The sequence below is a fragment of the Corylus avellana genome, chromosome 4 (genome assembly GCF_965113065.1).
Source record: "Corylus avellana chromosome 4, dhCorAvel1.hap1.2, whole genome shotgun sequence".
In the NCBI taxonomy this organism is placed as follows: domain Eukaryota; kingdom Viridiplantae; phylum Streptophyta; class Magnoliopsida; order Fagales; family Betulaceae; genus Corylus; species Corylus avellana.
Window position 1 is genome coordinate 18,479,372 of NC_142493.1, and position 71,721 is coordinate 18,551,092.

General features: G+C 38.2%; 5 protein-coding genes, 1 long non-coding RNA gene and 1 pseudogene across 6 annotated transcripts in view; 3 read left to right on the top strand and 4 right to left on the bottom strand.

The window, feature by feature from the left end:
• Positions 1–1,121, top strand: part of LOC148586405 (uncharacterized) — a 1,893-nt gene extending 772 nt beyond the window's left edge. Inside the window, exons 3-5 of the mRNA XM_088515615.1 lie at positions 90–385; positions 431–804; positions 910–1,121. Coding sequence (XP_088371741.1) covers positions 90–385; positions 431–804; positions 910–1,121 — 882 coding nt within the window. The remainder of the gene's footprint in view (positions 1–89; positions 386–430; positions 805–909) is intronic.
• A 33,015-nt stretch (positions 1,122–34,136) lies between these two features.
• On the top strand, positions 34,137–34,655 carry LOC148586406 (uncharacterized). The gene is made up of 3 exons (XR_015911839.1): positions 34,137–34,241; positions 34,319–34,402; positions 34,591–34,655. It is a non-coding gene; the product is annotated as an uncharacterized LOC148586406 (long non-coding RNA).
• Positions 34,656–37,743: 3,088 nt separating this feature from the next.
• LOC148586407 (heterogeneous nuclear ribonucleoprotein Q-like) lies at positions 37,744–42,028 on the top strand. The gene is made up of 8 exons (XM_088515617.1): positions 37,744–37,749; positions 37,800–37,973; positions 38,077–38,087; positions 38,398–38,467; positions 38,681–38,888; positions 38,980–39,152; positions 40,488–40,573; positions 41,703–42,028. The coding sequence occupies exons 1-8, from the start codon at positions 37,744–37,746 to the stop codon at positions 41,860–41,862; spliced, it is 888 nt and encodes a 295-aa protein (XP_088371743.1). The 3' UTR covers positions 41,863–42,028.
• Positions 42,029–44,581: 2,553 nt separating this feature from the next.
• LOC148586408 (protein TIC 62, chloroplastic-like) lies at positions 44,582–48,035 on the bottom strand. The gene is made up of 7 exons (XM_088515618.1): positions 48,032–48,035; positions 47,653–47,797; positions 47,445–47,517; positions 47,246–47,356; positions 46,084–46,236; positions 45,076–45,209; positions 44,582–44,963 (listed from the first exon to the last, which is right to left on the bottom strand). The coding sequence occupies exons 1-7, from the start codon at positions 48,033–48,035 to the stop codon at positions 44,831–44,833; spliced, it is 753 nt and encodes a 250-aa protein (XP_088371744.1). The 3' UTR covers positions 44,582–44,830.
• Positions 48,036–49,176: 1,141 nt separating this feature from the next.
• Positions 49,177–53,055, bottom strand: LOC132172200 (protein FAR1-RELATED SEQUENCE 5). The gene is given in 10 exon segments (XM_088515441.1): positions 49,177–49,709; positions 49,712–50,905; positions 51,063–51,108; positions 51,453–51,565; positions 51,670–51,718; positions 51,892–52,098; positions 52,293–52,403; positions 52,493–52,555; positions 52,705–52,749; positions 52,847–53,055. Coding segments are annotated over 10 exon segments (1,977 nt in total). The 5' UTR covers positions 52,907–53,055; the 3' UTR covers positions 49,177–49,620.
• Positions 53,056–64,994: 11,939 nt separating this feature from the next.
• LOC132178163 (uncharacterized) lies at positions 64,995–65,955 on the bottom strand. Its single transcript, XM_059590617.2, has 2 exons — positions 65,775–65,955; positions 64,995–65,536 (listed from the first exon to the last, which is right to left on the bottom strand). The coding sequence occupies exons 1-2, from the start codon at positions 65,953–65,955 to the stop codon at positions 64,995–64,997; spliced, it is 723 nt and encodes a 240-aa protein (XP_059446600.2).
• Positions 65,956–69,838: 3,883 nt separating this feature from the next.
• On the bottom strand, positions 69,839–71,353 carry LOC132178868 (serine carboxypeptidase-like 50 pseudogene; annotated as a pseudogene).
• Positions 71,354–71,721: the final 368 nt, after the last annotated feature.

The window sequence follows — 71,721 nt, forward strand, 5'->3', positions numbered from 1 at the left end:
GATAGTGGCACTAAATTGGTTCATTTCCCGATCAACCGATAAGTGTCTTCCATTTTTTAAAGTCTTGCGAAAGGCCTTTGAATGGACAGACGAATGTGAAGAAGCCTTCGGAGCTAAAGAAGTATCTAGTGAGCTGGCCTTTGCTAAGCCAGACGATACCTGGAGAAGTACTGCACCTGTATTTAGCTGTGTCTCCCACAGCTGTGAGTGTGGCATTAATCCGAGAAGAAGAAGGAATTCAAAAGCCTGTGTACTTCATTAGCAGAGCTTTAAGAGGCGCTGAAGAAAGATACCCTCAGGTGGAGAAACTGGCTTTCGCCTTGATCATAGCATCCAGAAAACTCCGACCTTACTTTCAAGCTCATACTATCAGGGTGTTAACTGAGTATCCTTTGAAGAAAGTATTAAGGAAGCTAGATCTGTCGTGAAGATTAGCTAATTTGGGAATTGAGCTGGGAGAGTTCGACATTAAGTTTCTCCCTTGGAATTCTCTTAAAGGTCAAGCGCTGGTTGATTTTTTGGCAGAATTCACGAATTTGCCAGACATCACCAGTTGGTCGAGTGATGAGACATGGGTACTCTACGTAGACGGGTCATCTACGAAGAAGCATGGGAGAGCTGGAATAATGATGATTACTCCCGATGGGGAAGAGCTATGCAGTTCTTTGAAGTTAAAATTTAAAACTACAAATAACGAAGCCGAGTATGAGGCAGTTCTGGCAGGACTCAGTTTAGCTAGTGAAATCGACGCTAGAGTCGTAGAAGTTCGAAGTGATTCCCAAGTTGTCGTCGGTCATATTCAAGGTGAATTCGAAGCCAAGGGAGAAAAGATGAAGTTATACTTGTCTAAAGTACAGGAAATATAAAGTTTGGTTAAGAAGTTTAGTATTGTAAAAGTTCTGAAACCAGAGAATGAGAAAGCAGACAGATTGGCCGGAATAGCCTCGACAGCGAATGGGGAGATTGAAGACAAGACGCCTGTCCAAATTCTTCCACAGTTATGCATTACCGAGACGGTGTCGATCTCGACTTCTGAGACCATACCCAATTGGCAACTGGAATTGTGGAATACTTGGAAAAAGGAGTCCTCCCCCCGGATCGAAAGTCAGCTATTCAGTTGAAAATAAGAGCCGCGAGATTTACGATGGTAAATGGAATTCCTTACAATAGGGGTTTCATGCTACCACTCCTCAAGTGTGTTTCGAAAGAAGAGGGAAATTATATTCTCAGAGAGATCCATGAAGGGATCTGTGGAAGCCATTCTGGAGCAAGAATATTGGCGCACAAGGCAGTCTAGGTAGGTTTTTATTGGCCCAAGATGAATCGGGGCTCGGCAAAATTGGTCAGAAATTGTGACAAATGCCAGAGATTCGCTAATGTCACTCACCAACCCCTGAAGACCTAAGTGCAATCTCTTCACCCTGGCCCTTCTCACAATGGGAGGTAGATATAGTGGGACCTTTACCTCAGAGCAGGGAAGGTGTACGGTTTGCAGTTGTCGCTGTGGATTATTTCACTAAATGGGCAGAGGTTGAAGCCTTAGTAAATATCATAGCTAAGGCAATAGAACGATTTTTATGGAAGAACATCATATGCCGGTATAGCATTCCCCATGCATTCGTCACGGATAATGGCAGGCAGTTTGACTATGACTCGTTCCGAGACTAGTGTGCAAAGCTCCGGGTAAGGAACTACTACTCATCTCCGAGACATCTGATAAGTGCTAAAATATTCATATTTTCAACCCTTAACTTGCATGTTTTAATCCTTTGGTTTTAGTTAATTAGGCCATTTTAATTCCTTTTTTGTGTTTTTCATGCTTTTACAGGCTTTTGGAAGAAAATGAAGTAAAACTAGGTGATTTGGGCTCAAAAAGAGAAGATGGAGAAAATTGGAGCTCCCTGACACTGCGATCGAGCGCACGACCAGAGAAAATATGCATGATATGGCTAAGCGCGATTGAGCGCACAACAGTAGACGCTTGATCGCAGACATGTGATCGAGCGCACAGGGGTTGCGATCGATCGCACCCGTGCGCAGGAGACAAAGTCAAAAGTGTGGCCAGCTTGTTAGTATGTCCATATTAGGGTTTTCCAACTCCAACTTGTAATAGGATTCAAACCCTACGAGATTCTTAGGTTTACTTGTGTAACAAGGACTTCTAAAGCCTATAAATAGACCTCTTAGCCTCTAGGAATAGGTGTGGAGAAAGAGGCACAAGCTCTGGAAAGGAACTGAAGGCTATATCAAAAGGAGTTTGGGTTTTTCTTCTCTTCCACTCTTTTTATCTTTATTATGTAGTTTATATTTTATTTAGGGCTAGATTGAAGCCCTAGTTATGTTTTGTTAATATTTCAATATTGGCGCCTTTGTGATAATCTTGTTGTGCTATTTAACTTGATTAATACCTGTTTGCATGAATTCCTCATATGTGTGTGCCTGATCAACATATGCATGTGGTACAGACTAGTTAGTTAAATCAATTTGGATGGCCGAGTCCTGGGTTTAACATAAGTAACAAAAGTAATCCACACCAGATTCTTGGGTTAATCAACATGGGGAACCGAGAGTATATGCCATGCTCTAGGCCTCATGTGTTTGTCGATTTCCATAGAACATATGTCTTCCTAAGGAACAACTTAGTATAAATCATGCTAAATCCCTTAGGAATGAAAAGAGTTAGAGTATACGCCATGCCTAACTTGTTGCTTAGGGAAATCTATAGCCTTAGGAGTATATGCCATGCCCTAAGGTTGACAAACATTAGATATGCATACCTTGATCAAAGCATTGGCATTGGAAAGCTAGCTCAAAATACTACAATTCGTTGTGAAATAGGATTTTCCTAATTCGTACAGTTACTATGTCAAATATAGCCCCACAATTAAGAGACACAAATCTGGACGAATCCTATTCCGATTTCAGACTTCTATTGTGACTGGAAGACAGACCTCCGAATTATCTAGGTTTAATAAGGTTTCTAGGACTTTTCTAAGCCTATAAATAGACTTCTTTGCATTCAAGAAAAGACACACAATCCTAGAGAGCAAAATTCTTTTGTTTAGTTTTCTTTAGGTTTAGGTTTAGGTTTAGATTTTATATTTATGTGGAGCTAAATTCCCAACTAAGGTTGGGGATGAAGCCTCACCGATGAAGAACAACATCACTTTTATGTAAGTTTTTATTATTCTGATTTTATTGGGTTTTATATTTCAATTGTTGTACTTCTAATCAATTGTATGGAGTGATTCTTGGATATCTCTTGTGATTCAAGGATACATGTGATGATTTGAGATAATTTCATATGATTGAATGCTTGGATTTTAACTCATAAAAATTGGATATCCCTTCTGATTTGTTCTACGGATACATCTGGTGTTTCAATTGAATTTGGATTCCTTTTGTGATTTGGTCAATGAATTGATACATGGGATGGTTTTGATTAATTCTTTGAAACATAGTAAAACATATCTATGATTTAATTTGTGAGAACTACGGATTAATATTGATGAACATAAAGTATGTTGTTATGATTTGGTGAGTGTGAATTCCCAAACCTTAGTACCTTTATCCTTAGATTTACTTATTTTATTTAGTTTATATTTATCTTTTAATTTTCAAAACTCAAAAATCAAAACCCTTTTGGAACTAGATTAGGATTTAATTAGTTTAGATATAAATTGCTCTTTCAAAAATACAATTCTCTGTGGGATCGACCTCGCACTTGCAATCCATTAAATTACAATTAATTCGTGCACTTATGAGTTAAATAAATTTGCACAACAAGTTTTTGGCGCCGTTGCCGGGGAGTTGTTCAATTTTTGAAACCAATTTATTTCTAAATTAGTTTTATTCTTCTACTAGTTATAATTAGGATTTTATTTATCTGCAATTTGTTTTGTTTTATTCGTGTTAGTAAAAAAAAAATAAAAAAATAAAAAATAAAGATTTTTCTTGTTGTTTTTTGTTTTGTTTGGCTTGTTTTACAGTTCTGCCGCAGCACCTTCCGCACATCAGCGCGATCGAGCGCACTCATAGCAAAAGCAGCAGTTCCGTAGATCTTTGCCAAAAATATATTTTTGGTCCTTTTTGTGAGTTTTTAAATTTTAGCTTTCATTTTTTTTATTGTGTTAGCTGTTCTTTTATTTTATTTTATTTTTTTTAAAAAAAAATTTGGTTAATGTTTTATGTGGGATATCTGCATGCTAAAAAGTGAGGAGAAGCATGAATTTTCATTTTAATGATTTTAATGCCTCTCCTAGTTGTAGGACACCAGCTCCTACCAACTACCCTTAAAATGTTTACCCACCTAAACCATGTTCATTTTCTTTGAATCCTTATCATGAGGAGAACAATTGTCCAGATCTGCGAGCTGAGCTCAACGACTTATGGGACAAATTAGTCCAAATCAGAGCAGCTAGATCTAACTTTTCATATGAACAAATGAACACCGGTTTCTCCAGCCCGGGGTTTGATTCAAATTTCAATTGTTATAACCTGGACTGGAGCAACCAATTTGATTTCTTAGGATCAGCTCAGGCTACAGGAAATTATGCTCACCAAGTTGATGAATTGCACCATCCAGAATATCCGCAGTTCGATTATCAAGCTCAACCTCCTGTTTATCAGTCTGCCACTCAAGTGCCACAGCCTGCACCACAGTCATCACTAGAAGACATGATGAAAGCATTCATGCAATCAATGGATAGGAACATACAAGATATGAAGAATGCTACCATGAGCAATTCCCAAGCTGTACAGGAGCTGAGGAATTCCAACATGGCTAATGACAGAGACATACAAGAACTTAAGCAGGCCATGACCAAGATAGAAGGACAGATCAGTCATCTAGTTGCTGACTTCAACAGAATAGAGGAAGAAGAGCTTCAAAGTCAGCTGATGGCTGAAAGGCACTACATGATTGATGAGGATGATTCCGAAAATTCTTATCATGAGCACGCCCAAGTCACCATCACACTACAGAGTGAGGAAATTGTGGATAACAAAGAGGAGGAAGAGAAAGAGGAGCAAGTTGAGCACCCTAAGAATAATGAGCCCCCAATGGATCCTAATTTGCCCAGTGACATGGAAGTGAGTACTGAAGCTCCTGCCTAAATCACTGTCCCCCCTGAGGCACATCAGGAGCCATCTTATGTCAAGATATTCAAGGACTTGTGCACACAAGCACACTAATCTAGGAACCTCTTTCCTAAGAAGATCCGTCGAAGCAAGAAAGTCTACATAAGATGGCGAAACATCCTTCCAGAGAGCTATGAAGTTTTGAAGAAGAAAGGGTAGAAAGGATTGGTTGGACATCCGCATGATAGGGGGAAGCGTTGTAAAGTTTTCTCCTCTAGTTTATTTTCTGCACTTCACTCCACAAATTCTTTCTTTCCTTTTTCATTACATGTTAATTTTATTTGTTTTTGTTTCTAACAGCAATTAATCTTTTGATATTTGTTTCTATGAAAAGAAATATTGCTGTTAGTTTTTTTTTTGTTGACAGGTGTTTTGGTGTTTAAGTTTGGGGGACGCCCTAGCCTTGTTCACACTCAGATTTTCTTACTTCCGGTAATATATTTCTATACTACACATTGAGGGCAACGTGTAATTCAAGTTTGGGGGTATGGAAAAACACTTTGTCTATTTATTTTTGTTCTTATTTGTTTATTTTTATTTGTCTTTTTGTGTTAAAAAATTTGAAAAAAATAATAATAATTATGCTATGCTTTTGTCAAGTTTGAGTTAAACTGTGACTGTGGTTTGCATTTCATTAGCTTGCTTAAAGGGTTGAACATCATCATTATGTCATTAGGAGTCTGAGTCCTTTGACTTATTTTTGGGTAAAAGAGATTTCACTTCTTTTGAGATAAAATTTTACGAGCACATTAGCATGTTTTCTGTGAGATATGATGTTTGAGCTTAGGCTTGTTCTCTTTGAGATTTGTTGAATGACCTATTGATGAATAACCATTGGCTTGCAAGATATAAAAAAATAATAATAATAAATAAATAAATAAAAAAGAGAAGGAAAAAGAAAAGAAAGATCATGTTGAGTTTTTCACTGAGCAACCGGACCTCTTGCCTCATTAAGCATTGAGTGTTCGCGTCAAAAGGTGTGAAGTTCAGTGTTGATTTATGATATGGCTAATCTAACTTTGTGGCCTTTTTGACTTAAGTTAATAAGCCCTTAGGGATGTTCTACATCTAGTGCCCTAAAGCTACCTGGCTTGGGAGTCATTGGCTAACACTTGTTACATGAGTCAATTAGAAAGCTTAAGGGAGTTAGACATTGCAGAACCTGTTTAGAAAAAAGAAAAAAAAAAAAAAAAAAAAAAGGAAAAAAATGCATATCTTGCCTTGGTTTTTTCATTTGTTAGGGATTCTTTCAAATTTTATGAAACTTATCTTGAGTTTAAACTGAAAGCTTCATGATGGTATGCAAATTACACTTTACACATTTCAGAACATATGAGGTCTCAATTGTCCATTTATGAGTGATTTGCTTTTGGATTTCCTTTTGACTGTTATGATGGTGTTTTTCTTTTTAAGTTTGCTCATGAATAAGAACCATGGTTTATGTCAAACTTCTTTCTTGTTAATAACATAGTGCACAATGTTTGTGGGTATCATTCCTGTTAAGCCCTCACGAGACTTCACTCGTCCACTAGGGACGCCTAGGGGTTTAAAAGGCTTGTTGCATATGCTAAATGCAATCGTATCTCCCACGAAAGAGGATTTATGTTTCTTGCTTGAATTTTATTTGTTGTTTTGTTTTGCTAAGGAACTAGCAAAATGTAAGTTTGGGGGTGTTTGATAAGTGCCAAATATTGCATATTTGGACCCCTTTATTTATATTAGTTAATCCTTTAGCTGTGTCGTTATTTAATATTTTGTGTTAGTTTTGTGTTTTTAGTGTTTTGTAGGTCATTAAAGAAAAACTACAGCTTTAAAGGGAAAAATGCAAAGTTTGGAAGAAAGAATAGTTTGGGAAGACCTAGATGATGTGGTTAAGTTCAACCAAATCCAAGGAAAAGGTTAAATCAGATTAAAGTTCAGATTGGATAAGATTTCGGATCGGATTGAAATTCAGATTCTGCACACATCTTAGTATTTTGACTATAACTCTCTGGTAAAATATCGGATTGAAGTGATTCAAACGGCATTGGAAAGCTAGCTCAAAATACTACAATTCGTTGTGAAATAGGATTTTCCTAATTCGTATAGTTACTATGTCAAAATCGCCCCACAATTAAGAGACACAAATCTGGACGAATCATATTCCGATTTCAGACTTCTATTTTGACTGGAAGACAGACCTCCGAATTATCTAGGTTTAATAAGGTTTCTAGGACTTTTCTAAGCCTATAAATAGACTTCTTTGCATTCAAGAAAAGACACACAATCCTAGAGAGCAAAATTCTTTTGTTTAGTTTTCTTTAGGTTTAGGTTTAGGTTTAGATTTTATTTTTATGTGGAGCTAAATTCCCAACTAAGGTTGGGGATGAAGCCTCACCGATGAAGAACAACATCACTTTTATGTAAGTTTTTATTATTCTGATTTTATTGGGTTTTATATTTCAATTGTTTTACTTCTAATTAATTGTATGGAGTGATTCTTGGATATCTGTTGTGATTCAAGGATACATGTGATGATTTGAGATAATTTCATATGATTGATTGCTTGGATTTTAACTCATAAAAATTGGATATCCCTTGTGATTTGTTCTACGGATACATCTGGTGTTTCAATTGAATTTGGATTCCTTTTGTGATTTGGTCAATGAATGGATACATGAGATGGTTTTGATTAATTCTTTGAAGCATAGTAAAACATATCTATGATTTAATTTGTGAGAACTTCGGATTAATATTGATGAACATAAAGTATGTTGTTATGATTTGGTGAGTGTGAATTCCCAAACCTTAGTACCTTTATCCTTAGATTTACTTATTTTATTTAGTTTATGTTTATCCTTTAATTTTCAAAACTCAAAAATCAAAACCCTTTTGGAACTAGATTAGGACTTAATTAGTTTAGATATAAATTGCTCTTTCAAAAATACAATTCTCTGTGGGATCGACCTCGCACTTGCAATCCATTAAATTACAATTGATTCGTGCACTTGCGAGTTAAATAAATTTGCACAACAAGTTTTTGGCACCGTTGCCGGGGAGTTGTTCAATTTTTGAAACCAATTTATTTCTAAATTAGTTTTATTCTTCTACTAGTTATAATTAGAATTTTATTTTTCTGCAATTTGTTTTGTTTTATTCGTGTTACTAAAAAAAAAATTAAAAAAAAAATAAAGATTTTTCTTGTTGTTTTTGTTTTATTTGGCTTGTTTTATAGTTCTGCCGCAGCACCTTCCGAACATCAGCGCGATTGAGCGCACTCATAGCAAAAGCAGCAGTTCCATAGATCTTTGCCAAAAATTTATTTTTGGTCCTTTTTGTGAGTTTTTAAATTTTAGTTTTCATTTTTTTTATTGTGTTAGCTGTTCTTTTAGTTTATTTTATTTTATTTTTTGTAAAAAAAAAAAAAAAAAATTGGTTAATGTTTTATGTGGGATATCTGGATGCTAAAAAGTGAGGAGAAGCATGAATTTTCATTTTAATGATTTTAATGCCTCTCCTAGTTGTAGGACACCAGCTCCTACCAGCTATCCTTAAAATGTTTACCCACCTAAACCATGTTCATTTTCTTTCAATCCTTATCATGAGGAGAACAATTGTCCAGATCTGCGAGCTGAGCTCAACGACTTATGGGACAAATTAGACCAAATCAGAGCAGCTAGATCTAACTTTTCATATGAACAAATGAACACCAATTTCTCCAACTCGGGGTTTGATTCAACTTTCAATTGTTATAACCAGGACTGGAGCAACCAATTTGATTTCTCAGGATCAGCTCAGGCTACAGGAAATTATGCTCATCAATTTGATGAATTGCACCATTCAGAATATCCGCAGTTCGATTGTCAAGCTCAACCGCCTGTTTATCAGTCTGCCACTCAAGTGCCACAGCCTGCACCACAGTCATCACTGGAAGACATGATGAAAGCATTCATGCAATCAATGGATAAGAACATACAAGATATGAAGAATGCTACCATGAGCAATTCCCAAGCTGTACAGGAGCTGAGGAATTCCAACATGGCTAATGGCAGAGACATACAAGAACTTAAGTAGGCCATGACCAAGATAGAAGGACAGATCAGTCATCTAGTTGCTGACTTCAACAGAATAGAGGAAGGAGAGCTTCAAAGTCAGCTGATGGCTGAAAGGCACTACATGATTGATGAGGATGATTCCGAAAATTCTTATCATGAGCATGCCCAAGTCACCATCACACTACAGAGTGAGGAAATTGTGGATAACAAAGAGGAGGAAGAGAAAGAGGAGCAAGTTGAGCACCCTGAGAATAATGAGCCCCCAATGGATCCTAATTTGCCCAGTGACATGGAAGTGAGTACTGAAGCTCCTGCCTACATCACTGTCCCCCTTGAGGCACATTAGGAGCCATCATATGTCAAGATATTCAGGGACTTGTGCACATAAGCACACAAATCTTGGAACCACTTTCCTAAGAAGATCCGTCGAAGCGAGGAAGTCTACATAAGATGGCGAAACATCCTTCCAGAGGGCTATGAAGTTTTGAAGAAGAAAGGGTAGAAAGGATTGGTTGGACATCCGCATGATAGGGGGAACCGTTGTAAAGTTTTCTCCTCTAGTTTATTTTCTGCACTTCACTCCACAAATTCTTTCTTTCCTTTTTCATTACATGTTAATTTTATTTGTTTTTGTTTCTAACAGCAATTAATCTTTTGATATTTGTTTCTATGAAAAAAAATATTGCTGTTAGTTTTTTTTTTGTTGACAGGTGTTTTGGTGTTTAAGTTTGGGGGATGCCCTAGCCTTGTTCACACTCAGATTTTCTTACTTCTGGTAATGTATTTCTATACTACACATTGAGGGCAATGTGTAATTCAAGTTTGGGGGTATGGAAAAACACTTTGTCTATTTATTTTTGTTCTTATTTGTTTATTTTTATTTGTCTTTTTGTATTAAAAAATTTGAAAAAAATAATAATAATTATGCTATGTTTTTGTCAAGTTTGAGTTAAACTGTGACTATGGTTTGCATTTCATTAGCTTGCTTAAAGGGTTGAACATCATCATTATGTCATTAGGAGTCTGAGTCCTTTGACTTATTTTTGGGTAAAAGAGATTTCACTTCTTTTGAGATAAAATTTTACGAGCACATTAGCATGTTTTCTGTGAGATATGATGTTTGAGCTTAGGCTTGTTCTCTTTGAGATTTGTTGAATGACCTATTGATGAATAACCATTGGCTTGCAAGATATAAAAAAAATAACAAATAAATAAATAAATAAATAAAAAAGAGAAGGAAAAAGAAAAGAAAGATCATGTTGAGTTTTTCATTGAGTAACCGGACCTCTTGCCTCATTAAGCATTGAGTGTTCGCATCAAAAGGTGTGAAGTTCAGTGTTGATTTATGATATGGCTAATCTGACTTCGTAGCCTTTTTGACTTAAGTTAATAAGCCCTTAGGGATGTTCTAGATCTAGTGCCCTAAAGCTACCTGGCTTGAGAGTCATTGGCCTAACACTTGTTACATGAGTCAATTAGAAAGCTTAAGGGAGTTAGACATTGCAGAACCTGTTTAGAAAAAAGAAAAAAAAAAAAAAAAAAAAAAAAAAAAGGGAAAAAAATGCATATCTTGCCTTGGTTGTTTCATTTGTTAGGGATTCTTTCAAATTTTATGAAACTTATCTTGAGTTTAAACTGACAGCTTCATGATTGTATTCAAATTACACTTTACACATTTCAGAACATATGAGGTCTCAATTGTCCATTTATGAGTGATTTGATTTTGGATTTCCTTTTGACTGTTATGATGGTGTTTTTCTTTTTAAGTTTGCTCATGAATAAGAACCATGGTTTATGTCAAACTTCTTTCTTGTTAATAACATAGTGCACAATGTTTGTAGGTATCATTCATGTTAAGCCCTCACGAGACTTCACTCGTCCACTAGGGACGCCTAGGGGTTTAAAAGGCTTGTTGCATATGCTAAATGCAATCGTATCTCCCACGAAAGAGGATTTATGTTTCTTGCTTTAATTTTATTTGTTGTTTTGTTTTGCTAAGGGACTAGCAAAATGTAAGTTTGGGGGTGTTTGATAAGTGTCAAATATTGCATATTTGGACCCCTTTATTTACATTAGTTAATCCTTTAGCTGTGTCGTTATTTAATATTTTGTGTTAGTTTTGTGTTTTTAGTGCTTTGTAGGTCATTAAAGAAAAACTACAGCTTTAAAGGGAAAAATGCAAAGTTTGGAAGAAAGAATACTTTGGGAAGACCTAGATGATGTGGTTAAGTTCAACCAAATCCAAAGAAAAGGTTAAATCAGATTAAAGTTCAGATTGGATAAGATTTCGGATCGGATTCAAATTCAGATTCTGCACACGTCTTAGTATTTTGACCATAACTCTCCAGTAGAATATCGGATTGAAGTGATTCAAACGGCATTGGAAAGCTAGCTCAAAATAATACAATTCGTTGTGAAATAGGATTTTCCTAATTCGTACAGTTACTATGTCAAAATCGCCCCACAATTAAGAGACACCAAAATTGTGATTTGATTTCATTGGTGAGCTTAAAATTTTGAACGCATGATCTAATAATTGAGTTTTTCAGTTTGGTTACTTGCTTAGGACAGTTGAGAATTCACATGTTTGATCTGATCTTACACAAGCACATTAGTACATAATTTGTGAGGTATGACAAGAAGTCTGATGTGTGTGTTCTATGTCTTAAGTGAAACTGGATGATTTATTAGATGGATATCTTGGCATATATATATATATATATATATATATATATATATATATATATGTGAAAAAAGAAAAAAAAAAAAGAAAAAAAAAAAAGAAGGGAAAAATATGATCATTGATAAGCTTTTCACTGAGTAACTGGACTTCTTGCCTCAAAGCATTGAGTGTTCACATCAAAAGGTGAAGAATTTTGATTTGGTTAATGTCATGGTTAGTTTGGTTTCGTAGCCTTTTTGACTTGAGTTAGTAGGTCCTTAGGGGTGTCTCTACACCTATTGCCCTAAAACCATCTGGTTTGGGAGTCATTGACTTAACACTCGTTACATGGGTCAATTAAACAGCTTAAGGGAATCAAGCATTGCACAACCTGACGAAGAAAAAAAAAAAAAAAAGAGAAAGAGAAAAGAAGAAGAAAAAGAAAAATATGCCATTGTTGTTCATTCTAATAGGGATTTCAGTGAACTTGGAGATATTGAGACATTGCACATTAGAAATAATTGGAAGCTTCATATTTATGTGCTAGTTCACTTTACCCTATTTTCAAACTTGTGATGTCTTTGCATGGCTTTTGTGAGTAATTAAATTTTAAAATTCCAATTCATTGTGAAGATGGAGTTTATCTTTTTAAGCTTGCTAATGAATGAGAATCATGGTTTTAAGTGATACCTTAAGTTTGGGATAACATGAACTCTTGCATGATGTTTGTGGGTAACATTTCTAGAAAACCCTCACGAGACTTCGGCTTGTTGCATACACTAAATGCAATCGTACATCCCATGAAAGATGGATTTATCTTTTGATTTCCTATTTTTTTTCCATTCCTGTTTTTAGTTTTGTATTGCTAAGGGACTAGCAATATGTAAGTTTGGGGGTGTGATAAGTGCTAAAATATTCATATTTTCAGCCCTTAACTTGCATGTTTTAATCATTTGGTTTTAGTTAATTAGGCCATTTTAATTCATTTTTGTGTTTTTCATGCTTTTACAGGCTTTTGGAAGAAAATGAAGGAAAACTAGGTGATTTGGGCTCAAAAAGAGAAGATGGAGAAAATTGGAGCTCCCTGACACTGCGATCGAGCGCACGACCAGAGAAAATATGCATGATGCGGCTACGCGCAATCGAGCGCACAACAGTAGAGGCTCGATCGCAGACGTGCGATCGAGCGCACACGGGTTGCGGTCGATCGCACCCGTGCACAGGAGACAAAGTCAAAAGTGCGGCCAGCTTGTTAGTATTTCAATATTAGGGTTTTCCAACTCCAACTTGTAATAGGATTAAAACCCTACGAAATTCTTAGGTTTACTTGTGTAACAAGGACTTCTAATGCCTATAAATAGACTTCTTAGCCTCTAGGAATAGGTGTGGAGAAAGAGGCACAAGCTCTGGAAAGGAACTGAAGGCTATATTAAAAGGAGTTTGGGTTTTTCTTCTCTTCCACCCTTTTTATCTTTATTATGTAGTTTATATTTTACTGAGGGCTAGATTGAAGCCCTAGTTATGTTTTGTTAATATTTCAATATTGGCGCCTTTGTGATGATCTTGTTGTGTTATTTAACTTGATTAATACCTGCTTGCATGAATTCCTCATATGTGTGTGCCTGAACAACATATGCATGTGATACAGACTAGTTAGTTAAATTAATTTGGATGGCCGAGTCCTGGGTTTAACATACGTAACAAAAGTAATCCACACCGGGTTCTTGGGTTAATCAATATGGGGAACTGGGAGTTTATGCCATGCTCTAGGCCTCATGTGATTGTTGATTTCCATAGAACATATGCCTTCCTAAGGAACAACTTAGTATAAATCATGCTAAATCCCTTAGGAATGAAAAGAGTTAGAGTATACACCATGTCTAACTTGTTGCTTAGGGAAATCTATAGCCTTAGGAGTATACGCCATGCCCTAAGGTTGACAAACATTAGATATGCATAACTTGATCAAAGCATTGGCATATTGTTATGTTAGCTAAATATAATTAGTGGTGGATACCGAAACCCTAATCCTTTTTAGTTTATCTTTTATTTTATTGAATTCAATCGTGACAATTGAATTGTATCTTTTAATTAAATAGGAATTTACTTCTAAACAAAATTTACCAATCCTCGTGGGAATGATCTCGTATTTGCCTACTATACTATTATTTTGATTTTGTACACTTGCGAGTTAAATCGTACTAAATATTATCTATTAATTTAGGTAGTATTTTGGACATCAACATCCCCAGGCTAATGGGCAAGTGGAGGCCACGAACAAAACAATTTTCAAAATCTTGAAGAAAAAACTTGATGATCGTAAAGGAGATTGGGCTGAAGATCTTCCAGAAGTTTTGTGGGCATACCGGACAGCCAAAAGAAGTCCAATCGAGGAGACACCATATGCCTTGGCATTCGGAACCGAGGCGGTCATTCTAGCCGGGCTAGGCTCGGGCAGTTATCGTGTAAAGACCTTCCAGCCCAAAACCAATAACAAGGGTTTACAGCTCCACCTGGACTTGCTACAGAGAAGCGGGATCGAGCCCAAGTGACTATGTCAGCATACCAAGCAAGAGTGACTCGGTATCTTAACAGGAAGGTCAAACCTCGAAGCTTCAAAGTTGGGGATATGGTTTTGCATAGAATCACACTAGCAACCAAGGACCCAGCTGTGGGAAAGCTGGCTCCTAATTGGGAAGGACCCTACAGGGTAATTGAGTGCAGAAGGGCAGGAGCGTATCATTTGGAGGATTCCAGAGGTAAGGCTCTTCCAAGGCCTTGGAACGCTGAGCACCTAAAAAAATACTATGTTTAAAATGCTGTAATATGTGGTTTCTCTATTCATTTCATTATTTTCATTTCGATGAATAAAGCATCTCGGAGTTAAGCAGCATTCGAAGTTTATAAGTACAAATTAAAAGATTTTATGAGTCTCAGAAAATATAGCTAAAAAGGCTTTCCGAACCCTAAAGAGATGCAAGCGAAAGAAGCTCTCTCTTAACTTAACAAAACCTAGAAATCAAAAACCTAAGGGATTCCTGAGATTTAACTTGAGAATCCATAACTATGGTTAAGTTTGAGGTTAAGTAAAAGAAAACCTACGGAGTTCCCCGAGACCTAACTCGGAGAAATACAATTAAGGTTAAATCAAATTCCCGAGACCTAACTCAGGGAACCAGTACTAATGGTTAAGTCTAAGGTTAACCTAAGATGTTCCCCGAGACCTAACTCGGAGAAACATAATTATGGGTTCTTTCAAACTATCTTAACCAACAGGCAAACATTAAAAGGTTATTATTCCGAGACCTTATGTTAGACTTACTGTTAAACACAAAGAGTATACACGGAAATTCATTTCATTAGAAAAGTTGAGGTATACACAAAGAATCCTTAAAACGTTTTTACATCATTCTTCTTTGGGAGCGAAAGTAGGAACAACATCAGGGGACTCGGCAGAAGCAGACTCGGCAGTATCGGCCTCGGCATATTGTGCATTATTAGGGTCAGTCTCGGTACCTTGACACTGTTGACCCGAGAATGGGACATAGAAAAGTTCTTTTATCCCTGCTGCATCAGGTATTTGTTCTTGGCCCAAGTTCACCAGTTACGCCATAGCTGCATCGGAACAAGGGATGTCCTCGATCTTCACCTTGTCGAGATTTATTTTCTGGGTCAAGTCCTAGGCGCATGCCCTAAAGGTTTCAAAGCCCAAGATAAGCCCGTCGGCCCAGGCAGAGTTTCGAACCCATAAGGCAAAGGACAGCTGATGCAAATAAGTGGCAGCTCGGGTTTTGGCCTCCTTCAGCTGAGCCCTCACCTGGACGTACTTGCCTTTGAAGAACTTGAGTTTCTCCTCAGCAACCACTGTGGCTTCATTCGCCTTCACCACCATGGCTTTCTGGTCCAAGATTTCATCCTAAGCCAATATCAGCTGATCCGAGACCCCAGTGTGCGTTTCTTCCAGCTAATTCAGGTCTTCTTTTATGATAGAATTGTCCTTCTGGAGTCGGTTTACTTTAGCTCGAAGACCTTCAATCAAAGCCGACAACTCTGTGATCTGAGACTCCACCCGTGCCCGAGCCGCAGCTGCCTCAGAAGTCTCGGCTTGCATTATTGACTGCTGTTGACCCGAGAGAAGCAGCTCTTCATCGTGCTTGGCTACCATCTCTTTCAACCTCACATTCTCAGCTTCCAGATCAGCGACCTAGCCTTCGAGACTGCTTGTTTTGGTGGCCGAGTCCTTGGCCGCCTTCCGTAAGTAACAATATATGATCAGTGACTTCATGATGCTCTACAACAAGAATTTCATTAGCATATGTATGTATAAAGAGAAACAAGGGGAAATATATTATACTTACAAAAAGTTGAAAGAAAATCATCTGCTTAGTCACACTTTGAGCAGATATGTCACGCTCCATTGTAAGGTTCTCATGTGGATTCAAATCCACTAGTGCTAAGAAAGGATTGCCTTTCAGGTCACCACTGAACTTTGCCAAGGGCTCGCCGACATTCCAATCCACTCCTTGAGGCCTTACTGGTGAGACGGAAGAAGACGAGCTCTCGACAGCAGAGCCTCTCTCGGCAGCAGAGCCTCATTCGGCAGCCTTCTTAGCATGTATGGGTGTCAACGACCGAGTCTTTCTTGGTTTCAAAGCACGGGCTTCCGGTTCCTCCTCAGCAATTGGGGGTATAGGTCGAGCTCCCCTGGCAGCTGTAGTGGGCCCCTCAGTCTTTTCATACACTATCCCTACGGAACTATCTGAATGCACCTCTAACTCAATCTCATCCAAGATGTGTTAGATATTTGAGCCTAGAGGTTAGAGTGATGTAGACCCAATAGGGATTGCAGTCTCAGCCCCAGCTCCAGCCGAGACCAAAGGAGTAGCTAACGGCCGCGCCGTGATGGGCGCGTTTGCAAGAAAAGCCTCAACCTCTGCTATTGGTTTCACTACAGGTCCATGACCGGTCTTTCACCTAGCAGCCAAGAAGCTGGCAAATTGATCCTGCACCTTTGCTTCTGTCGCTTTTATCAGTTTCCTCTTTCTCAATTGAGGGGCTTCAGGCTCTTCGGGCTCATCTACCAAGCGCAAAGCCCTGGCTACGTGAGGAGGAGTGTTAAGTTTTTTAGCCCTAGTTTCCATTTTCAAGGGCCCTGTAGTTCAAAATTGCAGTGCAGGTTGGACCACTTCCCCGCTTATTTTCAAAGCTCCACCTGTGCGAAGTGGGAAATTCTATTGTTTAGATAGCTCAATTACTTTGGCTTTTCCTGTATCAAGCCTGGGCTTCCGAGGGGTAGCTCTACGGGTGTTAGTTGCTGGAGGGTCCGAGACAACAAGCTTTGAATCCCGGACGATCACGGATGCAAGCCTCTTTTTTGCTCCACCAGCACCTCCTTCAGTGACGAGGCCTCTCCATTCTAAGGCCGTACTAATTAAGAAAGAATAGTTCAGCAGACTCTGATGTTTTCGAGTCCAAGCCAAAGCGTCGTTCACACGGCACTCCTCATCGTCGGTAAGGATGGGCTCATTGGACGCGTTCCAGGGAACACTGGTTTCCCGAGGTATTCTCAGGGCCTTTGGAAACTTCAGTAGGATGAAACTCCCACTGACCTGTAGCAAAAAAGTATTTGGTTTTCCACACGGGGTTGCTAGAATATTTGCCATCCACATGAATCAATTTTCCCCGTCGTGACTGGAAGTTATATAAGCCCTCACACTTCGGGTTCTTTTGAAGCCGATATACCCATATAAACTCCCGGGCAGAGAGATAATGCACCGGTCCGAGCGCCATGGGCCAAAGCAACATGCAGGCGTAGATAACCCTCCATGCGCTGGGTACAATCTGATGCGGAGCCAGATTTAAATAGCTCAGCAATTCTCACATAGCCGACGGGAAGGGCAGTCGGAAACCAGCACGAAACATAGTCTCGTATAGACAAACTTCGTGCGCATCAGAATGCACAATAGCGCTGACCTGTTCGTAGTCAAATCGCAGCTTCACTAATTTGGGAATAAAACACTCCTCTCGTATTCTAGCTTCATCGGCTCTGTTTAAAGATGGCCGCCAGCAGGCTGGGTAAGTGTTGCCGCCAAGGCCGTCGGAGCCTGATCCCTCATCGCCAGACATGATGATGTAAGGGAAAGAAGAAAAAAGAAAGCTCTCAGAGAGGAAGCAGAAAGTTAGAGTTCTAACCAAGAGATAGAGGAAGTAGGTCCAAAATGGGAAGTCTACAGCCTTTTAAAGACTGGCCTCAATAATATGCGCATTAAATGCGCCAAGAGGAGCACGCTGGTTCAGGTGACATGTAGAGGTACTCGAGAACCTAGTTTAATGAACCGACACCGTCTCGGGAATACCAACCAATGCCGCTCAAAATTTGAAATTCAAATTTCAAAAGTTTTCCCACCTCAGTCGTCCGAGATGGAACCCGGAAGATCACAAATCGTCTCGGATGTCTCCATCTGGGGACAGCCTCAGAAGATAGATCTATTCCTGCAGACATGAAATTTCCTTAGTTCTAAGAACATGGAAATTGGGGGGTAACTGTTGGGTCATAGATCAAACCATTCAATATCCGATAATCCTAGGGCCCAGCTTAATCATGGAAAGGCCCAGGCCCGGTAAAGGATTCGGACAGGCAAGTCCGAGACCTACATATCCGAGACCGTCATGGCCGAGACCCATGTGATCCGAGACCGTCATGGCCAAGACCTATGGGATCCGAGACCCTTGAGCCGAGACTGTTAAAGTCCGAGACTAACTCAGGACATACAGGCCTCGGCTACAAGGATAATTCAGGTATCTTAAAAGATACAGCCGTTAATAAATAAATGATCTTGTTTATTCAAAAGCTGCCATATCTATTTATAGTCCACATTATCTATATATCAATCAAGATACACCAGTTAACATCTAAAATAATGAAGGCGATCGAGTCCTACTAGGACGCTCTAACTTAGCATGACCCAAAAGCTATAATGCTTATCCCCTAATCTTAGGCCACTAAGATCACGGAACAGCTAACAAACATGATCCTTCGTTTAAATGTTTGCACAGCTAATATCAAGGGATAAGATTCCTGAACGTGTGGGAAATCAAACTCTCTCCCTGCCTATAAATACAAGTCATGTTATCAATGCAAAGGTAATCGCAGCTCTTGCTATCTAAGCTTTGTGGTTAATATCGTTTCTCTGTCCTATTCTGACTTAGGCATCGGAGTGTCCCCGCCGGCTCACCCCCGGTCTCTTCGATCCTTCCTTCTTCTTTGTTGTGCAGTCAAATCATCCGTGTGTTGGTCAAGTCAAGCTCGGCAGGCGTGCCATGTCATCATCAGGAAAACTGTGCATCAACAAATGTCATCCACTAGAAAACCCAGCCCGCTCCAATCCTGCATCGAGGAATTGACTGGCATGATCACCCATTGTGCATCTCCTTCCAAACGGAACTGACAAAGCCCTATATCCTTGCACAGTTGGATTGCTGCCAGTGCCGCCATAGCCTCCACCATCAACGGTTCGAGATAGCCCCTCACCGTTTTTCATTGTGCCGCTACCATATCCCCTTCCTCATTTTGTATGACCACCCCAAGAACAGTCCAGCCCTTTTCCAAAGCTATAGAGGCATCCCAATTGGCCTTCTTCTAGTCAGGCAGTGGAGCAGTCCACCGTTCAGTGGAAATCGAGGCTTCCTGGTTTCTCCGCAATACCCCAGTGTTGTTCGCTAAAGAAAAAGATTCCATAGCCAAGGCAGTTACGTGAATAATCACATTTGGATGGAAAAACCCACCCCAAAGCACTACTTCGTTCCTCCTTAGCCAAATCCTTCAGTCAATGCCAACAAACTGTTGAATCTCCCCAGTATCACATTTCACAAAAATCATTTCAACAATTTGTTTAAAATCATGGCCATCCGCAACACACTTCTGGGTCTTGATCTTTCCAGCACACCAGACATCCGTGGCCGAAGGACACTGCCACAGGATGTGAAGCAGAGTTTCGGTCTCCCTCCCACATATCGAACACAGGGATTCCTTAATAATTTTCCTCCTTAGCAAATTTTCCTTTGTAGGTAAGATATCATGACAGGCCCTCCATAAGAAATTTTTTTGAGAGTTTGGAATTTGCAAGGCCCACAATTGTCGCCACAACGTGCTTCTTCCATTCCCCATCGAGCTCCCTGCCAAGGAAAGACTTTCTTGCTCCTTAGCATATAGTATGCACTCTTAACTGTAAAAGTACCATTTCGTGATGCTCTCCAGATAAGGGTGTCTTGCTGGTTCGTGCCACTAATAGGCATTGACATTATTAGTTTAGCTTCCTCTCTGGTGAAAATTGTCTCCAGTAAACTCGTTTTCCACCACTTAGTATCACTGTCTACAAGCTCACTGACATGAGCATGAGGATCCAGTTCGGATGGTGGAGATTGGACTATATAGGTCAAGGGACTAGGTAACCACTTGTCTTTCCAAATGCGAATTGAAGCCCTATTGACAACCCTCCACACCAAGCCCTCCTTCAACAACTTACATGAACCTTGGATACTCCTCCATGCATAAGATGGATTTGTACCAAGCTGTGCATCAAGGATGTTTCCTCCACGATAATATTTGGCTTCCATAATTTTTGCAAGCAAACTATTTGGTGTTTGCCACAATCTCCAGCATCGTTTCGCCAAAAGAGCTTTATTACAGCTCCTAAAATCCCGGTAACCACACCCTCCATCCATCTTGGAAAACCCCCATTTTACTCCGGCTCATCCAGTGCACCCCAGACTCCTTGGCATAATGACTCCACCAGAATTGTTGCATTTTTTTTTTTTTTTTTATTTATCTCCAAACATAATCCTTTCGGAAGAAGGCAAACATTCATGCTATAGGTAGGGATAGCTTGAATCACTGCCTTTAGCAAAATCCCATTGCCTGCTTGTGATAAGAACTTGAGCTTCCAATCCTGCAATTTCTTTCGTACTCGGTCAATAATACTTTTGAAAGCTACCGTTCTCGATTTACCCACCAAAGCCAGTAATCCCAGATAAGTATCATATCTCTGAGTGATTGGAATCCCTGATACTTCCACAATCTTCCCCTTTTCCTCCAAAGATGTGTTCCTGCTGAAAAAGTTGGAAGCTTTATTGTGGTTAAGGCGTTGACCGGACGCCTCTTGATACATTCTCAACAGATTGGTCAAATAGTGCCATTGTGGTAGGTTGGTCCTGCAGAACAATAAGCTGTCATCTGCAAAGAAGAGATGGCTTATCCGAGGTCCCTTCCGAGATGTAGGGACACTAGTTATAAAACCTTCATTAGTAGCCCGAGTAAGTAAAGAACTCAACATCTCAACACAAATATGAAACAGATAGGGAGAAATGCGGTCCTTGCCTGATTCCCCGTGTTGGAGTGATGATCTCACCCGGACTACCATTCACAAGAACCGCATACTGCACTGTGGTAACACACATCATGACTAACCGAATCCATTGTGGGTAGAAGCCCAACTGACCCATAGCTGCCTCTAAGAACCTCCACTCCACACGATTATAAGCTTTACTCATATCAAGCTTTATTGCCATGAAGCCCTTTTTGCCCCTCATATGCGAATTCATCGTGTGGAGGGTTTCATATGCTCTAAGACATTGTCAATGATCAAACACCCAAGAACAAAAGTACTTTGTTTTGAGGATATAATATGAGGTAGCACCTTCTTAAGTCTATTAGCTAGGACTTTCGAAATCAACTTGTATAAAACATTACACAAGCTAATGGGCCGAAAATCCGTGACAGAGGTTGAGTTCTTCTTCTTAGGAATTAGAGCAATATGAGTCATATTCAAAGATGAAGGCATATTACCCGAATTGAGTATGTCAACCACAGCCCTACAAATCTCCTATCCCATAGTCATCCAATGATTCTGAAAAAAACCCAGCAATGAAACCATCTGGCCTCGGAGCTTTAAGTAGTGCCATTTGTCTAAGAGCCCAACCAACTTCCTCCACCGTGAACGGTTTAAGCAAGTTCTCATTCATATCTGCGGTCACACACCTCTCCAAAGATTGTAAACATGCGTCAAAGTCACCTGTAGGACTAGTAGAGAATAAACCTGAAAAATAGGAGAAAAATGCCTTGCTTACTACCTTCATGTGTCTCCCATAGTGAGCCCTCTTCATCATGAATTGTATAGATGTGGTTAGCATTACGCCTTTGGTTGGCACATGCGTGGTAATACTTCGTGTTACGGTCCCCTCCCTTTAACCATTCCACCTTGGACCGTTGCTGCCATTGCAATTCTTCCTAGTCCAATAATCGGTTGAGTTCTTGTTGTAGCACCTTGACCTTATCACCTGCCTGATTATCCTCACTATCTGATGCCATATTAAGTTGCTACTGTAAGTCGGTAATGGGCCTCCTGTGACAATCCTAAGTCCCTTTAGAGTATTTTTAGTTGACTCATAGATTTTTTTTAAAAAAAGGGTTGGCTCAGGTTAACAATGAGAATGGACGAATTAAAAATATATAATAATAAAAAAATAATAATAATGATAATAATAATAATAATAATAACAATAATAATAATAAGTAAATAAATAAAAGAGTAAATTATAAATAATAGTAATAATATATATATATATATATATATATACTGAAGCCCTAGGTGCCGACTACCAAAAGGAAAACCCTAAGCTCCTTGAAAACCTATTTCCTATCTCTTTTATTCAGCCTATTTAAGCGAGTGAAGCAAGCTCTTGCTGCACACCAAGAGATAGGGCTGTGCAGATCGGCCGCCTGTCGCCCACTGGCCACATACTGTCCATCACCGCACCGACGCCGACTCGCCACCGACAATTGGCGGCCGGTAAATGGCAAGAAATCTCCCTACCGACATCAGGTCGGTTGGTAGGCGAGATACTACTGTTCGGTTCGGTTTTCAAACCGAACCGAACCTCATCTATTGTAATTTTTGAAAGTATAAATATATAATACAAAATGACATCGTTTTTGTGTCAAACAAACAATTCTAGATCTCTTAATAAATAAATAAACAAATAAAAAAAACCTAACTTAACTGAAAACACAAAAAATAAAACCCTAACTTAACTGGAAAAGGCTGAAACCCACTTTCTTTCGTCATTTCCGTTGCCGTTCAAAAAATGCAGTAAGGTCTCTTGCAGTTGCCAACATTCTCTCCGGCTCCAAAACTCACTTTCTCTCGTCTCTCTGTCCAAGTGAGTTTAAAATAGTCACACTTATTTGTGTTTATGTTTTTGGTCTTTATTATTATTTTTTTTCTGCACACTTTTTCTTAAAGTGTATGTCTTATCTTACTTCTTTCTTCTTTTTCTTTTTCTGAGGACATGTCAAAGCATGTGTGTGTGTCAGGACTCAAACTTCTACTTTTACTTATGAGGATGCGTGTGTTTTGTGCATTAGTGATAGCATGTGTGTGTTTTGTGCATTAGTAGGTGATAATATGGAGGGGGAGAATAAATGTGAGTTGGCTTTAAGAGAAGATAACCCAAACAACTATGCCGTTGCACGCCTCTTTTCTGCTAAGCGCTTGTCTCAATGCTTCAGCCTTTAGACATTAGCTTTACGTCAAATTTGCTACAGTAATTAGCCAAGTTTAAATTTGATATCAGTTGTCAAATTAAATATATTTATTCTTATAAAAAATCAATATTAAATGTTGATGAATTTATTTATTCTTATAAAAGAATCAATTTTAAAAATTTATTAATTTTTAGTACTTAATCAATTAAATATGGATTCACCTCAAATGACACATTTATCAGGTAGTGCTCCTTGTCATCCATCTTTGCCTATGGACACTCCAATGACTCCCATAGAAATTGAAGAAGTAGAAATATCTGGTGCTAGTTCTAAGCCAATTGATGGTCGTGGTGGTGGTTGATAAGTGATAAAATATTCATATTTTCAGCCCTTAACTTGCATGTTTTAATCCTTTGGTTTTGGTTAATTAGGCCATTTTACTTCCTTTTGTTTTTTCTTTATTTTTTAGGCTTTTGGAAGAAAAGAAAGCATTTATGGAAAAATTCAAAGCTCAAAGGGCAAATTGGGAAGACCTAGAAGATATGGTTAAGCTTAGCCAATCATGGTTAAAGTTTAATCAAATAAAGGAAAGGATTAATTCGGAATTTCTCACATTGAAGTCAAATCGGATTGGATGGAAAATTGGATTCTGAACATGTCTCGGTATTTTGACCATAACTTTTAGCTCAGACATTCGAGTGAGGTGATTCAAGCAGCACTGGAAAGCTAACTCAAAAGGATACAATTCATTGTGAAATATCATTTTCCCAATTCGGAGCGCCGCAAAGCCAAAATCACGTCGGAATTTAGGAACGCAATTCTGGGCGAATCCTAGTCCGATTTGGACTTGGGTTTTCTTTATCCTAATTGGACTTGGACTTAAAACTCCGGATTTCCTACGATTACTAGGGCTTCTAGGACTCTCCTAAGCTCTATAAATAGACCTCTTAGCCTCTAGGAATAAGTGTGGAGAAAAGAGGCACAAGCTCTGGAAAGGAACTGAAGGCTATATCAAAAGGAGTTTGGGTTTTTCTTCTCTTCCACCTTTTATCTTTATTATGTAGTTTATATTTTGTTTAGGGCTAGATTGAAGCCCTAGTTATGTTTTGTTAATATTTCAATATTGGCGCTTTTGTAATGATCTTGTTGTGCTATTTAACTTGATTAATACCTGCTTGCATGAATTCCGCATATGTGTGTGCCTGATCAACATATGCATGTGGTATGAACTAGTTAGTTAAATCAATTTGGATGGCCGAGTCCTGGGTTTAACATAAGTAACAAGAGATATCCACTCCGGATTCTTGGGTTAATCAACATGGGGAACCGGGAGTATATGTTATGCCCTAGGCCTCATGTGTTTGTCGATTTTCATAGAACATATGCCTTCCTAAGGAACAACTTAGTATAAATCATGCTAAATCCTTTAAGAATGAAAAGAGTTAGAGTATACGTCATGCCTAACTTGTTGCTTAGGAAAATCTTTAGCCTTAGGAGTATACGCCATGCCCTAAGGTTGACAAACATTAGATATGCATAACTTGATCAAAGCATTGGCATATTGATATATTAGGTTAATATAATTAGTGGTGGATATCAAAACCCTAATCCTTTTTAGTTTTTGTTTATCTTTTATTTTATTGAATTCAATCGTGACAATTGAATTTTATCTTTTAATTAAATAGGAATTTACTTCTAAACATAATTTACCAATCCTCGTGCGAATGATCTCGTATTTGCCTACTATACTATTGTTTTGATCTTGTGCACTTGCGAGTTAAAACATACTAAATATTATCTATTCATTGAGGTAGTATTTTGCACAACAAGTTTTTGACAAAAACTTGATGTGCAAAATATCTACCAAAATTAATAGGTAAATAATTGTACGTTTTACCTGCAAATGCACAAAGTCAACATAGTAGTATATGGTGCAAGTACAGGATCATTCCCACGAGAATTGCTGAATTTATGTTTAAAAATAGATTCCTTAAGCAAAAGCAAAATAAAGATTGATTGTTGAACTGATGATAATAAAGGGTAGAGCTTTGATATCCACCGCTAATTATATTTAGCTAATATAACAATATGCCAATGCTTTGATCAAGTTATACATATTTAATGTTTGTCAACCTTAGGGCATGGCGTATACTCCTAAGGCTATAGATTTCCCTGAGCAACAAGTTAGGCATGGCGTATACTCTAACTCTTTTCATTCTTAAGGGATTTAGCATGATTTATACTAAGTTGTTCCGTACGAAGGCATATGTTCTGTGGAAATCGACAAACACACGAGGCCTAGGGCATGGCATATACTCCCGGTTCCCCATGTTGATTAACCCAAGAATCCGGTGTGGATATCTCTTGTTACTTATGTTAAACCCAGGACTCAGCCATCTAAATTGATTTAACTAACTAGTCCATACCACATGCATATGTTGATCAGGCACACACATATGAGGAATTCATGCAAGCAGGTATTAATCAAGATAAATAGCACAACAAGATCATTACAAAGGCGTCAATATTGAAATATTAACAAAACGTAACTAGGGCTTCAATCTAGCCCTAAACAAAATATAAACTACATAATAAAGATAAAAGGTGGAAGAGAAGAAAAACCCAAACTCCTTTTGATATAGCCTTCAGTTCCTTTCCAGAGCTTATGCCTCTTTTCTCCACACTTATTCCTAGAGGCTGAGAGGTCTATTTATAGAGCTTAGGAGAGTCCTAGAAGCCCTAGTAATCCTAGGAAATTCGGAGTTTTAAGTCCAAGTCCAATTAGGATAGAGAAAACCCAAGTCCAAATCGGACTAGGATTCGCCTAGAATTGCGGTCCTAACTTGCGACGTGATTTTGGCCTTGCGAAGCTCCGAGTTGGGAAAATTATATTTCACAATAATTATAGCCTTTTGAGTTAGATTTCCAATACCGCTTGAATCACCTCAATCGGATGTCTGACCTAAAAGTTATGGTCAAAATACCGAGACATGTTCAGAATCCAATTTTGCATCCAATCCGATTTGACTTCAATGTGAGAAATTCCGAATTAATCATTTCCTTTATTTGATTAAACTTTAACCATGATTGGCTAAGCTTAACCATATCTTCTAGGTCTTCCCAATTTGCCCTTTAAGCTTGGAATTTTTCCAGAAATGCTTTCTTTTCTTCCAAAAGCCTAAAAAACAAAGAAAATACATAAAGGAAGTAAAATGGCCTAATTAACCAAAACCAAAGGATTAAAACATGAAAGTTAAGGGATGAAAATATGAATATTTTAGCACTTATCAGTGATGGACGACCAACCACTCCTTAGGAAAAAAAGAAATGTGACGAACAAATCTGCAGCATGGGACCATTTCACTAGGGATAAAAGTACTCCCCAATAATGATCCTGTAGCACATTGCAATTACTGTGGAGCTTCCTATAAATGTCATCCAGAAAACAATGGCACATCATCCATGTTGTATCATGTGAGCTCGTGCCAAAAGTACAAGAGTCTAAAGGCTAAGCAAGATAGGTCTCAATCTAAGTTTACTTTTGGGGCCAAGCAAGATGGTACTAGTAACAACCTCATGATTGCCAATTATTCTGAGAAGGTTATTAGGGAAAGACTTTGCGAAATGATTATTGTTGATGAAATGCCGTTTATGATAGTGGAGGGAAAGGGATTTCAAAAGTTTGTCAAGCCTCTTGAGCCTCAATTTAATGTTCCTTCTCGCTATACATTGACGAAGGATTGTCTCAAGCTATATATAAAGGGTAAAAACACACTGAACAATACATTTTTGACAACTGGTCAAAGAGTTTGTTTGACAATCGACACGTGGACTTCAATTCAAAATATTAATTATATATGTGTCACTGGACATTTCATTGATCCTGATTGGACATATCATAAAAGAATATTAGCATTTCGTCGAGTGTCGGATCATAAGGGGCAAACAATTGCGAAAGAATTAAAAGAGTGTTTGGTAGAATGGGGGATTCATAGGATGCTGACAATATCAGTTGACAATGCAAGTGCTAATGAAACTACAATTGATTGGTTTAAAAAAAAAAAAAAAAAAACTACATCCAATAAGGAAGTTGTTTGTCGTCACGAGTTTATTCATGTGAGATGTTCTGCACATATTCTTAATATAATTGTGCATGAGGGTTTGAAGAATGTTGACGATTTAATCATAAAGATTCGAAATATGGTGAAGTATGTGAAGTCTTCCCCCCAAAGATTGGCTCTCTTTAAGTCTTGTGCGGAAAGAAAAAGCGTCGAGTGTAATGCTTCATTGAAACTTGATGTTTCCACTAGATGGAACTCTACTTATATCATGTTGGAGATGGCAGAAAAGTACCAAAAGGCCTTTGAACTTATGCTAGATGAAGATGGGCATTTTATGAACTATTTGTATGATGATAGTGTGGGAAAAAAGGGGTTGGGAACTCTGACTGATGATGATTGGCACAATATCCGTCAATTTATTAAGTTCTTACAAGTATTTTATCATGCCACAGTGAAAATTTCTGGTTCTATGTATTCAACTTCCAACTCATTTTTCGACATATTATGTTCTGTTCATTCATGTTTGACAGAGTATTGTGAAAGTAATGATCCTTTGTTGAGTACAATGGCGAACAAAATGAAAGAAAAATATGATAAATATTGGGGAGATGTCGAGAAGATTAACCCATTGTTGTTTGTGGCTTCTTTGCTTGATCCACGTTACAAGATGATTGCTTTGGACTATTGGTTTCGGCTTAGTTTTGGGGTTAAGAAAGCAAACCGGACGGACACTTAACTAAAATGGGTATTGGGTCGGTTATACGAGCACTATTCTAATGGTTATAAAAATGTTGGAAGTGGGTCTATATTGTCAAATGATGAAGAGGTGAGAAGTGGTACAACATTAGTGGGTAGTTCTAAGTCTAAAACTACTTTCATACAGAATTTTCATTCAATTCGGGCGTCTCGAAATTCGATGCCATGTAAGACAGAGATAGAACAATAGTTTTTGGAGGATGTCGAGACGCTAAGTGAAAACTTTGATATTTTAATGTGGTGGAAGGTAAATTCAACAAAGTTTCCGATCCTCGCTGAGTTAGCCCGAGATGTATTGGCAATTCTAATTACCACAGTTGCTTCTGAGTCAGCATTTAGCACTGAAGGTCGCATGATAGATCCTTTTCAGAGTTCTTTGGCTGTGAAAACAGTGGAGGCTCTTGTATGTACTCAAAATTGGTTGACATCTTCTCCCATTAGTGCACATGAGTCATACTTGTCTAATGTTGAAGATGAAAAAAGCTATAAGCTTGAGTCAGGTAATATTAGCAAAATAAATTTCATAATTTTGTAACTGTTCAACTTATTCGTTGTTTTGATTTTACTAATTCTGTCAAATTTTTATTGTGGTAGAATGTAAGTCCAATTCCATCACATTTGACGTGGAATGAGGCTTCAAGGATGGACTCTGAAGAATGGTGTTTCTTTGGTCGAAGGAATCAAATGATGCTATTTACTAATTAGTTTTTTTATTTTTTTATTTCTAAGTTGGGTTGTGAATTAATAATTTGCACTTTATTTAATTGTTTTAGTGAAGTATGATATTAACACTAAAGTATTTTGTGATTTGTGAAGTATGAATAATAAGGTTAAGTTTAATTGTTATTGTGTTATTTAAAATGTATTTGTGATTTTCTTTAAGTGATGTGTTTGTGACTTGAAGTTTAAATTTTTTTTAAGTGATTGCATGTGTTAAAAAACCCAGATAAGTCTTTTTTTAAGTGCAAGTGATTCCCATTTGTTTATTACGTGGAATACAATATAAACCTTGACAGTTTTTTCAGAATTATATTTCTTTTTTCTTCTTTTATATTTTATTCAAATATTTGTTTTATTATGCATACTTTTTTATTATGGTCACCTGCTGCAGCACACTTTTTCTTGGGAACTCATAAAGCATTTTAAATGGTTATCTTTCTTTCTTTCTTCTCTCTCTCTGCTTTTTCCAGACTTCTACAGTTCCACGCACGCTGCACACTGCACACTTTTTCTCTGCTTTTTCTTTCTTCTAGCTGTGTTGGGCACGCTGCACACTTTTTCTCTGCTTTTTAAGAGTTGGGCTATCTTGCGCATACATAAATGCTTCATCTGCTTTTTCAAGACTTCCATTTTCAAGCAAGAATGGTTATGCTTCAAGCAAGAACGACTCTTCCTTCTAGTTTATTAGCTAGAATCTTGCTTGTCCTTGACTCCTTGTTTGCGATCTGAAGAAACACCCCACGAAGCTCTCTCTCTCTCTCTAACAGGTTACCGACCGTTACCGTCACCGATTATTCGGTGACAGTAACGGTTGAAATCAAATTTGTCGAGATGAAGTCAGTGAAATTACCGACTTCACCGACAAATTCGAGACGGTAGGCGGAAAACCCCCTACCGTTACCGATTCCCCTGACACCCACCCCTACCAAGAGAGAAAGAAAGAAAAATAAATAAATAAATAAAAATTCCCTGCTGCTCACTTTTCCTCCTCACGTTGCTCTCCTTGTTGTGCATTAGGTATGGCCTCACAGATTGCTTTTCTTCATCTTACATATATATACTCAGTTATAGCACAATTGTGAGTCAAAATTTTAGTGTTTGCCTTGGTGACCGTGTTGTATTGTAGTGGGAAAGAGAGAATTTCTTCTTTTGCTCCTCATGTACAGCCATATACACATATCTCACACCTGAGTAATGATCTACGTTACGCGGTGTGCGTGAACAGTAACGCACGCCGCTGACGTGGCTGCTGACGTGGCACATGCCACTTCGTAGCCTCTGGTTTTTTTTTTTTTTTTAAAAAGAAAAAAAATATCAAAACAAAACACGACTTCGCACAGCATTTCCCCCCACCCAAAAAATTTCCCCCCAAACCCATTTTCCCTCCACCCCATTCTCCCTCCACCCAATTTCTCTCTCCACCGGCGCCGGCGCCGGCTCCGGTATCCCACTGAAACCGGCGCCGTGATCTGCTCTCCCCCACCGTCGACCGAGCCCAGAGAGAGAGACACGATCGTCTTCCCCCCACCCTCCACGGCTCCACCCCATTCTCCCTCCACCGAAAACTCTCTCCACCGGCGCTGGCTCCGTGATCCCACTGAAACCGGCGCCGTGATCTCCTCTCCCCCACCGTCGACCGACCCCTTTCCTTTCTCCATTTTTCCTCCCCAACCCCTTTTCTCCACCGTGCGTCCTCTGCTCTCCTCTCCCCTTCCCACCGTCACCGCCGCCGACGACCACCTCCACTGCCCTCCATCAGCTCCGGCCGAAACCCATTCTCACGAGAGGCAGCTTTTCAGCTCTTCTCCCAAAACCCTAATTTTTCTGAAACCCAAAATGCTCCCCACTCCGACATTTTCATCACTGCCTACGACTACTACCTCCACTACCACAATGGAACCAACAATGGGCTCCACAAACGCCTGGAAGGCCACCGACACAGTTCGTTTTGCAAGCCGCAGCTCGACAGATACGGCCCCGCGTCCACCTGCTGCTACCCCCAGTCGTGGCCAATCCCCTTCGGTCACTCCTCTATCAGTTGCTGCCCCAAATTGTGGTAAGCTGACACTCCGCAAAATTTTTTCACTTTGAACACTAATCCTCATAAATTGTGATTGTAATTGTAATGGGTGGGTTGAGTTTAATGTGCTGGAAATGCAGAATTTACTTTGCTTCTTATGGACCTTGTCTGAAAGTTTGTTTTGTTGATGATATGTTGCAGATTTTTTGTGGTTTGTTTATGGTTTTTAGGATAATATGTTTCCTCTGTAAGGGTGTTGCTGCAGATTTTATATGTGGCTTGTTTGAGGATAGGGTATTTTTCCTCTGTTTTGTTGGTTTTTGTTTCTGATTTTAGGCTATTGTTTAACCCTCTGTAAGGGTTTGGTTTAATTGTTTTGGGCTGTTGGCTAGAGGTTTTCTGTTGTTTGTTGTTTTTTGGACTCCTGAATTTGGCTGTTTTCAGTCTGTTAATCAGGCTTGTATTAGTTGTTGATGTGTTCTTGGTTTGTTCTCCTCTTTCTTAGTTTAGATGTGTGTAGTATATTCTTTGTTTCGTTTTTGCTTGCTAATTTTTTTATACAAGTTTGCAGTGAGGATGACAAAGATGAGGTAGTCTGGAATGTGCAGTGCCATTATGCCCTAGCTAAAATAAAGAATTGCATATTTAGTTTGGGAGATTGTGCATATATAAAGGTAAAAGCACTTTAATACACGGGAGAATCCATTAAACATGGATGTTTGGAATAATGCAATTCCTTTTTAGCTTGGAGTCTCTAAAATAATGTAATTCTATGGACATGGAACTCGAAATGAGTTCTATCAATCTGTTTCTAAAAGTTGTTCAGTTGCTAAATCAAAAATCTGACCAAAACTGATCAGATTTCAGTCATTTGAGTGATATTTTTTGTGGAAGAGTTGTTTTTAAGACCTCAACAATTCTGAGTTTGCTCAGCTAAATGTATGCTAGGCTTTCTGAAACAACTTGAGTACTGGGGTGGTTATAAACTGTGAGTTATTCCTTTAGGTGATTCAGTTCATATGTGTAGTAATGGGGAGCTTTATCGCCTCCTTAGCTGCATTTAGTTTTTTGTGACATTGGCTTAAAGGTTTGTCTTTATCTGAATTCTTGAATTTTGGGATGGATATCTTCTCTATGTATATTTTGGTTTATTTTCACTCATAGCTGATTTTGAAGAGAACAATTTATTTGACCGGTATGAAATAGTTGCCAGGGTTGTGAATGAGTCTGGCAAATTAGTCTTGAGTTTGATTCTTGTACCTTCGGTCTACCATTTAATAAAGCCCAATTTTTAATTAATCTGTGGAACTTCCAAACAAGTCCTTTTCTCGTGGAAAGTTGTTGTACATGCAAGATATGGAGTATTAAAGGTTTCAAAAGCATTTTTCACTCTATTCTTTGAGATCTTAGACTTTGGAAGAATAATTTTAGTAGGGAGCTAGGTGCGTCCTTCACCCATTTTCATGTGGGCAAGGGCAGACATCCAGATCTTCCACAGTTTGGTGAGCAGAGAGGGCCTCTTTAAAGGCAGCTTCCTTCTCTGCCTTCTATTTCAATAAAAAAAAAATAGAGATGCGTAAGTGGCTCTGGACATGCCTTACAGCATGGATTTTTTACCATGTTCCCCTTGATGTGGACACATTTAGGACATTAAGAAATATTTTATCTTTTGGAGTTGCTTTCTTGTTTCCTTGCTTTAAATAGGACTAGCTCAGGCTTGTAATTACCACATTTTGAAGGTACCTATTTGTAGAAATAAATTTTCTCTTTCTTGCAGCTTTTTGTTTTTGGCTCTTGCTTAGCCAAAGAGTAAGGTGGGGTTGCTGCAGATTTTATATGTGGCTTGTTTGAGGATAGGGTATTTTTCCTCTGTTTTGTTGGTTTTTGTTTTTGATTTTAGGCTATTGTTTAACCCTCTGTAAGGGTTTGGTTTAATTGTTTTGGGCTGTTGGCTAGAGGTTTTCTGCTGTTTGTTGTTTTTTGGACTCCTGAATTTGGCTGTTTTCAGTCTGTTAATCAGGCTTGTATTAGTTGTTGATGTGTTCTTGGTTTGTTTGTTAATGAAGTTGCTTATTCAAATTAATTGTATATTTATTGCTAGACTTACTTGAATCTGTTGAAAACTTTGATTTATTTGATGTGGTGCAAGTTACTGGGATGAGAATAAATTTTATATTAGATCTTATTATTGGTCATTGGACGGAGGCCTAGGGGTTTATTTTTCGAAATTGGTTTAAATTTGTAGTGTCATGAAAGTTTTATAGCTATTTTTATAAGTCAATATTGAAATCATGCTAAAACCAACCAAATTACTTTCATGAAAAAAATCCAGAAAGACATTAATCACCCCTCCAATGTACTAAACAACGCAGCACATGACATGCATAAGCTATATAACTGGAGAAATCAGCCTAAACCCTTCAAAGCTAGTGACACTACAAAGGACAATCAAGATTGGGTAAATAAAACTTAAACCTAAAATGGCACATGTAACACTTCCATTATTGTCAACGTTTATATAGTGAGAGACAGAAGGTGGGGGTTGTTTTTCTACTTATGTTAAAAGGGCCTTACTGTATGTTTCTATAGAGATAGAAAGTGGAGTTTCCATATGTTTGTTTTATTCATTACTTTCGGGATAACGTGTTTGATAGTAAAGTATTTCTTTGGGACCGTAGGATTTCAATTTTTCTATTCTAAATTCTTAATAATGTCAACATGATGATTATCTTTCAGAGACAATGGGCAACTGTGACGAAGAAAGATTTCACAACTTGGTGGATATGTTTCTTCCAATAGCAGTGGCTGCAGCATTAAGCCATGAGCGTTGCATGGAGGTCATACGTGGTTTGGAGATGTTAATGCTGAAACACAGAGGCTCAAGTTTTGAATCCAGTCAACCTTCCTTTCACTGCAAATGTGCTACATTCTTTACACGTAATGAAGGTAGTGTGGCAACTCAAAGGAAGGTGCGACTATCAAAAAGGAAGGTGCTTATAGCTAAAAGGATTGTGGAACAAGCAAAAAAGAAACAATGGAATAAATTCCTTGCGAAACAGAAGAGAAGAAAAAATCAGGTTTCTCATTATTTTTCTTTCTTTACGTGTGCTAAATTATGCTTATTAAAATTGGTTTTGCATCCACAAAAATTTCATGCATATTGTAACACATTTGGTACTTTATTTAATTGAAGACCTGTGAATCAATAGAAGAAGAAGGAATGAATACAAGTGAAGTTCCATTGAATTCGACAACTTGTATTCATCACGGTCGGGAAATTGGAACTGAAGATAGTGTAATGGCTCAGGTACACATTAAATTGTAGAAGCTCCATTGCCTTTGATTTATACATTTGTAAGTGTAAAAACTATTAAATGCTTGTAGGGTTCACAAGAAATCACAAAGCTTATTGCAGCTGGGACGGAGAAGTTGGCATTAGCACCTGATGGTGGTGGCACTTTTGATTGTGTAATGTTTTGCTTATAAGAACCTAGATTTTTTTGTGTCTCTCTCCTAGTCTCAATATATATATATTTTTTTGTCCATTGTGAAAAGAAATTATTTACTTGCTTGTCTCCCGTATTTTTTTTTTAAAGCTTTTTATAATTTAGGCAAGTTTGTTTAATTTGCTAACTTATAAATTTGTTTTGCTGCAGGCTACAAGTTTCAACCTCTTCAACTAGGCGATTGAACATGCTGTTTTGTTTCTTTTTGAAAGCACGTCTCTTTTTTGTTCAACTAGTGCTTTTAGTAGATGATACTACCTTTTGAGTATGTAGTTGTTTAATGGTAGTGTACAGTTTTTGTAGTATCAATTAGTTGGAATGGTGTATAGTTTTTGTAAGTATGGAATAGTTGGAATGGTGTATGGTTTTTGTAAGTACTGAACTTGTGGAATGATTTTTGTATGGTTTTATTAAGCGTTGAATAGATGGACGCCACTTTCGACTACAAGAGGTACCTATCTATTTACCGTTCCTACCATGTATTTCCAAATCAATTATTGCAGTTATTTAGCATGTTTTGTTCTTTTTCATTTTTATATTGTTAAGGGTTAAGTGTTTTAAATTCTTGTAGGGATCTCATAAATGATGGAACATGTTGGAAGGTCTTGGAGCTTGGGGGCAGTGTTGTTGAAAGGGTGATGAATGAAGATTGATGGGTTTTTGCAGTTTTGCGGTTTGAATTTGATTTTAGCAGGATGTCATTGTGGCTGACCCATCGTCAAAAGTTGTTCTTTTCTTTCTTTTGGTGACGTTAAAAAAGGACTAGGTAATAAATATTGCTAACAGTCTTGGCCAATGGGATTTGCTTCGACTGTTTCATTTCTGTGTAGTAGAAGTGATTTGTCATCTTAAACAACAAAAGGAAAAAATAGCTTCTTTCTATGGATTTGTTGTTGTGCAACATCTTTGAACTTAAATTAGTTAGGCTGTGAAAATCTAAAGGAAGTTTTTTGACCAAAAGATTGATAGTGGATATGTATGAGAATTTAGTTTTTATTTTTTATTTTTTATAATTAACTAAAGGTCAGATGTGAAGTTAAATGTCTTGGGCTCTGAATGCTAAATAGTTCTTTGCAGATAGCTATAATCATTCACTGTCTCATTCTAACTTTTTTTAGTTTTTGTTATTTTTTCTCTTTATGCTAGGGAAATCATTGGCTTCTCCTCTCTTGACCTTTGGTTCTGCAACACCCTTCTGCTTTTCCGCTGTGAGTACCAAACTACCAATTCATACATACCTTTGTTGAATAGGTGAAATTGAAATGAATTCAACTATGACCTCTTTAGCCTATATAAGAAGCTGATCTTACTTCAAAATGTAATCAATTTAGTAGATTGGAATCATTGCCATGTGTCATATATGTGCATGAGGAACAAAAGCTTTCAATCATATGTAATTTGGTTTGGACGTTGAGTGACCTATGCCAAAATGTGCATGGCTTTAAGCTTTGGTTAGTCTTGGCTGGCCCTTCTCTTCCCTATCATTATCTTCTTTTCCATGTTGTTTCTGGTTGGCTTTGTAGCAGTTTTCGCCGCGAATTCACAAATTAGCAGCCCAATTTCCGTGCCCTCTCAATGCAAGATAGTCTCCAGTAGTGAGTCTTCTAAAAATGTACTTTTTTTTTTGTTTTTTGTGTGGTTTTGGTGCTTTGAATGCTTAGAAAATGCATGTTAGCAAAAGGAATTGTAATTTGTGCCTGATTTGACTTACATCTGGTTTGATGGGATGTAATTATGAACCATTTAATTTCCCTTAATTTTCTCGCGAACCAAACATAGGTTTAGCTGGTAGTGCTGAACAGCTGAAGGCCCACTTGTGAAAATATTACTTTTAATAGTGTGCTGAATTATGAGAACTATTAAACTATGTTTTTGACAATGTCAGCAAAAGTTGAAACATCGGTGAACTTGTCAGATAATGAGAAATAGGGAAAGAGTTCAGTTACATGTTTTTGAAACAAAGCATGATACAGTTGCACTGCTGTTACAGTGATATAAAGTTCTGTCGTGGTTTTGTTGAACCCATTTCTGATGACTGAGAGGAGGTTCTCCACCATATATCATACTGTGTTAAGTTGGGTTTTTGGGAAGGTTAACACAAGCCGTCTATTTGGAATTAGCTATGGAAACTATGTCAAATTGTTAATCTTGAAAAACAACTATAGTTGTAGGACGTTTGTTGTTCTTTGTTGTGGTTTCTTATGCAACTCTTAAAGTTTCAGTACACTTTTGATGTGGTGGTCATGTGCTGTCTTATGAAGTAAAGTGTAGCAGATGAACTTTATGTCTGTTGTATGTTTCCTGTTATTGTTTTTTATTCTCTTTAAACCATTCTTGTGTTTGCGACTACCTTATTCTTTCTTCTTGATGATTGATGCACTTGCTCCATTTTCTCAAACCGCTGATGCTTTGCAACTAATTTTATTGGACATTTCACATGTCATGGCTTATCTTAAACTGATTTTTCAGCATGTAGATCTAAGATGAGACCTTAAGGATTGGACATGGGAACTATGATACTTCACATTTGAACTTTTTGATCTATACAGCACTACTTTTTAATTCCATTGTCTCCACCCCGTAGATCTAAGATTAGATCTTAGGATTGGATGTGGAAACTGTGACACTATACATATGAACTTTTTGATATTTGCAGCACTAATTTTGATTAATGAGAGATAAGTGATTTTTCACCTTCTTGAAGAGGATCAAAGATAATATTGAAAAACAGAATTTCAGTTAATGCATTTAAATTTACCATAATCAATCTGTTCTGAAAATATGAACTCTGATTAGGTAAACACATGCGATATAGTTTATGTCCATTTTGTTTCATTTTATTGTTTTGAGAATGTCATTACTTGTTACACTTTTACTCTGTGTAAGTTTCATTTGATCAAGTATTTCATCTCATTTCAAAATTCTAAGCATCATGTGAGCTGTAATAAAGTATAATTTGCTTGAAGGTGTGGATCTTAGGTCCGCTAAGGCCTGTGAACTTGGACTGTTCAATTATAAAACCAAGCATGTGTTTTACCCCCTTGAGAGAAGTAAGTTTCGGTGCCGTTATGACTACTATTGGGCTTCAATATTCAAGGTAATAGTAATGCATCCCCAAAGTGCCTTTTTTCTGTAATATTCTTCTTTTTAAGCATCATTTTACCAAGTAGGCACTGAAAGTAGCAACTATGAATTCATGTTCATAGTATTACGATTTACTTGAACTGGTTCTATATTCTATGTTTTGGACATTTTAGCTGAGTAAGGAATCATGGTTTCTTCACTTTCTTGTGAGTTTTCGAAATGGGTGTGAGCTAAAATGAGGAACTTTATGTTAGTTTTTGTGCTATTTGATACAGGTAAAGATTATTGGGGTGGAGCCCTCTGATGCAAATGCAAGGGCATTATCTTTACATCACGGTCAACGAGTGATATTAGACCAGGTTGGAGGTTTTGCAGATGGTGTTGCTGTCAAAGAAGTTGGTGAAGAACCTTTCCGCATATGCAAGGAATTGGTAGATGGTGTAGTCCTTGTAAGCCGTGACGCTATATGTGCCTCAATAAAGGTGAGGCTACTTTCTTGTTTTAGATTGTGTACAAGCTTCTTTGTTTCTAAATAATGGTTATGCATTGAAGTTTGTAACCGTGTAAGATAGTGTGGTAGATGAAACTCTGTGTTCTACATTTTAATAGAGAGCTTAAACCCTCAAAAAGATACATGGCAGTTCAACTCTTAGGATTTGCTTTTCTGATTTCTTTGTTCTCTTTTCTCTTTCGTCTTAGGCGTTCTCTTGTATATTCCCTTTGTACTAGGGTTGCGCCCCTCTGCTCTTTTTGATATACAATATTACTTATAAAAAAAGGATTTGTAATCTTATTGCATGTTACAGGACATGTTTGAGGAGAAAAGGAGCATTTTAGAACCAGCAGGTGCTCTTTCCCTTGCTGGAGCTGAAGCATACTGCAAATATTATGGCCTCAAGGGGGAAAATGTTGTAGCTATAACCCTGATGATGAACTTGATGAGGTGACTCTAATGGGATCACATACACTTACAGTATTGTACTACCAATGATCCGTGCCTGGTTCACATGATTTTCTTTGTTTAGTTGTTTGAATGCATTTGGCATTATCCTCTATCACTCTAAACTAGTATTCTCACCTAGTGGTTATTATCGAATTTTGTTGTAGTTTATTGTTAGGGCCTTGCTCTTGAAAAATTTAACCTTGTCTTATACAGGTGAAGGCTGTATATGTGAAGAATTTACCAAAGAATGTATCCCAAGACCAGTTAAAGAAGCTGTTTGAACATCATGGGAAAATTACAAAAGTGGTTCTGCCACCAGCAAAATCTGGACAGGAAAAAAGTAGAATTGGTTTTGTTCATTTTGGAGAGAGGTCAAGTGCTATGAAGGCACTGAAGAATACTGAAAAATACGAATTAGATGGTGATCATTGCTTTAGTTTCTTAGTGTGTGTTGCTTTTCTGAATACAATCAAATTAGTCATACCTGTTGCTTGGGATTGTTTTGATTTCAGGCCAAGTTTTGGAGTGTTCTCTTGCAAAACCACAGGCAGATCAAAAGTCTGGAGGATCAAATTCACAGAAGTCAGGATTGCTTCCAAGTTATCCCCCTCGTGCTGGTTATGGTTTGGTCGGCAGTCCCTATGGTGCTCTTGGTGCAGGATATGGTGCTGCAGGTTTTGCACAGGTGAGAAATGTTTAAATGTGTTATGTCACTCATCTATGTGTTTTTGTTTTTATCAGATTAATATTTATGTAGATGATGTCCTTCAGACACCTTGTTCATGAGGTTTCATGCTTTAGCTTCTTCTACATGAATTAACTGTTGCCTTTGTAAGTTACTTTTGGCCCTTGCCTGATAGATATGCTTTCACGCCATCCTAATGTGCTGTTTGTTTATAAATATCAAATGTACAATCTTTATTTTTTGCATATGTTTGTTATACAAGTATGGCTATGGGTGTTGGTGTATTTAGGTGCTGTGGTGCTTCTGGCCTCATGCCAGGTTCTATTGATGCATTGCGTATTTCCTTGCCTTGGCTTCAAGCCTTAGTGAGGGCTCAGAGGGCCTTGGACAACTTTATATGAAGAATATGCATATAATATGAAGTTCTTTAATATTTTGCCTTCATTGGTCTTATTATTGTAAAAAAAGTGATTTATAATCATCGTGAACTCCTGTTTATTTATTTATTTTTTCGTTTTTTACCCCCCACCCAAAAAAAGAGAGGATTATAGATAAGGATGATAAGCATGGATCTCTGTAAGTTGGGGTGTCCAAGCATCCAACACACATTGAACAAGTAATCACCGCTGACATGCCTTGGACATACACTGCATGGCTAACTGTATACTGGGGCTAGACAGAACTTGCATATGCCATGGACAGGGTCTGGAAGGATTGTAGACAGATTGGGCCAGTTGGTAACATCTACTGTAAAAAATGAGGTTCTTTATGTAATGTATTAGCAATTTATAGGAATTTCATAGAAACAAATATATACCTTCAGTAAATGAGGTTCTTCATGTGATTTTAAAAGGATGGAGATTTTTAGGAAAGAAACAGAAGACAAGGATAAGAATCAATGTTGACTAAAAAATGGAAAATCAAGAGAGATGGAGAGAAAATGAAGGGAGAAGTCGCTCTTTTCTTGTGTGCTGAAGAAACGAGAATAAGAGCGCTGAGAGAATGGAGAGAGGGATCATCAAGGCAGATCCCTCTTTTTTTTATCCAAAGTGCCTGTTTGTAGTCTTTGTGATACCCTAGAACCAAGGACGTTCCAGAATCTTTTTCCAATGGATGTTAGTCAATGCTTAAATTCATATTTTGTTCACGAATTACTTAACACAAAAAATTGAATAAATTAAGCTAATACATACTATACATGCTTTGCTTTAGAATGCCACAGCAACAAATTTCACTTATCTTGTTTACTTTCTTACATTTGTAAGCGATAATTTCTAGAATTTTTTTTTTTTTTTTTTTTTTTTTTTCTGATACTTAGATGTGCATATTTTGCAGCCCATGATGTATGGGAGGGGACCAACTCCTCCTGGCTTGGCAATGATGCCAATGCTTCTTCCGGATGGACGAATTGGATATGTTCTGTAAGCACATTCATACATCTTTTGCTACAAACAGTGTTATTCAGATATTATATTGTTAATTGTGCATCTGCAAATGTTTTCTTCTAAATTCTTCCTCTCATGTTTCATGTACTTGTCTCTACATTACTTGTTTTGTGTTTAGTTCAATAGTGGATACCTATGTTTTTTGTCTGTATAAAAGGAGGTGTTATTAGCATTTGATCTCCAATTGAGATGAACCACTGAGAGAGAGAGACAGAGGGAGGGAGGGAGGGAGAATGCATGTATAACTAAGGCTGGTATTGTAGGGTTGCTACTTACACATGCACTCGATTGATCTTGAACGTACGTTGTCACCCTTCATCCCATTCTTATGGGAGGAGAAATTACCATTTGTGGCAGATCTCATTAGCGTCCTCGAATGGAAAGTAACTTAAAGAGTCTTGTATGCAGATTTTGGCATCATAAATTAGAACTTTTAGACTTGGAAATTTTTCTTCAGTCTCTTGGACCCATAAACTCGTACTCATTGAGTTTCAACATCAATCCTTTTGCTTTTGCTTTGATCTTCCACTTGATGCGAAGTACTTGTATACCAGCAATGGTGAAGACCAAGTGCACCAGTTGGCCAGTTGGTTCTTTCAGTTAATTACTACTTAAGCATGAACTGAAAGGTGTTTTTCTTGTGGCGCCGTTGTTCTCCAGGATTAGGCCTGGGCTAGTTAATTTTCCTAATGGAAAATGCTAGGCCTTATTTGGTTGGATCCTATGAACAAAATGAAGGATAGGAAAATGACATATTGCTAAATTAGCTCCGTTTTGAACATGTGGACTAATTTCCTCTCCTCACACCCCTTTTTACAATCCAAAAGAGGCTAATTTTTCTAGTGAAACTGTATGATTGATGTGCTACCAAATAGAAACTAGCGACTCGAAGAACCACCGCTGTTTATGGCTCGGACTCAATATGGTCTAGTGAACCTCCACTTCCATTGTCTTTTTAGTTCCATATACAATGCAAGTAGATGGTTCTTGGTATAAATAACATAAGTTATTCTTGCTTTCAAGATGGGGAAAGAAAATGGAGAAAAAATTGATTGCTTTAAATGACATCCTAATTCTTTGTGCCTTTTTCTTCTCATCTTTGCAGGCAACAACCAGGAGCACAACCGCATACTCCACCTTCACATCAGAGAAGTGGTGGCAGGGGTGGGGGTGGTGGTGGTGGTGGGAGTGGCAGCAAGAGTAGTGGCAGTTCAAGTAGGGGAAGACACGGCAATGATGGTGGGCGCAGGTATCGCCCGTATTAATTGCCCCCTCTCAAATGCCAAATATCATCAGAAAGTGTCTGCACTTAATATTATTATATATTTGAAATTTAACAGCCTTAGCTTATTTACGCAAGTGTGTAGTTGTATTATTTCTTGTAATTCACTCAGTCATTTTTATAAACATTATTAGTCAGTCTTCTTGTTAGCTGCTTAATTTATCCCATTGTTGATTTTCGGTTATCAGAGAGAGGCTGGAGTCTGTTTCGAAGAGTAAACAAAACGTCCAAAAATGAGAGGAAAAAAACGAAGGCTTTTTTTTTTTTTCATTGTTAAAAAGCAAAAACTAGAGAATGCAGGAGGCTATTAATTAGAAAGTAATATTTAATTTCCACAAATTCATCTTGGGGACTGTTATAAATAGAACAGTGCTACACTTTCCTTTTTTTTTTTTTTTTTTTTTTTTTTTTTCAAAAGTTGGTTCTTAAATGATGTGTTACCATTACATGTGATTTATTATTTTAGAAAATGTATTACTTATTAATGAAATGATAATGCATCATTTGAGAGGCAATTTCTTAGAACAAATTTGAGAAGTGTAGCATTCCTCTTATAAAAGAAAGCAAATGAACTAAAACATGGGAGATTGAGGCAAATGAACTGAAACATGGGAGATTGAGGCATGGGTGATGGTCTTCGGAAAAATAAATGATAGAAATTTTCTATAAACTAGTTTGGAGGAAGTGAAGTTTCTTCTTCACGTGTTTTTTTCAACATTCTTAACAATTATTTATTGTCATTCTACTAACATAGGATTCAAAACATTAATTTTTGAAAAATTCAAACATGTTGAATAACACTTAAAAACCAATTTGAAAGAAATTTGTGTCCAAAAAAAAAAATAAAAAAAAACGTGATAGAAGACCAAGGCTGCTACAAACGTGTGTTGCATGCATGCTTTGTGAAAAGGGTGTCCGTGTCATCAAGTAAAGTCGCAAGGAATGTATTGTCATGACAAGGATTTTAGCAATTATTGATTCTTGGGTTTTTAATTTCCTCAAACAGATGTTTGAGATTAAGATAATATCAAATAGGTCATTCCGTCTCTATTTTCTTAATTTTTCTAATCGATTGCTTATGAGATTCTTTTTCTTAACCTAAAAATTAAAAAATTAAAAAAAAAAAGAAAAAAAAAAGTCAAAGGCGACCCCTGTCTAGTCTCCTCTGTAAATTGTAAGTAGGTGAGATTAAAACAGCAAAATAGGAAGGCTACATTTGATATCGCTGCAAATCTCATGGACCTAATTGATAAAATTAAAAAGCTAGAGAGCTAATTGATACAACAATTTATATTTACAATCTATGACTTCACAAGCATGACTCGAAACAACATTTTTCTTTTTTCTCTTTCTTTAAGCCCTTTTTGTCCAGTTATATTTTATAGTCATGGAGCATTTTGATAGGTCCACTTGATCACTATGATTAAGGCATATTTTAGGTAATAAAAAAGAAGCGGATGAATCGATGATATAGTTGGATGGCGGTCATACTAAAGCTATTAACTAAAAACATAGCAAGTGCAATTTATCTCTGCCTCTCTGATAAGGTAAAATTCAATGTTCTTGCTCAGTCTTCACCATCCTGGTCTTCTTCTTCTTCTTCCCTTTCATCACCTGGTTGCTCTTCTTCCAGTTTCCTCTTTTTCACTTCTTTTCCTTCGCTGCTCTAGCCTTCTTTCCAGCGTTATTCCGCCTAAACTCTATAAGAGAACCAAGAAGAAAAAAAGAAGTTAGTCTAATGAAACCTTTCTAAAACAAAATCCAGCTACCAATAATTAACTTTTCTGAAAGCTTCAAACTATCTCTAATGCCTAATTTTTGGATATATGTCATTTTTCAATCATCTTATAGGTTAAAATGTATCATTTAATGCAGATACAGTTGCTGGCATTCAAGATCTGTACACGAGCTTGAACAATAGTAATACACTTTAACTGCTTACAGATTATAGGAACATAATTAGAGTTCAATTACTCTTCATTAATATTTCAAGGGCATGGGGACTTACAGAAAGGCTCTTCATAAGAAGATGCTCCACCTCCTCGATAGAAAGTTTTGTGCGCTCTACAATGATACTCAAAGGTATAGTTCGATCATCAGATGACCGACTGCAAGGAAACATGTAGTAGTTAATCAATTATGCCAATTGTATCGGAAAAGACTTTCCTCTGGCACAAATCAAAGGTAGAACCCAAAAAAGAAAGAAAAAAAAAAAAAAAAAGGACAAATGCTAAACCTGAAAATAATTTCCATCAAGCAAAGAATATTTATCTTTTCCACCAGCTTTTTCTCATTCTCAACTAATGCTGGTTGAGCCCTCAGAGCAGCATTGTGCACATGACATAGTTCCTGATAACGAACTAAATCACCAGAGTTGAATGCCTGAAGAATATAGTAGAGCCACTCAACCTTTGTCCCTAGAAGACTCTTAATCTGCAAAAAGTAAAAGATGTCACCACCCATCATAGGAGGCTGCTAAAAAGAAGCATCTAAAAATTTAGTAAGAGAAAAGACTCAGTATCGAAAAGCGAATTCATGTCACATCAAGAAACTCTTTCAAATGATCCAATACTCCAGAAAAATTACAGATCCACCAGGAACATAAAAAAAACATAAACTCTAGAGCAATGCGTGATGTGTAAGCCATTAAAATAGGTATCTTCATAATCATGAATTACTGAGGGTCATCACAACCACTAGATTCGTCTATATGCTGCATACAGAAGCCTTTTGAAAATTACAGAAGCAGTTACTAATTTGCTTACAGGAGGGATTTGTTTCGTCTTTGTTTTCATTTTTTTAATTGATTCTTGTTGGTAGGCTGCAATCCCGTAGCATACTTTTTTTGCCAAACTTAACGTAGCCTTTACTATTTAGATTGAACATAGAAAAAGAGTTGTACTACCAAATTTTATACTTCATTCTTAAAAGTGGAGATTATAATAGCAGATCTACTTTATGATAAAAGCAATCTCCATAGAAGTAGTTGATACTACTTCTACTGGTGTTGATGCACGGTAAGGAGTTCCTTTGGAACCACTTGATGGTGGAGATGGAGAGCTAGGTGGCTTTAAATCCTCATAACTAGCAAAATCAAATCAGCTCATAAAGAAACTGTCCAATATCTATGATTCAACAGAAAAGTATCAGAAATGGCTTAGGCAACATATAATAGGCAGGATGAATATTTGCTTACACAAAATAAGGAGAGAGGGGTTGCCTCGCCATCGCTTTTGCACTGGAAGGCTCCTTCTCAATGGTAGGGCTTGCTTCCTTGGATTTGACAGTCTTAGATGGTGCTAAATCAGGCCCAGCTGCAGCACCTGGATCCTGATAACACCAAAAGGAAGTAATTTTTTTTTGGCTCCTAAAGTAGTTGGCAATATTTCGTGAGCTATCCAATGAGATAGGAAAATCAATTGATTGATCTTTCATAATTGAAGTCATGATAAGGTACCAATGATTCACCCTACCTCCTAGCTATTAAATTACCATTTATCCTAAAATCTTAAGCTAATAAGAAATGGTTAATTTAATCATTTAATTAATATTCTAACACTCCTCAAGTGTGGGCTCAAATTCTACATTAACAAGTAAAGTCCAACACATGGAATATTTATTTGAAATGAGAGGTGAATTATAAAGACATGGTTTGAACCAATGATCTCTCCCCTGATATTATGTTAAATCACCACTTATTTTAAGCTTAAGCTAGCCATAGGTCATAATTAAGAGCAGGACCTCTGACCAACCCCATCCATTAAGATTCCTATACCACCATCTTAGCATGGCTTTAGCCCCATGTAAAGGATTTATCATCTCCTGACAGGATATGGAGGAGAGGCTACAAGAGAGGAGCCATTTCTGCTCCAGGATATTCAATATGCTCTCCTTTTCAAACAGTTTGAAAACAAGAGTTGCAGAAAGTCTAGACCATTAGAAGACAAGAGTTCGATAATGAGAAAGTTGAAAGCTCAATAACAATCAGAACAAAATCAATTAAGGAACATAGAGATCAGGTTTAGGCTCCAGTGTAAATGAATTTTATTATTTTAGTTAAGTAAACAGCTGTAGATAGAGCTAAATGATGAAACACATTCCGCTTAGATTACCCCTAGTAGTCAAATTTTCAAATTTTTGCTTCAGTAGCTTAAGCCACTCATTTCAAGCATGTTTGATGTCCATGGAATACAAGTCAAAGTACCTTTCGAGAGTAAATGTCAGCACGTTGAGATGGTATCTTTGCAAGAAGTTCCTCCATGGGAGTCAATGGTGCAGATGTCTCTGCAATTACCTCCACTACTTTACAGTATGAAAGGCTGCAGTTTTTGGCCATGACTGCCATGAGCTCTGCTACCTGCATCAATTGAAGTTGCTTCTGTTGTTGATGGGATTATGACAAGTATCTTTCACCAAATATAGATATGGATGTCTACAATTAGTTTTACAAATAGAAATGCAAGTAAAAGATGACAAGACACCATTCAGAGTGATAAATCACTGCAGTGTATGAATCGCAGGTAGTAAGAATGCACATCCAGCATAGTTACAATTTGCATCTAAGCATAAACGGATAAGCACTATGTGAGAAAAAATCACAAATTCACACTTACAATAAGTTCTTTTGGTCTGGAAATGAAGTTAAGTACATAAAAATTAGATGTCTCTTTAGCATTTGATCTTTCAGTTTCACTATTTTGTCAATATAATTGAAAAGTTTTCTTCCTTCTGGGTACAACATGCAATATAAGCTGAGTAAAGTTTTTCAACTTTAAGAAAGCAATCAACATATAAAACATTCCCTAGCAACACAAATCAAATTTGGAAAAGAAAAAACGAAACCTATGATCCAAAGCATCATTTCCAATTCTCTCTTTAATTCCTTAGCAAGTATACTTGGGAAAGGAAAAAAACAAAGGGGGAATCTTTGAGAAAAAAAAAGAAAAGAACAAAATCACAAAGAATATGGACTTTCAATTATATCCCAATCAGCCAAGTAAACTAAACATAATTTACTATCTATTGATAAATTATTCCATATTTTTCCATATCTGTTTACATTTGACCTTAATTGCCGATAAGATGACTGGTCACACGTTATGATTCTACTGAAATTATAAAATGTTTCAACCTTGAAACTGAGAGCATGCAGCAACTTAGCTATCACCTTTACAGCTTTTATTGAGTGGCAGGACAACATTCAGAGAGCTTTAAATCATTTTCCAGTCACATAAACAGGGCCTTGTTGAATACTGAATGAATTGAATGATACAATACATAATCGGTCAAAAAGAAAACATTTTTAGGAGTTGTGCTCATGGCTGAAATATTATTGCCAACTTAGGGAAAATGTACAGGAAGAATACCTGAAGGTTTGACACCTGGCCACCAAATAAAGTATCTTCCTGTGAGAGGGCAATATTATGGGTTTCCTTGTAAGCATCAGTGGGCCGTTCCATGCCTCCAGGTCTCACTATCTGAAAAAAGACTGTTAAATGAGTAGCCAGACACCACAAATCCCCATATTTGTCAAACTTATCTGCAGTTAATACTATTAACACTCACAGTGTAGGGAAGTCCACTGGCTAGCAGTGCTTCTTCTGCCTTCCTTTTCCAAATCAGAACCCCCCAAAACAAACTATAGAAGCAGAAGAGAAGGACAATCAATAAAAGAAAACTAATGAAGAAGTATACATAGAGTACTTGTCTTTTGTTGAAAACTGAACTATAAGCAACATACTGCAAATTGTGAGGAGGAAACTTCTAGACTTACTTTAGAATAGCAGCAGGAAAGCCAACCTTGTTTGTTCCCAATGAGGTAAGCAAAATGAAGTGTTTAACTTTCGCAGCAGTTGCTGCACAGCAATAGAAGTAATAAAATAAGCATTTCCAAGCATAAAGTAAATGTAATTGGTTGACTTAATCAAGTTCTGTCCTCAAAAGGAAAAATCAACTGCATTTTCCTTCCCATCTTCCCAAATAATAGATTTCAGGCATACAAAGGAGAAAATAAAGCTATTTTTTGGCCTGTTTGAGTTCAGAAACCCTTCCATGTCAAGTACAAGGCAAGTCGGAGCATGATGATTCATGAGAAGGGGAATAAATATACAAAGTTCAGAAAACTTAAAACTATGGGTTCAAGGTTATTTAACCCATAATTACAAAGTGAGAGAATTATGCAGATGTTGGCCCTTGTGTCAATTATTTGGAATATCTGATGTAAGCAGAAATCCACAAGTGAAAACCAAAATTCATACTGTAGACCATTCCACATGTTCAGCGCTTACAAAAACCATGCACCCACCATTCCACACTTGCAAAAACTATACACCACCATCAGCCAAAAAACATCACTGCTTCCAAAAAATTCTTGTAACATGTACTAAAGCATTAGCTGAACAAAAAAGAGCAATGCTTTCAAAAAAACAAAACATCATGCTCAATCGCCTATTCAAATAGGTTGAAACCCGTATCCTGCAGCAAATCAACTTAGTAAGTTAGCAAAACAAAAAAACCGTTATAAGTTATTAAAGAATAAAATTAAAATAGAAAAGAAAAAGGAAAAAGGAGAATGACAATGAACAAAGTAAGTTGACAATAGCAGGGAGCTTCAAGTGTGTTTACCTTAATAAAAGCAGTTTCCTGCATTCCAATTATGCGATCATATTGAGTGTCAGTTATTGAAGCCATTGGAGCTTCATTTGTGTTAAATTCCCTTTCTTGAATTCCTTGGCAAGCCTTCAATTTAAAAAAGATACCAAATGTGTTACAATATGCTTGAAATGTTTGTATGCGATCACGCGTTTAGTAAGAATAAGTGAAACACTCATAAAAGGAAGAAAAATAAGCAACCTGATTTTTTCTCCCTTTCTGGTTGGCATTGTTGTGACTCTGATGTTTCTTTTTTGTTTTTGTCACGACTTTTTCAACTGTAGACACCATTCTTTTGAATGGTGGCTTGCCTTTACATTTAACCGCTATAGGACTAAGAACCTTGGTACTTTTCACTACTACACCATCAATGCCTTCATTACTTTTGGAAGATGCGCATGGAATATCATGGGAGGGTGGACTGGGTTCATACCTTGAGCACTTGTATTTCGCTAGCAACATGTCTATACAATGCATGGCATCCATGTAATGGTCCTCACTGGTTGATGTAAGCGTTGCTAATTCACTACATTTTTTCAACAAGCAATCATATCTTTGGGCATCAGGGTTGCAACTGAAGACATTATAACTACTCTCAATAAGAGTATATGCGCGCTTTAAATCCTTCCTCCATCGGTCAAGAAAATATTTTGTGGGCAAAGATTTCACTTTCTTTAATGTCAGTACAGCAAGGGCATGCCTACACAAGATTCCTCTACATTCAAACAACCCACAAGTGCATTTAACTTCACATTCATCTCCATTAAAGTAAACACAAAAATTCCGCTCTTTCGTGTAATCATCAACTGTTACCTCATCAGATACTTCGTAGGTAGAAATTGCACCTTCACTTTTAATAAGAGAGCAATTGCAATACATCAAGCAACTAAACTCCTAACGAACTTCTTTGAACTTTGCATTGGTATAAAGTTCTTGAAATTTCTTCTCAATAGAAAAATGAGATACACAGGGAATGGTGGCATTAAAAGAATTGAAATCAGCTACTTTCTCATTCTCAACCTTTCTCCTCAAAGCATTGTCAAATTGGTCAACAAATTCCTTCAGCGTGCTTCTGGAGTTCACATAATTATCAAAAAATGCATTCATACTTTCACTTCTTTGTGTAGTTTGCATTCCGGCCCAAAATGTATCTTTTAAATACGCTGGTATCCAATGAGCCCGCTCACTATATAACCAACACAACCATGCATTGTCCCGAAGATTATACTTTTCCAGTACACCTTGCCAACTGTTATCAAATTCAACACAAGTTTGAGAGTCGTAGATTGCACTTTGTATGGCACTCTTCAAGCCACACTTGTATTGAGCATGTGATCCTAGCTTCTCTGGGAATTTTTTCATAATGTGCCATAAACAAAATCTATGTCGGGCTCTAGGAAAAACTTTTGCAATTGCACTTTTCATAGCCTTATCCTGATCTGTTATTATTGCAACTGGAGCTTGGCCGTTCATGCATTTCAACCATGTTTCAAACAACCAAAAAAATGTGGTCGTATCCTCGCTTGATAGTAATCCGGCCCCGAAAAGTATTGACTAACCATGATGATTCACTCCCACGAAAGGAGCAAATGGCATTTTGTATATATTGGTCAAATACGTCGTGTCAAATGTAACCACATCCCCAAAATACTTATATGCAGCCCTGCTTCGTGCATCAGCGTAGAACACATTCCTTAGCCTAGAGTCGTCGTCCAAATCCATCACAGCGTAGAAGCCATCATTCATTTCTCGCATTCTAGTAAAGTAGTCGTAAAGTACTCCAGCACCTCCTTTGCCAAGCCGAAGATGTCTTGCCTTGTTAATAAAATTTCGACAATCTCTCTCCATGAATGACAGATTCTCATACCCTCCACCTTCAACAACAAGAGAGTTAAAGTTCTTACTCACACCTATCCCAGCTATATCGTTTAATTCGAGCCTTCTTTTCACATTATCATCCATCCTCCTATAGCATCGAAAAAATCTTGTTTTACTAGGGCTTAAAGAATGATTGTGGTTCACATTAACAGTAGTCAAACACCATGCTCCATCCCTGAACGATGCATTGATCTTGGCCTTACACCCAGTTTTCGTTGTCGGATTAGGCTTGTGAATATTAATTGCATCAGTTTGCTTCTTGCCATAACGAGCACATGTGAGGGTGACGTACTTATGACTCCCGTCTGGATTATTTTTACCTCCTTTAGATGTCACCCCAAACCCCGATTGCTGAGCATACCGCCTATAATATAGTATTAGTTCTTTTTCAGAACTAAACTTCATTCCTACCTCCGGTTCTGCTTCTTTCTTATTGGATTGCACATCATTGTCATCCTTGTCTACCAACTCTAAATCACAGACAACTTCATTTTCATCTAGATGACAAAAAAAAAATACAGTTACCCAATCAACATATCGGAACAAGATTGGAATCACAACATTTACTAAATGACAATCAACAACTAATGAATAAAATTTACTATAAGAAAGAAACTCAATGATATTAATAAAAGAGTGTAAAGACTAACTAACCAATTTGAGGGGCAACTTCAAGGAATGGCTCGTCGTCATTTGGAATCTATGTAAGCAGAGAATTGTTAGGTTCATAACAACCCCATTGCCAACTTTTAACATGTAATATATTCTCTCCTTTAAAAGCAGAGAAATACTACACTTACCAAAAGTTTCCCCTAAAATTGGTTTCCAAGTGATATGTCACCATCCCATAAGATGGTCAAACATTTCCCAAAATAATAGATCTTATGAAATGTTAAAACATCATTTGGGAAAGGAATTTTATGGAGAAATTTTAGTAAGTGTAGCATTTTCATTAGAAGCAACATATAAATACTTTACATTGAGAATAGGGATGTGAAACGATTATTAAATTGGGAGGGTGGGGGGAACCTCTAACATTAATACCTGCATCAATTGCTCAGGCATTACAGATTCAGATCCCATCACAAGTGGTAATGAGGCAGGAGGCACTAAAGCTTCACCAATGGCCCCAACAGTGTGACTTTGTGTATTGGCTCCTGCGGAAGTTATAGTGAGTACAAAATCATCACAACCAAGAGAGGATGAAAATATAGATGGTCACACATAAGCAAGAATCATTTAGGTTGAAACTGAAAAATACCATCTGCAACCATATGGTGAAACCTTCTTTTCTTACTTCCATAAGAATCCTACATTGATTGGCACGTTTTCATAAGACAACAAATAAAGAACAACATATCAACAGAGCAATGTAAAGTTAATGCTATAAATAAATATTTCAATCATTACGGCGTATGCATACGTAAAACACCAAACTGATCAATCGAGAAACCAAACCCTATTGATGCATGATATAATGTACCTGTTTCTCATTATTCTTTTCAATTGCATCTAATGTACCCTCATTATCACTATCAACACTATTAGCAAGAGGGGAAGACAAACAATGTGAAGCACTGTCATTGCATGCGCTTCCAGGAGTTCCCATGGATTTTTTAGTGCAAACTCGATCATTTCCATAGGGGCCCTTCCCTTCCAACTCTATATTGACATGTAGTGGGTTTGGAGTCTACAGAAGATATAGGAAAAAACTTAGATGACAAATTCATAAACTTTACAATATTTATACGCAGCAGCGATGTGCTTAATCGTGTCACACGTGCAGCACGTGTTTGCATTGTAATATATATAAGTGACTAGGATTACCATGGTCATATTGCAGCACGTGTTTGCATTGTAATATATATAAGTGACTAGGTTTACCGTGGTCATATTAGGATGAGTATAAACTCCCCATGGAGGCAATAAACCAGGGTATGGAACTGGCATCCCATATGGTGGAACTGGCATCCCATATGGTGGGATCAACAGATGCTGAAACATCACCAAGAAAGAAAATAAGAACCTTATATCCTATACATAATGTATGCATCTACATGATCCAAAGCATAGCTATAATTCACCTGGCTTCTTGATAGATAGGGGTTGGGAGTTGTAGAAGCAACTGTTGAGGCAAAAAATGGGGCCTGCGTAGCTCCAAGATAATAATAAGCATAATCAAGAAACACTGGGTATCCGAAATTAATCCATATAAATAATGAAAAAAATTCATAGTCATAATGATTTTTTTGGTTCTTTAAAAAAAAACTAAACTAAACATATTCTTATCACGAACCTGCAAGGAGCTCGACCAATCAAAATAATGCGTTGTTGGTATTTCCTGAAAAAGTAAATGACAATACTTTAAAACACCTGAAAATAATAATAATAAAATGTAAAAGAATATAATTAGGGTGTTAAGAAAAAGACAAGGATACCTGAGCTGAAGAAGATGGTTTGGAAGGATTAGGAGGCTTGCTCTCTTCCCCTATCCCCATCAAGTTGTTTCAAAAAAAGAAACCTTCAACTTATGCCTTTTATGAGAAGATCACTTATATCCGCAATAATATCTATATATAATCGTCTTAGTTGATAGAGTAACCAAAGAAGGTACACTAGAAAAATCTAATACAACACCTTGTTTGGCCAACCTGCAAACAAATTTGCATCCATAAATGTCAAACGAATAAAACATTAAAACACTTTATTTCCTTACTGGGGGGTAAGAAAATAAATTCAAGGGGCTGCCTCCAATTTTGATCAAAAGTAAACAATTATGATGGAATGTACATGACGCACCACATTTCTATTGAATCATGTATCATATTTAGAAGTGTTTCATGCTTCAGTAAGCATTAACAATACACAAACGTTCAAAATTTTCTACCATCTTTTTTGTTTTTGTTTGTGTATTCTTTAATGATTTTGAGCATCCAAAGCAAGCTACAATGATTATAACTCAGATTTACAAATAGCACAAAATCATTGTCTATTTCCCAGCCTAGGAAAAAATGGTTACATTTGCATTACTCTCTCAATGCATGTTCATTAACAATTTCTCAGTATGGGATAAAAATGGGCACATAGGCTTGCTCCCTCACTCACTCCTACCCCACGATTAGGCATTAATCTAAAACACTTTGGAAACACCTAATATGATTGCTCCATGATTGTAAAGATGATGCCACTGAAAGTTAGACCAATCATTGATCTTCGCATGCAATATCTAAGCATATATTTGAACTAAGGTAATATAAAAAATAAAAAAGGAAGAAAAAGAAAAAGAAAAAAGAAAAAATCTTCCTTTTTCTTTTCTTTTTTTTTTCTTTCAAATTATCTTTTTTTGATAAATAAGTTGAATTGCAAAATTCGGTCATTGGTGAATGCCCTCACCTAACAGTTAACGAAAAAAATCAGTTTGTTTTTTTGACCAATATAAACCATCCATACCACCGCAATACCGCTAAAACCATGAAGTGAATCATCTCTAACAGTCATACCTTGGACAAAATTCCAGGATTTGTAGCCCCTCCAATGTAGTTCAAAAGCAAAACCCTTCCAACTGGTGCTCGATTGGGGAAAAGTGATGAGCTATATATAGTTCCTGCAACACCAAAGAAAATCCACATGCTGAATTTGGCAGGAAATTTTCAAAGCATCCTTAACAGAATATTAGTTCTTACAATCAAACTTTTGACTGTTACGACGAATTTCAAATTGCAGAAACTTTAAAAACCTACACAAATATTTTGATTTTCGATAAAGTCACTGAACAAGCCTTTTCTTTTCCTTCAATTTCTCAGCAACCAAACAAGAAATGCAATAAAGACCAGTCACCATGAGACATCAATTTGTAATAACCCAACCCAAGCATCTCTACAAAACCTCGTATCTTCAACAACCCATGAGCCCATTACGAAATGAGCTTAGACCATTGCAAGTCCTCCCTTGACCATCCGAACTACTTAAAATTTGCAATAAATAAGTAGAGAGTACAAGGTATCTAAACATTGAGACAGTGCTAAATCATCGGACCCAAAAACTTAAGCTAGTAGGTAGATGTGCCCAATTAGCATCCAAACCCACAACTAATCCCACACCAACCGGTGTAGAACTCTCTAAACATTCTCCATGTGATTCTTGGAAAGGATGACAAAAAGAAACCAAATATGCTAGAACTGATAATAGAGTGACCTTTTGCAATTTCTCTTTTTTGAAGCAATTATAAACAAGCTTGATTCAAAGCACAAAAACAAGAAAAACAAGCCCAAAAACACAAAATCAGCATTAACAATATTACACCAGAAAATTCTACATGTATGCACAAAACCTACAGCAAGTTGAATAATGCACCAATAATCTTAAATAAATTAAATTAAATTAAAAATTACAACAAGTTGAATAGCCCCTGAAGAGAAATATAAGAGAAAACTAAAGGAATTGAGAGTGAAAGTGCTTAAAAATTTGTTTGAAATCTCAGCACCCAGAAATAATTTCCACTCAAATAAGCTTTTCAATTCCTAAAGACCCAAAAAGATGATAATATTACTTCACGCTCACCATTTCTCTTCCCCCATTTTCCAGAACAAGCTCAAAGAGAGAGGACGAGAAATCAAACTCACCAAAACAAGCGCAACAAGAGAAAATCGGAGAAATTAAATAAGTATTATCCACATTAAAAGAAAAAAGGCAAAGCAATAGACTGGTCACCAGCTTATAGTCAAAACACCATAGACAACCAACAAAACTACAAGAAAAGCTCAACAATCAAAGAAACTTCACAAAGTTAAACAACAAGCGGAGTTCCAAAAGAAATCATCACTAACCTTATGCAAAACAACGTCGAAAGGACCTTGATCGGACAGAGGCCTCTTTAAATCAATGGGTACAAAAAATATCCCCTTATTCCTGCAGCACAAATAACATTTTATTGGTTAGAAAACAGTCGTGAATTTCAGTCATCAAATGGATAAAAGCTCCCTTCCTCCAAAATGTACCCAACAAAGAAATTTAAATATTGTAGCTTCTACCTAGCTAAAAGAGATCACACATAATTAAGCAAACGGGACAAACCATTTCCGATCAGATAGCCATCAAAGTGTTTCCACTAACAAAAATGCCGGTGACGTTGGGGAGAGGAGAGGACGCACGGTGGAGAAAAGGGGTTGGGGAGGAAAAATGGAGAAAGGAAAGGGGTCGGTCGACGGTGGGGGAGAGGAGATCACGGCGCCGGTTTCAGTGGGATCACGGAGCCGGCGCCGGTGGAGAGAGTTTTCGGTGGAGGGAGAATGGGGTGGAGCCATGGAGGGTGGGGGGAAATTTTTTGGGGTGGGGGGAAGACGATCGTGTCTCTCTCTCTGGGCTCGGTCGACGGTGGGGGAGAGCAGATCATGGCGCCGGTTTCAGTGGGATACCGGAGCCGGCGCCGGCGCCGGTGGAGAGAGAAATTGGGTGGAGGGAGAATGGGGTGGAGGGAAAATGGGTTTGGGGGGAAATTTTTTGGGTGGGGGGAAATGATGAGCGAAGTCGTGTTTTGTTTTGATATTTTTTTTTTTAAAAAAAAAAAAAAAAAACCAGAGGCTACGACGTGGCATGTGCCATGTCAGCAGCCACGTCAGCGGCGTGCGTTACTGTTCACGCACGCCGCGTAACGTAGATCATTACTCCTCACACCTACTTGGTCTTTTGTGGGAACAAATTATTAGGAAGTATATATATATATATATATATATATATATATATATATATATATATAATGATTTGAAGGATTTATAAATATTCATATACATGAAGAATACTTTAAAATATAGCGATATATATATATATATATATATATACATAATGATTTGTAATTTTTTTTTATATATACGTACATCTGGTTTTCTTCAAAAAAAAATATATATATATATATAGTACTTTAAAATATATCTACACATATATAGATTCAGGTTGTTCATATGTATATATATATAGCATTCTAACGGAGGTATATACATATATATGCAGGGTAGGGTTAAAGTGTACTTATATATATAGAATAGTTGAGAGTATATATATATATATATGAGCCCTACGAAATAAGATAAGTTCTGAAATTTATTGGGAAGCATACCAAAATACCTAAGCAAGTTCATTCTAAATTGATTAGCAAGCCAACTCATAATAGTAGTAGAATGTTTTGTTGTGACGTGTATGAGGGTAGTAACATGTCTGTATTTCCTTCAGGAGATTAGTTAGCAGTCAGAGGAAAATTTTATTGTAGTCAAGAGGTTAGTGAATTTACTATCCTTTCTAGAAAAATTATCATGTCATGCTATTTATGCAATTTTGTTTCAAACTGCAAATGATTATTTTGTTTATACTATGAAATTATGTTGCATGCATGACAAGTTGGAGAAAAGAAACTTTGTGAAAATAATGATGTTTATAAGAGATTTCGAGAAAATGATGATAAACCCTCCTACATGTTGCCATAAGATGTACCTAGAGAAGTACAAGAAATGAGAAAAGAGTGTTATAAAATGAGGGCACATGTAGGGAGGAGTGTATTTTTGGCCCCAAGATAAACAAGAAAAAAGCTCAGTACAGATGCTAAGGATGGAGGCGCAACTGCTGAAAGAGGCTCTGCCAGAAGGTGGTTCCATCATAGTTTTTTTTTTGCCATGCTTAGTGCACCCAGAGTTAATCGGCTGGCCAGGGGACGAGGCTGTGGCCATAGTATCTCATCCCAGGTCGCAAGGACCGCGCAACCCTAGTATATGAGGGTAAACGTATACATGGGCCCTAGTATGAGATAAAGACTATCACAAATTTTATTGATGATAATATATTTTATGTGCTTTCTGTTTTCTTTAAAAATATACTAGGAACATATGTAGTTATAAGTTCCATTTTTCAAAACGGGACAAGGAGTAAAACTACTTATGGTTATGGATTTCACTTACTGGGCCCCCTTTGGGCTCATCAGTTTTATTTCTTGTTTCTGGTGGTGAACAGGTTGCACTAGGAGGCCGGAATGGAGGCGGGCGTATTTAGGATTTCTTATGATTTCATATTAGTCAAGTTAATAAGTGCATTGGCACAGTTTTCTTTTAGAGAGTGATGAATTTATTTTAATAAGGAACATTATTATCGTTTGTGAGACATATTTTTGTTAAGCATAGATATTTCAGTTTATTTTAAGGACGTGATATTCTAGAGATTCATGCATTTATTTTCATTCTAGTATTGTTTAGTTGATAAACCTTATGGATCTTTGCGAGTAAGAAATTTCTAACAAACCTAACCCTAATGAGCTGGGGATGTTACAATTTTGGTATCAGAGCCAGCTTATAAGGTTCTGTAGCCTTTAAGAATTAGAACTATTGATAGAAGTAGTGGGGTAATGGCAAGCCACATTCCGGCCAAGTAGAGTCTGTCTTTGTAGTCACTTATAGATAGTACATGAATACATTCTAACTGCTTATTATTTTCTTCTCTTTTACCTTGGTCGTAGAACAATGGCACCCCTGACTCGCAGTCGTACTAACAACACCGAGGAGGGTCATACCGAGGGCAACGAGGCTGGGAACGGAGGAAACACCACTGCCAACCAGCAACCAGAAGCTTTGACTGCGTTGGCGGTGCAACTTGTGAGCTTACTGGCAATGGGTACCAATACCAAGGGAGGAACAACCAGCGAAGGACAGCGAGGGTGTACTTTCGAAAAGTTTAATCAACAACGCCCTCCTGTTTTTTAGGGACAACCCGACGCAATAGCTGCTGAAAACTGGGTCTTACAAATAGAGAAGCTGATGGATGTGATGAACTGCACCGAAGAACAGAGGGTCAAGTATGCTACCTACTACCTCACTGAGGGAGTTGAACGATGGAACATTAGGTGTTGGAGCAACCATTCCCTGGGTGGACTTCAAGGAGGTGTTCTTGGAGTGATTCTTTCCTCAAACAACCCGACAGGCCAAGGCCCAGGAATTTACAGATTTGATTCAAGGATCAATGACGGTGGAGCAATATGTTGCCAAGTTCATTGAACTTTCTCGGTTCATGCCTTACTTGGTGTCCACAGAAGAGCTCACAGCAAGAAAGTTTGAACGAGGGTTACAGCCACGCATCATGAACTAGATCGTGGGATTCGAGATTGGCAAACTGATAGACTTGATCAACAAGGCGACAGTAATTGAGCGGACACAGAAAATCAACTCGGAATACTTTAATCAGAAGAAGAGAACTGCACCGCAAGGAAACCGCTCGGGGGGACAATCAGTCCATGCCAATAAGAGGAGAATTAACCAACCAGTAGAGAGGAGTTACACACCTCAGCAATTCCATAACCAAAGAGGGGGCGAGCAACGCCCATCCTGCCAGAAGTGCGGTAGGATGCGTACTAGGAATTGCCTCTACGGGCAATCAGGCTGCTTTAAATGGGGGATTTACAGATTTGATTCAAGGATCAATGATGGTGGAGCAATATGCTGCCAAGTTCATTGAACTTTCTCGGTTCGTGCCTTACTTGGTGTCCACAAAAGAGCTCACAGCAAGAAAGTTTGAACGAGGGTTACAGCCACGTATCATGAACTAGATCATGGGATTCAAGATTGGCAAACTGAAAGACTTGATCAACAAGGCGGCAGTAATTGAGCAGACACAGAAAATCAACTCGGAATACTTTAATCAGAAGAAGAGAACTGCACTGCAAGGAAACCGCTCGGGGGGGGCAATCATTTCATGCCAATAAGAGGAGACTTAACCAACCAGCTGAGAGGAGTTACACACCTTAGCAATTCCATAACCAAAGAGGGGGCGAGCAACACCCATCCTGCCAGAAGTGCGGTAGGATGCATACTAGGAATTGCCTCTACGGGCAATTAGGCTGCTTTAAGTGCGGGAAACCTGGACATATCACGAGGGACTGTAGGACTCCTGCCAACAACCAAGCCAATCAGAACCGCCTAGAGGGACAGAGAACCACGGCACTTGCTCGGGTGTTTGCTTTGACACCAAGCAATGCAGTGGCGTCAAACGACGTAGTAACAGGTACTCCTCCTAATTCATCCGGTATAGCTTCTGTTCTTTTTGATTCAGGGGCAACACACTCATTTGTGTCGTATTTCTTTGTTAAAGCCTGCTGTCTGGAGTTTGAAGCCTTAAATGTAAATTTAGCAGTTGCTACACCAGTAGGGAGTACAATTTTATGCACCTCTGTAGTTAAGGATTGTCCTATTCTAGTTGAAGGCCATGTCATGCCAGCAAATCTTGTTATCTTTGAGATGAGCGGGTTGATATTATTTTAGGCATGGATTGGCTATCCATGTATCAAGCTTGCGTGGACTGTTTCCACAAGGAGATCGTGTTTAGACCACCAGGAGCAGCAGAGTTCAAGATTCGGGGGAATCAAAATACCGACACATTCAAATTGATATATGCACTACAGGAGACCAAATTACAGAGAAGTGGGTGTTCAGGATACTTGGCTTGCGTGACAAAAGAAAAATCGGGATGCAAGATTGAGGAAATACCTAACAAGAACTTTTGGACAGCGGTTTTATTCGCCCTAGTGTTTCTCCATGGGGAGTACCGGTCCTATTTGTGAAGAAAAAAGATGGGTCGATGAGACTATGTATCGATTATCGAGAACTGAATAAGGTGACAATCAAGAATAGATATCCATTACCGAGGATTGATGACCTCTTTGACCAGCTACAAGGGTCACAGGTATTCTCTAAGATTGACCTTCGTTCCGGCTATCACCAACTCAAGATTCAAGAGAAGGATGTACAAAAGACGGCGTTCTGAACAAGGTATGGGCATTATGAATTCTTAGTAATGCCTTTTGGGTTAACTAATCCTTCGGCAGCTTTCATGGATATGATGAATCAGATTTTTCAAGAGCTTGTCGATCGGTGTATGGTGATATTTATCGACGACATCTTAATCTACTCAAAGAGTCAGGAGGAGCATATAGAGCATTTGCAAACGGTGTTGAGTGTCTTGAGGAAACATCAACTTTACACGAAATTCAAGAAATACGAATTCTGGTTGGACAATGTGGCGTTCTTGGGGCACGTTGTAACCAAGGATGGAATTGTAGTAGACTTAGGGAAAGTGGAAGCGGTAGTCAATTGGCTGAAGCCATCGAATGCCCATGAGGTGCGAAGTTTTCTGGGTCTTGCCGGCTATTATAAGAGGTTCGTTGAAGGATTTTCTCGGTTGGCGGCACCTTTGACCAGATTTACAAGGAAGAACGAGAAATTCCAATGGTCGGAGGAGTGTGAACAAAGTTTCCAAGAATTGAAGCAATGTTTAGTCACCGTACTAGTCCTCACTCTCCCATCAGGATCGGATGGATTTGTAATTTATAGTGACATCTCACACAAAGGGTTGGGTTGTGTACTAATGCAGAGAAGGAAAGTAATCGCCTATGCCTCGAGACAGTTGAAGACTTACGAGCACAATTATCCGACTCACAACCTTGAGCTTGCTGCGGTTGTCTTTGCTCTTAAGATATGGCAACACTACTTATGCGGGGAGCGTTGTGAAATCTACACAGATCATAAAAGCTTGAAATACTTTTTCACCCAAAAAGAGCTCAATATGCTCCAAAGACGTTGGTTGGAACTCCTAAAGGACTATGATTGTACGATCAACTACCACCCAGGGAAGGCAAATGTAGTTGCTAATGCTCTCAGTAGAAAAACCATAGCTGGACGCGTATCTGCCATGTTCACTATGCAAAAGGAACTACTCCTTGACCTGGAGAGAGCCGGAGTAGAGATGATGGTGGGGGAAATCCAGTCTTACGTGAGTAGCCTAAGCTTGGAGCCGACCTTAATGGAGCAAATTAGAACCACCTAGTTATCAGATAACGAATTTATTAGAAGCCGTGAAGAAGTTGAAAAAGGGGTACAATAGGATTTTCACATTGGTGGAGATGGGATATTAAAGTTTCGCAACCGAGTGTGCATTCCCAAGGACGCAGAACTGAAGAGAGTCATCTTGTCAGAAGCCCATCAGTTCCTATATACAATCCATCCTGGTAACACCAAGATGTATCGGGATTTACGTAGAAATTATTGGTGGAAAGGAATGAAGAAGTATATCGCACGGTATGTAGAACAGTGCCTCACTTCTCAGTAAGTCAAGGTGGAGCACCAGAGACCTGCAGGACCTTTGCAACCCCTACCTATTCCTGAGTGGAAATGGGAATGTATTTCAATGGATTTTGTGTCAGGCTTTCCTCGAGCTCCTAGTGGCCAAGATACAGTATGGGTCATTGTTGATCGGTTGACTAAGACTGCGCACTTCCTACCCATCAAGATGACCTATAGTATGGACAGACTTGCTGAGCTTTACATCAAGGAGATTGTACAATTACATGGGATCCCTGTGTCGATTGTGTTGGATCGTGATCCAAGATTCACCTCTAGATTTTGGCGGAGTTTACGGGAAGCACTGGGAACAAAGCTAACCATCAGCACAGCGTTTCACCCTCAAATAGATGGACAGACTGAACGGACGATTCAAACCTTGGAAGACATGTTGCGACTATGTGTTTTGGACTTTAGAAGCTGGATTCAGTACATTCCGTTGGTAGAGTTCGCTTACAACAATAGCTATCATGCTAGCATCGAGATGGCACACTATGAAGCCTTGTACAGGAGGCGGTGTAGGTCGCCATTATATTGGGACGAAATAGGAGAGAGAAAACTACTCGGGCCAGAGATCATTCAAGACACCTGTAAGAAGATAGCAGTGATTAAGCAGAGATTAGCAGCAACTCAGAGTCGACAGAAAAGCTACGCCAACGTCAGACGACGAGAATTCGAGTTTGAAGTCGGCACAAAGGTCTTTCTCAAGGTCGACCCTATGAAAGGAGTAATGAGGTTCGGAAGAAGAGGAAACCTGAGCCCCAGATTTGTGGGTCCCTTTGAGATTCTCGAGAAGATCGGCACGGTGGCATATCGTTTGGCACTACCACCAAGCTTGACAGGAATTCACAACGTATTTCATCTATCCATGCTAAGGAAGTACGTATCGAACCCCACGCATGTATTGGAAAGCTAGCCCCTACAGATTCAATCCACCATGACTTATGAGGAGACACTGACAAGAATGTTGGATAGAAGGGAACAAGTCCTCAGGAATAAGACTATCTCTTTAGTGAAAGTCTTATGGAGTAACCACTTCATGGAAGAAGCTTCATGGGAATTGGAGGAGAGCATGTGGGAAAAGTACCTGTATCTGTTTGAGTGAAAGCCGACGGGCCTCAAAGCGACTCTGGCACATCAGGTTCTTCCTATGGTCAACGGGTTAGTTGTTCACCAAATTTCGAGGATGGAATTTTTATAAGGGAGGAGGATTGTGACAATCCTAAGTCCCTTTAGAGTATTTTTAATTGACTCATAGATTTTTTAAAAAAAATGGTTGGCTTAGGTTAACAATGAGAATTGACGAATTAAAAATATATAATAATAATAATAATAATAATAATAAGTAAATAAAATAAAAGAGTAATATATATATATACTGAAGCCCTAGGCTCCGACTACGAAAAGGAAAACCCTAAGCTCCTTGAAAACCTATTTCCTATCTCTTTTATTTAGCCTATTTAAGGGAGTGAAACAAGCTATTGCCGCACACCAAGAGAGAAAGAAAGGAAAAAAAAAAAAAATTTCCCTGCCGCTCACTTTTCCTCCCCACGTTGCTCTCCCTATTGTGCGTCAGGTATGGCCTCACAGATTGCTTTTCTTCATCTTACTTATATATACTCAGTCATAGCACAATTGTGAGTCAAAATTTTAGTGTTTGCCTTGGTGACCGTGTTGTATTGTAGTGGGAAAGAGAGAATTTCTTCTTTTGCTCGTCACGTACAGCCATATACACATATCTCACACCTACTTGGTCTTTTGTGGGAACAAATTATTACCAAGTATATATATATATATATATATATATATATATATATATATATATATATATATATATATATAATGATTTGAAGAATTTATAAATATTCATATACATGAAGAATACTTTAAAGTATAGAGATATATTTATATATATATACATACATAATGATTTGTAGTATTTTTTTTATATATACGTACATTTGGATTTCTTCAATATATATATATATATATATATATATATATATATATATATATATGAGTCCTATGAAATAAGATAAGTTCAGGAATTTATTGGGAAGCATACCTAAATATCTAAGTAAGTTCATTCTCAATTGATTAGCAAGCCAACTCATAATAGTAGTAGAATGTTTTGTTGTGACGTGTATGAGGGTAGTAACGTGTCTGTATTTCCTTCAAGAGATTAGTTAGCAATCAGAGGAAAATTTTATTGGAGTCAAGAAGTAAGTGAATTTACTATCCCTTCCAGAAAAATTATCATATCATGCTATTTATGCAATTTTGTTTCAAACTGCAAATAATTATTTTGTTTATACTATGAAATTATGTTGCATGCATGACATGTTCAAGAAAAGAAACTTTGTGAAAATAATGATGTTTATAAGAGATTTTGAGAAAATAATGTAAAACCCTCCCACATGTTGCCTAAGATGTACCTAGAGAAGTACAAGAAATGAGAAAAGAGTATTATAAAATGAGGGCACATGTAGGGAGGAGTGTATTTTTGGCCCCAAGAGAAACAAGAGAGAAGCTTGGTACCGATGCTAAGGATGGAGGCGCAACCGCTGAAAGAGGCTCTGCCAGAAGGTGGTTCCATCATAGTATTTTTTTTGCCATTCTGAGTGCACCTAGAGTTAATCGGCTGGCTAGGGGACAAGGCTGTGGCCACAGTATCTCATCCCAGGTCGCAAGGACCGCGCAACCCTAGTATATGGGGGTAAACGTATACATGGGCCGTAGAATGAGATAAAGACTATAGCAAATTTTATTGATGATAATATATTTTATGTACTTTCTGTTTTCTTTAAAAATATACTGGGAACATATGTAGTTATGAGTTCCATTTTTCAAAACAGGACAATGAGTAAAACTGCTTATGGTTGTGGATTTCACTTACTGGGCCCCCTTTGGGCTCATCAGTTTTATTTCTTGTTTCAGGTGGTGAACAGGTCGCACTAGGAGGCCGGAATGGGGGTGGGCGTATTTAGGATTTCTTATGATTTCATATTGGTCAAGTTAATAAGTGCATTGGCATAGTTTTCTTTCAGAGAGTCATGAATTTATTTTAATAAGGAACATTATTATCGTTTGTGAGACATATTTTTGTTAAGCATAAATATTTCAGTTTATTTTAAGGACGTGATATTCTAGAGATTCATGCATTCATTTTTATTCTAGTATTGTTTAGTTGATAAACCTTATGGATCTTTGCGAGTAAGAAATTTTTAACAAACCTAACCCTAACGGGCTGGGGATGTTACACTTCCGATTCTGACCCCACTGCTTTTCCGCCATCTGGAGGTATTATGTTGTCACCTTCTTAGTTTTTCAGCCACTCGTTCCCATGTATTGCTTGCTTACGATGGTCCTTTCCACGCCCTCTGGAGCACATCATTTTAGCCCTGATCTAAAGACCAACATGCCTCATATTGAAATCGATGCCCTACCTTGGCCTTTGCTGTCCACTCAAGCAGAGAGTCAACAATGTGTGGTTTGAATTAGTAGAAGCTTCCACACAAATCTCAGCCTCTGGGAATAAATTGCACCAGTCATGGTTTGCAAAACCCCTGTCAAGCCGCTCCTTTATTAAAGTATTCCCCGACTGCCCAATGCTCCAAGTATACTTCGGGCCCCTAATCCCAAGGTCAAACAGTTCACAACTTTCCAGAGTTTGTTGGAAATTCCTCATTTGGCTACTATTTCTTCCTCCTCCACCCCACTTCTCCGACATAGTGGTAATTTCATTGAAATCCCCGATGCAAATCCGTGGTATCGGTTGAAGTCTAGCCAAAAACTTGCGTAATTCCCAAGCCTCATACCGTTTGGTAGTTTCCGAATGTCCGTAGAATCCTATGAACTTCCATTTAGCATCCATACTTTTTGTTTGACAAACACCATTAATGTGTCGGTGACTAAAAGTTTGAATATCAACCGAGACATCCTCACTCCAAAGAAGAGCCAATCCCCCGCTCTTTCCAATACTATCTACCACAAATAAATTGGGGAGACCGAACTTATAACAAATTCATTCAATCCTATCCTTTCGCAACTTGGTTTCCATCAAGAAAACCATTATGGGACACTTCTCCTTCAGCTCCTGGCAAAGATCGCAAACTGTCTGGTGGTTCCCAAGCCCCCAACAGTTCCAGCTTATAATCTTCATTGCGATCGGCGGGGCTATTTAATAGCCACCGCCATCCTGTTTATGTTATTCCTTGGACACTGATCTTTCGTCCCTTCTTCTCAAGTCCAACAGTTTTCCCCTCTCCGATGCATTCCTTCTTTTTACGTGGGCCTTGCTCCATTAGAGACATTGCTTCGCAACCTGGAATAAGTTCCTCTCTTGATTTCTGTTTCCAAGTCACATTCACATCCCCTGTATTACCAACCTTTGCTGCATGCATTGTTTTTTCAACATCCGCCAGGCTTGGGCCTGAATAAGTCGGTTTAGTGTCTGGGTGTGAAGTTGGGCTCGAAAACAGCCCATCTAACCCCCAGCACTCATTCCACGTTGGTCTTTCAGAAACTTAGTTCTACTTCCCCCTCCACGTCACCAAACTTCAAGTGCACTTTTGACTTTCCTTTAGGAGTAGACTCATCTTGCTCTTCACCATTCGCAGAGCTTCTTTCCTTATTTTCCTCCCCCACGTATCTCTGTCCTTTACAATCATATCTTCCGTTACGCACCAAATTCCGTTACGCACTGAATTATCTCCACGGGATTTTTCCGTTTCGAAAAGATTTTGTTTTGAGTGGTTAGCACCTAAGCCTCCATGATCCTCTCCTCGATACCCGTTGTTTCCTTTTTGGTATTTCAGCCTTCTAGGGTTTGGACACCCTTCATCGACACCGTCACCCTTGTCCTGGTTATGATTGTCTTCGCCACCTTTCTCATAACTCTTCTTCTTGTTTAGGCAAGAATCTCCACATTCTCCTCCATTCACGCATTATTCCCATCATCGTCTATGCGCCTGCTATCACGGGCATTGAATGCCCCCGCTCCTCCAGCCACATCAACATCATCTTCTCCGACGTCAGCCGACTGTGAACCCGCTGTCCTCCGATCATCAATTCTTCTATTTTCCCATCCAGACCGCTCCTTCTGATCAGGCATATGTTGCCCTCTTCTTGACGGAAATCTCTCGAAACTTCTCTCTGTTTTTCGCGTCGAAGATGCTGCATGCAGCCCAGGCCCGTAGCGGGGGGTAGTTTCTTAATTCCCCATATCACTTTTATTCAAATAGCTAGTCTTCCCATGACAGATCACACCACAATGTAAACAAAATTTCGAGAGCCGTTCATACTGGAATGTAGTCCACACTTGTTTTCCTTGGATATTCAGTTTGTGCCCACGCAGACGAGGTTTTTGTCAAATCCAAACGAATTTTCACTCCAGAGAATTCTCCCCAGCCTATTCCATTCTCATCCGTATCCACCACGTCCACCATACCAACAGTAGCTCCAATCTTCTGTCCAATTTCTTTACCCATACATGCCAGTGGTAGATTGATCATTCGAACCCAGAAAGCCGCCTTATCAAATGTGAAATCTGATGGCTGTGCAAGGCTATCAAAGTCCTCTATCAGAAACAAACTACTTTCAAAGACCCAAGGCAGTCCACCCAACACACGTTACTTATCCCGCTTGTCTGAGAATTCAATTAAAAACAAGTTCTCTCCCCTTAAAGTAAAGGTTAATTATCAGCAGGTTTCCACCATCGTATCAAGGTATTCCTAATGATTTCTTTACTCACCAAGTAAGCTATGATCAATTTTCCAACCACAAAAGCTTTCCCAAGCGTAGCCCCAGCTTCCAACTCCCTTGCTTGAATATCTACCTCCACACCATCTTTCTCTTCCGTCAACGAAAGGTTTCCCCATAGCTTAGTCAGATCCTCCGCCATGGAAAAAAGTTATCACAAGCATGAAGAAAAAACGATTACTTTCACAAACTCAAAAACCTGGAAAAACTTCTCCTTCTCCACTAGGGTTTGCTAGAGAGAAAACAGCCTTCAATCATGGTTTCTTCCCTCAAAGAGATAATGCAGTTTTTGTTTTATAGCTTTAGATTTAAACTAAATTTTAAAATAACAAGTTGTCAACAAATTTTATTACCGAAAATTTGAATGGTTTGTGAATCTTTTAAATTTTTGTAATTATCTAAAATTTAATTAGTAAATAAAATACTTGAAAATTATAATAACAAACAAAATTTTATTGACTCATTCTTGGGCTTTTGATCCATTTTTACTAAGTTGTCTTAGGCCTAACCAATTGAGCCTCACCTCTAACCCATCCTCAAGGCTAACATGTAAATCTATCATGGGCTTAAAGTAACACTCATGGAAAAGCGCTAGCCACATGTACACTATTACCCCAAAATGACTAATCAATTTAGAACACATAGTTTCTCATAATAACTAGGCAATATGGGACTAACACTCATAACTATCTTTATAAACTATCAACTCTATGTGGGCTACTTCTCATCTACCTAATATGAGACTGGAATGTTACAAAATTAGTCATCCCCATTGGTCCCCTCCTCAGTCCTCCCAACCAACTAAAGTCTTACAAATTTAATAGTAAATTTGCAAAAGTTGGGCAGGAGAAAGACTAATGAAAAAGAAAATAATCATCAAATGCGTAATGCAACATGGGGCATGAGGGCAAGGAAATGTTCAATGAATTTAGGTCTCCCACTATTATGGGGCAGTGGGTTTCCTTTTATTAACTATAGCTTACAAGTTCTTGTGTGGGTACTCTATATGCTAATCATTATTCAAACCATTTGACACCAAGGTTTCATAGCTTATAAAATTGGATGCATAATCAAAATAAGGGCATGCGATGCCAGATAAGAGGATACAACACCAAAAATCCAAACAGATTTTATTATTAATCTTTGGAAAAATGTTAGGGATTTTATAAAGAATCTACTTACATGACTTTCAATTGCATTGCCTTTCATATTTTAATGCCAAGTTTTGTTTGACCATATGTCATTGTTTAAGAATGTTACGTATTACAAATACCTCATTTTTATGAGTTATGCATGAATGTGATTATGAATGAAAGGAGCTGATCACAACGTTTCATGGTAGATTATACCATTATAGAAGAGCTTACAAGATCATATGAAATGTTACATGTGCATTCATGTTCATAAATATTTAACCCCGAGGACGATTATAGTCACGATAAGTACTGCATGGGTAGCATGGCAAGCATATCGAATGACGGTTACGAGAAAGTGTGTGCTATCGGCCAGGTGACCTTCACCTAAGGAAATTCTCAACCTAGTAACTCTCCCATGTTATGATAGTATGAGCATATAGGTCCTTCGGGGCAAGCCAACGTGTACTGCTCATAGTAAAATTGTGGTGTTGAGTCAAAGGGTAAAACAACTATTTTGAAAGAAAGGTAAAAGGAAGTGCTTACTCATTTTATAACTAGCTATTATTGCTTTAATTGTAATCATTTTATTAATTACTGTTGTACATGACTGAGATTATGACATAAAAATTTGCATAGCATGTTCATATCATCTTGGTGTTGTTGCTACTTACTGAGTTGTTGAACTCACCCCTTCTCCCTATACTTCTTTTTCAGAATGCCCTATATATCGTAGTACTGAGGACAGGGGTATCGGTGGGCCTCTTAGTTGTTAAAGACCCGATCATCCATCTCAATGGCTGGGACACTTAGGCTTATTACTTTGTGGACTAGCAGGAGCAGTAGCAGTAGAAGTGTCTGGGACTCCATTCTATAAAGTAGACCGCTTGGGACAAGCACAGACTATAATTTTATTGCTTATGAGATTATTGAATACTAGCACATTATGTGTTTGTGATTTCATAATGAGAGTTTATAATAATCTGGTGATGTTATGTTTATGTGATGATCATATAGTAGGAAAATTCTTATTTTTATTAAGAATATGTTACAATTGTTCCCAATCGCTCTACCTCCAGAACTTGGGGTGTTTCAATATGTAGACGAGTAGCAACTTTATATGCTTATTTTAATGGACTATTGTTGTAGTGATGTGTGGAAAATTGTGTATTTATGCCTTTTGTGGTGTATGTGTAGAGAAATAAATGATAAAAAAACTTCGAAAACTTTGAAGGATATTAAGTCTTTATTTTTCAACACCAATCGTTTATGCTTCTCATTCGGTGATTAGTTATCATGATTTTCTTGTTTAGTTGTTCTTACTAATTAAGTGATTTCTTTTATATACTCCTTGTGTACATATAACGTTTTACGTTTTTTTTCTTAATATTTCTATTACTTATAACAAAAAGAAAATAAAAATTCTTACGAAGTAGAGAATTTATTCCATGATATTACAAATGACAAGACGAAGAGTAGGGAGGAGTAGGATGACCAAAAGTTATATTGGAGGACTCAAGTTTCAGTACAAATCCTCCCCTTGTTGATACCCAAACAACCCCCTCTCCAACACCCACTCTTCAATCATTCCCTGAGAATGCAATGCCTGGTCATTAGGCACAAGATGCCCTGCCCCTAAAACCACAACATTACTCAAACTCCCCCATTTCTGCACATATCCAGCAAGCTCTCCTTTCACCTTCCAAACCTTCCTCTCCGCCATTACAAACTCCTCAATCCCCTCCCATTTCATCGTCTTCACCCAAGCCTCCGTTGAAACCACCCCATCCCTCAAATCAAAATTCCCTTGATACAACAGCACCCTGCTCTGCTTCACCAGAGCCTCCACCATATATTTCACACTCTTCATCACATCGTCGTGCAGCGCATCCCCAACGACGTCGCTGCACTCCTCAAAAGCCACCGACTCGTTCGCCCCCAAGGCCCTCTTCACCTCCTCGTTTTGTAAAAGCTCGGTCACCATTTTTGTCTTGTATGGAGCTTTCCGAGTGAAGTCGTTTAATGTCGCCAACCCTGTCATGTTCTGCAACAAACGCAGGACCCTTGTTCTAGCTTTTGTTGCCTCGCTCCAATTCCTTGATTTTGTCAGCTCAATTGCCTTCCATTGCGCTTTCTCCAGCTCCCTCTTCTGCCTCTCATTGATCAAACCAGTAAAGTGAGCATTCACGGCATGAATACCCACCTGGGTCACCGGATCGGTCATCCCGTTCCCAATAGCAACGCCTGCTAAGTTGACCCGCTCGGACGCCGGCAAATCTGCATTCTTCCTGATAATATAGTACCCAATTGCCGGAACATACTTGCCTGCATAGCTCTCACCAGTGATGTATATCGGCCGGGACTTAAGCGATCGATCCGATTCAATAAAGGAAGTGATCGCGGCGAAAAGATGCTTGGCAACAGAATGTTGATCTCTTGGGATTTCTTCGGGTGTGGAGGCAATGCTGAACCCGGTTCCAATCGGGTTATCGAGGAAAAGAAGGCCGAATATGCGGTTCCAAGAGCCTGGATTGGGTTCGAGAGCAAGTGGCTCGGATTTGGCCTTCTGGAAGTTGACACGCCAGGGGCCGAGCTCCAAGAAGTTACCGATCATGGAGGAGCAGCCAGGGCCGCCCTGGAGCCAAATAAGAAGAGGGGTTTGGGAGATCGGTGAAATGGGTTTCTGGGCTTCGTAGAAAGAGTAGAAAATGGAGGAGCCGGTGGTGGGGTTGACGGGGAGGTAGCCTGATTTGGTGGGGAGAGCTTCCCTTGAAAAAGGAGTGGTCGAAGTGGGCGATGATAGAGCTGGGATGTGGTGGAAGAAGGAGAAGAAGAAGAGGAGGAGGATGGAGTAGGAGCCTGTTGACTCCATTACTGTGGAGAGCTGACTGGTGAGGAACCGAGACAAGTGGTTGGGAATATTTGTAGAGGTGTAATGCTACATATAAAGGAGTAATGGTCTGCTGAACACCAGCGTGCTTAAGAGTAAGCACGCCGGTGACGTATCACATGCCACGTTTGCCAAGATTTGAAAAAAAAAAAAAAAAAAAATCCAAAATCCAAAATCCTGCGTCAAAAACCCCCACCCCCGTCCATTTGATTTCCCCCCAAAATTTTCCCCAAACCATTCTTTAGGGGTGTCAACTCGGTTCGGTTTCTCGGTTTTTGGCCAAAACCGAAACCGGAACCATGGTACCCCGGTTCTCGGTTTTGGGAAACCGAAACCGGGACCCCGGTTAGCCGGGGTCCTGGTTCCCGGTCGGTTCCGGTTTTACC

Coding starts and splice junctions, on each gene's coding strand:
- LOC148586407 (XM_088515617.1), top strand. Junction 39,153..40,487: donor GTGCTGCAGGTTTTGCACAG/GTGAGAAATGTT, acceptor CATATTTTGCAG/CCCATGATGTATGGGAGGGG. Junction 40,574..41,702: donor GGACGAATTGGATATGTTCT/GTAAGCACATTC, acceptor TCATCTTTGCAG/GCAACAACCAGGAGCACAAC.
- LOC148586408 (XM_088515618.1), bottom strand. Junction 47,357..47,444: donor CCAGTGGACTTCCCTACACT/GTGAGTGTTAAT, acceptor GTCTTTTTTCAG/ATAGTGAGACCTGGAGGCAT. Junction 46,237..47,245: donor GCCAGGTGTCAAACCTTCAG/GTATTCTTCCTG, acceptor CAATTGATGCAG/GTAGCAGAGCTCATGGCAGT.
- LOC132178163 (XM_059590617.2), bottom strand. CDS start 65,955: ATGCATGCAGCAAAGGTTGGTAATACAGGGGATGTGAATGTGACTTGG. Junction 65,537..65,774: donor GAAGAAGGGACGAAAGATCA/GTGTCCAAGGAA, acceptor TATTTGTGGTAG/ATAGTATTGGAAAGAGCGGG.